Source organism: Hemiscyllium ocellatum, chromosome 19, assembly GCF_020745735.1.
Source record: "Hemiscyllium ocellatum isolate sHemOce1 chromosome 19, sHemOce1.pat.X.cur, whole genome shotgun sequence".
Classification (NCBI taxonomy): Eukaryota; Metazoa; Chordata; class Chondrichthyes; order Orectolobiformes; family Hemiscylliidae; genus Hemiscyllium; species Hemiscyllium ocellatum.
The window spans coordinates 43,198,465-43,253,069 of NC_083419.1; the positions used below are offsets into that span (position 1 = coordinate 43,198,465).

Consider the following 54,605-nt stretch of genomic DNA (forward strand, 5'->3'; position numbering starts at 1 on the left):
AGCAATTCTCTCTCAAGAACTGAGGGCCATTAGGTCTGGCAGATGGCAGTTAGTTCTGTGATCTTTATCCAGCTCCCCCCTTCTTTTTATTCCTTTGATAACATATCAATATTTCTACAATAAGATTAGGCTTATGTTGTCAAAACCATCGGCTTTAGATTTAATAGGTTTTTAGTATCTAAGTACCTGGTTCAAATTGATTAGCTAAATTAGAAAGCCTGTTGTCTTGGTTAAAAATAGTTAGTGCTTGGCCTGCTAATTGTAAGATATCTGTCTTTTAAGGGTTTTGCAGTTGGTCTCTTAAAATCTATCAAAACTATTATTTGATAGGTTACAAGAATGAAATAATCAAAAATTGTTTCAGGCTCCCAATACGTCTCTGGAGCTACCATCAAGTTAACCATTTTTTTTGCTTGAATTTAAAAGCTGCTTATGGCAGTTGGAGGTGGGAGTGAGGGTTTGCTATGGGGTGACCCAGGAGAACACATTTTTCCAGGTTAACAAAGCAGTGTATTGTAAGGGTGACCTGTATCTGCTTATACCAAAGTACCCATGTTTGTTTATACAAAATGGTCGACAAGGGAAAAATAGAATTAAACAACATGTCTGCTTATGCAAAATGGCTGGCAAAAAAGATGGGCAGCCTGTCCCAGCACTAAAACACTAAATGGCTGAAAGGAGATAAACAGGACAAAGAGCCTGTTCTAATCGTTAAGTGGAACAATGGTACCTTTGAACACAGTTACTCCAAAACCAGTAAAGCAAGCCCTGAGCAGCAATCATCCCAGACAGTTTTGATAAGAACACGCCTATGAAACAAACAAGTAAGTACACCAAGCTTCATTAATGGAAGAATAATTGTCCCAGTAAATGAATGTCTTGTGCAAGATATGGCTTGTTAACTCCCTAGACAGCTACCAGAACAACAGTTAGATATTCTGTAGTAAGTAGCTGTTTCTTTGAAATTAATTACTCAACAATATTAAACAATAAGTTCTAATTAAAGATTCTCCAGAGAATCGTAGGGATGGCTTTCAACATAAAAATAGATACTTAAAACCAAAACATTTATGCCTATATGTGAAAATTAATTAGCTTTAGGAAACATTTTCTCAAATACCCTGAACAAAATAGATTGTTCACAGCCCATTAATCACAAAGTAAAAAGAGTAGAAATAGCTGTATCTAACTTTACACTTCATAACTAACTTCAGAATAGAAATCAATATTACAATCTCAAAGCAACTAGTCTGTTGTATGTTTACATATATAATCAGGACAGTGGGAAATATAAGAAGAGTAACTGAATGGAATACAATGAACAACAAAATTCAAATTGTCCTTAGAGATAAGCCAATCTGAGACAGATCTGAGAGAGTATAGCCATTGATTTTGGAATGCAAATGAATACAATGCATCAAAAGATCCCAAATCCTAGAGATTATAGTGTCTGTTGAACACGAGAGCCTGGGCTGTCTATAGGAATGCCCATCATCAATTAGGTGCTTTACAGGATTGGGTGTGTGCCTTCAGAGGGAAGGGCTGTAACCACATTGTATATGATCATTGTAACACAGAAATGTCTAAAATACTGCTTTTTTACCATAAAAATTAGAGTGTATCATCGATCTCTCTTCCGATCTGAGCTAAAGATAAAAGGGGAAAGTTGCTTTCTCATGTCAAGGTCATATTCGGGAAAGATCATTTGGCCCTCTGCATGCATTAACTCGTTTCTGTTTGAATAAACATCTTCCACTTTCCTGAATCCTGCTTGCCTCTTGAGTTTCCATTTCCAGTCAGGGGTTATGCTCCTACATATAGGAATGTCCAAATGGTATGTATCATGTATGTACATTTACTTCAGTGTCAGATGTGACTTCAATGCCATGATTCCATTATCATTTGTCCAGATGATATTGCAAAACATGTCTGCAAGTATGACAATGTCTGGTGTTTCTTAGCTCATTTTTACAGATGTAAATCAAAAGACAGGCCGTAGTAGCAGCAATGCAAAGGGTGGCATATAGGTTTTATGCCTGAAGTAACATTTCTGTTATATAGAGGTAAGTTTTCAACCTGGGCTCTCTCGGGGTAAAATTGGTGTTGTGGTTCACAGCCCATTAAATAAACAGGCAAACTTTCATTTCCATCAGTGTAAAAAAATTATCTCCATCCTTATCTAACAGTCACACTTTATCTAAATTCCTAAAAAAAAGTCATATTTGACATGTTTGCACATCGCAGATTACTTTTATGATGGCATTACTCACATTACAGTCTTGTAAGCATTTTAATTTTATTTTCTATTATGAAAGGATGGGAGTGGCTGAAGTGCCACGTGAGCATCATTACGCACCAGGTTTATTCTGTTACAGTGGACTGAGTGCTTATGAGTTCCAGCTCTGTTCGAATTTGCAGGATTCAATGATTAATCAGACTATACAGTCAATATTTGTTTGTTATTTTTGGGGAGAACTTCTTCAAGATATGACTACAAATTTTAGTTACTCTTCTTCCTTCCCTGTACTCTCAAGGGAATGATATCTTTCATCTAGAGAACTATGAAGAGGTTCTTTTTGTGAGCAGTTAACTCCTGAGGTTGCACAATAGGTTTTTCAAAAGAAAAGTTCCAGTCCTTGTGATTATCTGGGATTAAACATTTGCTGCATGTCTTCCTGAAGGAGTTGCTTGTAAATGCTTACAATTGTACAGCTGGGTCTGAATTGCTATGTCTTCAGAGAAAGAAGTCCATGGGCTAAATAATTATGGATATATAGTAAGTATCAATTATTTTCTGAAATAATTTGTTTTTCTTTATATTGTAAATATGATGATGTTCCAGTAAATATTAATGAAAAGTAATGAGAATTGTTCTGCTACTGATATAAAATGTAATTGTTGCTCCTGAAAAATAATCTAGTTGCTAGTTTTTGTGTTCTTCACCAACTTTCCTTTTATGTTAACGTAGGAATCCATACCTTTGAGTATATTCTCCTTGACCCCTTCTCAATATTCCTGCCCCATATGTACTAAGGATGCTTAAGAAATCAGGAGGATTTTCTGTTAGGTACCAAATCTTCGATCTGCCATCCCAATTTCCAATAAACCTATGAAATAAAATGGTGATTACGTGAAGCCGAATTCAGCCATAAAGACATCATTCACACACCAGCATTCAAGTCATAGGCCTTGCATAATGTTGTCTTCAAACTACACACAAAAGAAGTTTGTTCTCTCTCCACTGTTCAATGTTTGGCGATGGTTTTAACCAGAAATAACTGCAGTACCTATCATAAGGCTTTTATTTTGTAATCACGGAGATGACCTTAAGATCACTTTTCAAAATTCTGGTAAGGAAGTTCATTCTGTGTCATTAGGGGAACTCTAACCTTAACCTTAACCTGAACCCTAACCCTACATTTTCTTTTCAAATACCCAGTGTGTAGTGATTGTAACGAGGTTAGCCAGGTTGACCTCGTACAGTATGAGTTCTCTGACTGGGGCTGTTAATCTGATCCAATCAGGGACCCCTGGAGTGTCAGACATCCTGTTCACGCTGAGAGCTGGCTCAAAGAGAGAGTAATCAGTGTCAAGGACTCTCCGTGTTTAAATAAAGAGTGTCTTGATGAAGGGATACTGGCCTCTGTGGAGTTATTTCAATAGCAATAAGAGAAAAGCAAACTCCTGAAGAAATTCACACGCAATAGTTATCTTTGTGTTGGGTACACATTTCTGGCATCATGCCGTGATTTTGAAAGTTAGACTTGTTTGATCCTGCTGTTGAAGACTGTGCCCAGACTGTGGGAAGAATGTGTTATTTTTTCTGGGCAAATGACACCGGGATAGCTGAAAAACAATGAGTAATTCTCCTGACACTTGTGGACCCACCGCTTTTTCAGTTATTAGAAGCCTGACTTTCCCTCAGGCACCAGAAACTTTCAAGAGTTGACAGATTTAGTTAAGGAATATTACAACTCAAAGCCTCCTTTAATTCTGAGACACTATTGGCCTTACTCAGCAACTCCAGAACCAAGGGAACCCATATTGGAATTTTTGACTAGGTTAAGATGACAGGCAGAAGCATGTGACTTTAGTTTAACTCTTACTGAGATACTAAGAGACTGTTTGGTATGTGGAATTAATGGCATAATAATGCAAAAGCATTATCAGTTGAAGCCCAGCTGGACTACCAACAGGATCTACAACCAGCTTTATCAATGGAAAATGTGGCAAGTAGAGCTTGAGTTGCAGGGTATTCCGATGGAAGTGGATTCCATTGCCAGGGCGATTGAGCTTGGGTAACACCACTTGAGTGAAGGCAATTGTATAGCTTTACTCATGGTATATCCTGAATAGAGAGACTCTAGGTCAGCCCACAACAAAATCCTAAAACAAAGCCAAACCTTGTCAAACGGTTAAAATTTTCTGCAGGACCTGGGCCGGCAGGCTATTGTAGTTGCTGCTTGTATGTAGACACAAGACAGCAAAAAGGTCCCACTCAACCTATCACAGACCGGTATCCAGGAGAGTGCACACCCCGGAAAGTCCAACTACATCTCATTTGGAACCGTTAAATTGCTTAGCAACATCCAAATCAGAACCAAACAAAATAAACATCTGGTTAAATAGTTACCTGATTCAAATGGAGGTCGATATGGTGAGGCTGTTTCAATGATTGCAGAAGCTATCTTAAACAAAATTTGTCCCAGACTCCAATTCTTAAGCTTGCACAAGACCTCAGTGAGATGGGAACCTACACCAGGAAAGCTTTACAGATTAAGGGTACTTTGGTTCTGGCCTCTTATGACAGGCAGCAGGTTCATTTACCACTGAGTGTATAAAAAGCTCAGGTCCAAGCTTGATGGGGCAAAATTGGTTGAGAAAGATTCACCTTGATTGACTTAACATTTTTCAATTAGAAAATGGCTGCTTGTGTGAAGTCCTAATTAAAAACCCAGACATTTTTCAGGAAGGTCTAGAGACTATCAAAGGAGCCAAAACCACCTTGCAAATTGACCAGAAAGTGATTCCACGATTCTGCAAGACCTGCCCAGTGCCATTTGCCTTACGTGCAAAAGTAGAGGCAGAACTCAAAGGGCTGGGAAGCGAAGGAATCTTCAAACCAGTCCAGCTTGTGGAATGGGCAGTGCCGGTTATACTGATTGTGAAGCCCAATGAATCAATTTGCCTTTATGGGGATTTTAAACATATGGTAAACGACTTTTTGCAGCTGGATAAAGACCCAATCTCTCACATAGAGGATTTCTAAGTAAAGCTGACAGGGCGGGGGGGGGGGCACTGATCTTCACGAAGCTGGACATGAGCCGTGTGTACTTATCATTGTGGTTAGATGAGGAGTCCTAGAAGTATGCGACAATTAATGCCTATAAGTGTTTGTACCAATATATTAGAATGCTATCTGGGATATCGTCACCCTGTGCAATTTTTCAGCAGACGATGAAGTACATTTTACATGGAATACCACAAGTCACGATTTACCTAGATGACATGCTAATAACAGGAAAGACCAATAAGGAGCATTTAGAGAACTTGGACATAGTCCTTAGACATTTCCCCTAGGAGGGCATATGCCTAAGAAGGGAAAAGTGTGTGTTTCAGGCACCCCAAGGGCTCCAGAATTGACAAGACTTGGTTCCACCCTTTGGAATACAAAGTGAGGGTAATAAAGGTGCTCCGACTCCCACGTCTGAACCGGCGCTTAGGTCTTTCCTTTTGCTGGTGAATTATTACAGAAAATTTATACATGACCTGGCAATCACCCTGGCACCTTTGCATCAATTCCTAAAAAAGTGTCAGCCTTGGAAATGGTTGTGTTGCCAAGCCATAGCTCTCAGGGAGGTGAAGAAACAGCTATCATCCACTAAGAGATCTGGTATTGAAATGCGATGCCTCCCCATACGGCATCGAGGTAGTATTAGCTTATAGGTGGCCCAATGGAGAGGAACACCCAATAGCATATGCATCCAGAGCACCCAGATAGAGAAGGAAGGTTTGGTGGTCATATTCGGAGTTATATATTCGGAGATTCCCCAAGTGCAAGAGGGAAGCAATTGTGCATTACACGCTGCCTGTATCCGAGCACAGTTGGAGGAACCTGACCCATTGCTAAAATGCCCCAGAAGGAGCCATAGATTAAAATAAATAGCCTATGTCCTCGGACTCAAGGGGGAGGGCTGTAGTGATTATAATGAGGTCAGCCAGGTGGACCTGATGGAATATGGGTTCTCTGATTGAACCAAATTAACAGCACCAATCAGGGATCCTTGGCTGACAAACATAGATAGGAACGTCAGAGGTTCTGTTCACTCTGAGAGAGCTGGATCAGTGTTCAGAACTCTGTACATGTAAATAAAGGGTGACTTGGTGATGTGCCTCTGTGGAGTGGTTTCACAATGAATCAGCATGCCTGTGCAAGCACCAGGTATTGGCTCAGCCAAAGGAAAATGCTGCTAATGCTGGGGTTAGCTTAGTCTGATGCTTGGTTTGTGAATCAGAGTGATGGCAACAGCATGGGTTGACTTCCTGGACTATTTAAGGTTATTATAAAGGACTCTCCTTCTCAATCTCCCCACTAGCCTGCGGTATGGTGACCCTCAAAGTAATCCATCACCAGTCATCTCTCTCTACTGAGAGATCAGCCCTACGGTCAGGTTGGACTATGGTGACTTTACTGCAGATGCTAAAAATCTGAAGAAAAGTTGCTGAAAAATTCTGTGGAAAGAAACAATTAATTTTACAGGTTGTGGGCAGCACGGTAGCACAGTGGTTAGCACTGCTGCCTCTCAGTGCCAGAGACCCAGGTTCAATTCCCGCCTCAGACGACTCTCTGTGTGGAGTTTGTACATTCTCCCCGTGTCTGCGTGGGTTTCCTCCCACAGTCCAAAGATGTGTAGGTCAGGTGAATTGGCCATGCTAAATTGCCCATAGTGTTAGTGAAGGGGTAAATGTATGGGTGGGTTGTGGGTCAGTGTGGACTTGTTGGGCTGAAGGGCCTGTTTCCACACTGTAAGTAATCTAATCTAATAATAGATTCTCTCCACTGATCCTGCTTGATGTGAAGAGTTTTTCCAGCAAGTTTTGTTCATATTTCACGCTGCCATATTGATCAGGGAGAGCTCATGTCCAGTAATCCAGATATCATTACCTCAATCAGAGATGCTGGAATTCGCTTCTGGGCCACTGACTGTTGAGTGGTTAAAAATTCTGAGAATTTCCTCCAAACTGTCAGTGTACTGTCACCAAACCAATCACAGCTGTTCACACCTCCACCTTTACAGCGATTCTTAGCAGTGAACGAGTCTTGCCAGCAATTTCCATGTCTTGATTGTTACCTAACAACTCATGCCTGAAAATGCCCATGTTCAACATGAGGCAAGAGTGTGCTGTACTGCACGATATCAGTTAAAAGACTGCGCCGTCTGGTCACCTAGATAAAGCATGAGAATAGCATTATTGGCAAGGACTTCTGTTGCTGTGAAACTATATTCTACCATGCGTCACTGCCTCAGGAACTGAAAGTAGGAATGGGCTGGGAGGTTGGGTGAAGAGTATTCCCTAAATTTGTTTTACTTTTTTAAATTTCAAATAGATGTTACAATATTAAATTTCTACACTTGTCCTGAAAAATAAGTTTTGCAGGGGTAACTAAATTAAATCTAAAATTAAATGTTTGATAATTCCATAGTCAATCTGCAAGTCAACCTAAATTCTGATTAACTCAATAAATAATTAACTCAAGTAAAAAGTGAGGTCTGCAGATGCTGGAGATCAGAGCTGAAAATGTGTTGCTGGTTAAAGCGCAGCAGGTCAGGCAGCATCCAAGGAACAGGAAATTCGAAGGGCTTGTGCCCGAAACGTCGAATTTCCTGTTCCTTGGATGCTACCTGACCTGCTGCGCTTTAACCAGCAACACATTTTCAGCTCAAATAATTAACTCACCCTGATAATTAAATATTTTGCATATTGTTCTATGTCTTTTGGCAAAACATAAATGGCAACAGGTTAGAACTGGTCAGAAAGGATTTAAGACAACTAATTTTTAATTTTTAAAGTAATTTTTAAAATAATTTCAATTGTTCCGTGGGTCATACACTTTTTAATTATCATTTAGAATGAAGATGGATACACTCACCAAACCAGTAAAATGGAGAAGACGGAGGACAACAAACTGTCTTCATTGAAGAAGAACGTGAACAAGATGACTTACTATGTCACTGATGTTCCTCCCTGGTATTTATGCATACTTCTTGGCACTCAGGTAAAAAACAGAGTGAGACAACAAAAGACAAAATCCCTTCCAGTCTCACACCATGCTTACTCAGGCTGACATAATTGTGATATCATTGTTGCTGGTTTCGAATCCTGGAATTCCCTCCAAACTGTAGGTGTACTGGCATCAAACTAATCACAGCTGTTCAAGAAGGAAACACCCCACCACCTGTACAGGGATTCCGAGGAGTGGACAAGGCTTGCCAGCAATTTCCACACCTCAATAATTAAATTTTAAAAATATATTGCAATGTACTTCACAACAATTAAATACTTTCAAAATATAGTTACTATTGTCATAGATACAAACACAACAACCTATTTATGTTTAGCTAAATTAAAGAAACATCATTTCAGTAATCTTCCTCTCGTTTTGTTGAGAATGCTGGCACATCATATGTCAATGGATTTCTAGATCTTATTTAAAATTTTATGAACAGTTCTCTAGTCCTTCAACACTGCACTGAAATGCCAGCCACTGATGCCATTGAATCATGTGCTTAATGCCATAGTGGAACTCTGAAAGGAAACTTAACAAAGAGAGGAAAATTAAGAAAGAAAAAAGGAAAGAAAATGGAGAGCAGATGCAATGGTCACTGGTTGTTCAATCACCAAGGAACCAACAATCAGATCTATTCAGCTCTTCTTCCTCTCTTTGAACATTTCAGAAACAGGGGAGAATAACTAAGAGCTCCATTTCCACAAACGATGCAGTGACACTTTACTGTATTTATCGATGAATAGGGAAAATAAAGGCTTTCTTTGCAAATTTTACAAGTGACAATATTCCTTTGATACTAAAATGTAAGAAGCAAAATAAGTAATAGTAGATACTCATCAATAGCGATTTTCAAGAAACTTGTGAAGGAATTTAAAGTTCTGTTTGAGAATACCAGCTGTTAGCAATGATTCTAATTTCTCAGTTACATCTCCTCAGGAACCATTTTTTGTTTCTCTACATGTGACATGGCCACCTTATTTTGATAAGATCATCCTTATTAGCATTTAGTTTCTCATAATTTTCACCTTATCATGGACATTCCATTTTGTTCTCCCTTCCCACCACCCTTTGAAATTTACCAGTATTTTCTGTTTTCATTTTCAGAGATTGTTGCATTTTGCTTCTGATTAAAATTCTATTTGTAATGACATTTTCTCCAGCATTATCTGACTGCTTTGGGAGGTACTGTAGCCATCCCTCTCCTTCTGTCTCGGGAGCTCTGTTTGCAACACGATCTCATCACGCAGAGCTACCTTATCAGCACCATCTTCTTTGTCTCAGGAATCTGCACGCTACTTCAAGTTCTTTTTGGAGTTAGGTAAGATATCAACATATTTTAATTTTCAACCTTTGTCAACAATCAAAACAATTTTTTTTCTCTATTTTATCACAGAGCTTTCATAAAATATGGCATGGTGACCCTCTGTCTTAGTCAAGATTAGAGTGGTGCTGGAAAAGCACAGCAGGGCAGGCAGCATCTGAGGAGCAGGAAAATCAACGTTTCAGGCAAAAAGCCTTCAAGAGGAATCAGGAACGCCATTCATCATCTCATTCCTGATGAAGGGCTTTTGCCCGAAACATTGATTTTTCTGCTCCTCGGATGCTGCCTGCCCTGCTGTGCTTTTCCAGTAGCACTCTAATCTTGACTCTAATATCCATCTTCTGCACTACCCACTTCTGCGCATCAGACATAGCCTATTATAATATTGTAATGTTAATCGTTATATCTCAGAAGACTAGAATACAAAAAGAGAACAAGTTATGCTCAAACTGTACAAAGCTCTAGTCTTGAAATAATTATTTCAGTTCTGGGCACCACACCTCAGGATAATGTATTGGAGGTACAGATTAACTGGAATATAGCCTGGATTCCAAAGTTCATATTCCAAGGTGAGATTCCACAAACTAGAGTTGAATTGCTCAAAATCTGAAAGATTGAGTTGTGATTTGATTGATACGTTCAAGTTATGAAGGGAACTATGTAGAGATGATAAAATGAAAATTTACTTCAATTAGAAAATCAGTCGAGCACTGCAGCACAAAAACAAAATTTTAAGCAGAGAAATTTGCAAAACAGGATTTAATGTAAAGAAGTGTGGAACTGTCTGACACTAGCTCAATTAATAATTTAAAATCTGAGATTCACAAAATTTAGCAACACTAATACATAATAGGAAATGGAACAAAAGAAGTCAGGTTGAATTAAGGCACAAATCAGTCAGTAGCTACCTGAGATGTGAAACAGCCTTCCCTATATTCCTCATCAGGATGGTTGAGAACATTTTCAAAGAATACAATGGCAAGCAACAAAGCAGTTTCCATCAGGGCTGACATCTTTAAAATCTGTTTATCTTTTCATGACTCATAATACCAACATCAATCATTTATAACCAACGATCAATTGTAAGACAGCGGGTATGACCTTGCCCAGCTGACCCAGGAATAATTACTGAGCATCAAATTTGTACTGAAACAAAAATGGGAGTGCTTGAGTTCAGGTATTTATGACTGTTTGGCATTGCTTATGAAATCTGTGAATCTCTTGTTTTCTCTCAGCAGTTTTGATAGGCATAGGTGATGTGCCAATGATGCACTTGTTAACTTTAAATAAAACAGTGTCAGCTGTGAATGTTCTTTGACAGCCAATAGTATTACTTAGTCTGGGATCAATTTTTTAGGGTCATATATAAATCCATTTTAAAAAAACATGAATTTGTGGCACTTACTGTAACAAGGAGAGTTGATTAATTTGTTATGTTTGTTTCAGGTTGCCAATTCTTCAAGGAGGGACATTTGCTTTCCTAACCCCTACCTTAGCCATGCTGTCTTTGCCTCAATATAAATGTCCGGAGTGGACCTACAACAAAACACTAGTCAACGTCAGTGATCCAATCTTTATAGAAGTTTGGCAGACACGTATACGCGAGGTACTTCTAAAACAGCATCTATTTTTTGTCTGACCACAGTGGATTAATGGCCTTTCACTTTTAGCACTTGGGCTTGACTCAAGTCCATATTGATGAGCTGAAAGCTTTCTCTTGCAACAATGGTTGTCTGTACAAGGAGTGGGACAGATTTCATGTAATTTCTATTGGTTTTGGTTTGAATAGAATGTTAAAGTTCACTCAGTCTTTGATGTTATGATCAACACAGAGGCAAGGAGTTTTTTTAAAATTGAGATCCTAGTAACCAACTTAAAGGAACCACACGATGACAATTCAAGTTTTAAGATTTTACTGTAACAAAAAAGTAGAAAGAACATGTACTAAAATTTACTCATTCAGCAACTAACAAACGAAACTACTGAAAAGGTAACCCTTAAGACTCTGATGGCCAAATTCTTTGAAGGCTTTTGACTCTAAGACATCTATCTCTGTCGAAAGGAAATCAGAGACCAAATATCAGTCTAAGCTGTTCTTGCCTTTGTATTCAGGGTAGGAAATATGTCAAGTACATTTTCAATAGCTTCTGACCTGGGCTTCCTTGTCCCCACAGTAATCAAACCAATCACAAATTTGAAGAAAGTCACATGACCCTCTACATTCTTCCATTTTATATTTTATATAATATATAATATATTTTATATTGAAGATACTGTCCAAGATATAATCACCCTAATACCAACAATTTATTATGAAATAATGCCAATTAAATTTATTTTTGCATTTCATTTTCATATTTAATAAAACCTTGCCACACTTTTTGTCTATCCAGAGCAACCATGTATTCATATTGAAATTTTAATATCCAATCAACAAAACATGTCCTTCTACACAGGTCCACAGTCCACATCAGAGAAAAAGAAGGCAAACATTCTTGTCTTTTACAGTTATGAACAGAAATTTATTTTCATGGAAGCTGCATACTTTTGGCTTCTTTTTAAATGGCCCAGATTCCCCAGTCATTATTATTGCTTTCCCTTGTAGTTTGTAACATCACTCAGCTACTGCTCATACTGCAGGTCAGCCTCTGGATCCACATCTCTAGAACATTTGGAATATTGCTGCTTTCAACTGTGAGGCACCAGAGGTCACTTCTCTGGTTACAATTTGGTTCGGAGCTCCTGGTCAGCTTGCGTTGCTCAGCTATTGAATCATTGGGGGAAGTATTGTTGTGTTCCCAAAACTTTTCTTTGTCCAGCACTGGCCTACGTGATGATCAACTGAAGAACAAAATGCTGCAGGTCTACAGAAAATGGGCAGTGGAGCAGGACTAAGTGAGCTGCTCTAGCAGGGAGCTTGCATGGACAATATGGGCTGAATGGCTGACTATGTTTGTAGCACTGTAATATATTGTCTTCATGCGTGACTTCCAAATGTATTTCCAATTCATTAGTTTTCATTCAATCTTGGCTGGTTGAAATCTGAGACCAAAACATCCCTGACCTTGCTTGTGGGACTTCAGCACATCGATGGCAATATCACCTCTGTTCTCGCGGAAAAGAGTATTCAAGGTTCGCTGAACCCTTTCATGGAAGCGGATCAAAGAATTGATCTCAGCTGCAACCTCAAGAAGACTCAATGCTTTACCAACCTGTCCCAGGTAAAACTCTTCCATCAACATCAATGGAAAAATCTTCCCAGGACTTGGAAAAATGCCCTTTCTTGGGAAGCTACCTCTCATCTAAGGTTGATATTGGTGCAGAGATGCAACATCACATCCAATCCATGAGCACAGCCTTCAGATGCTTAAGGACCAAAGTCTTCAATAACTGTCACACCCGTGATGTTGCCAAGGTTGTGTCTTAGGCAGTCAGCCTTCCATCCCTTTTATATGGCTCAAAAACCTGAACAATGTATAGATGCCATCTCAAAGCACTTTAGAAGTACCATCAATATTGTTGAGATGGATTCTCCACCTCAGCTGGGAAGCTAGGTGTACTAATATCAGAGTCCTGGAAGCAGCTAACAGCATGATCATTGAGGCCATGATCATCTGAAACTAATTCTGCTAGGTCATCCATGTGCTTAGGACTTCTGAGATTTGACTGCCAAAGCAGGTCTTCTTCGCCCAACTCAAGGGAGGCACTCAATAGAGAGGACGACCAAGGAGACATTCCAAGGACTCACTGAAGGCTTCCCTCAAGACATGTAACAGAGATGGCAGTGTGTGGGAGACCCTCAATAGAGAAACAGATGTAGAGGAACCTCCTGTATGAACAAACACAATTCTTTGAGAACATTAGTTGGCAAGAGGTAAAATGGAAAAGGAATGCCATCAAACTCAATTCCCCTCATGAAAACGCTGATCGAATGTGTGGTTGGAGCTGTAGCTCTAGGTTCAGGCTCATCAGCGACACAAGGACCCCCAGAACCCATGACTAATGACACAGAATTTCCTGGGTGGATAATCATACATGTTAGCAAGTGAGTGCCAATGATGATGACAATTGCCACTACGGAACTTATTTTATCCTGCAGTGACAGTTCATCCCAAACAGCTAAAACATGATGCAACAAGCTGGTAAAGTCTAATAAAAACACGTGCTTTTCTCTAGCAATCTAACTTCTAGAAGTAGAAATCACACAGGGGCTTGACAATGAACAGTGAGAGAATACGGTCTGGCAGTGAGATCAGCAATCAGAAACACATACAGCAAGGGAATGTGGACAGGTGGAGAGATCAACTGTCAGAGCTTCTGTGATCAACCTAGTGGTCCCTGTCTATATGTTGGAAATTATGGTTCTGAAAGGGGTTTCCTTCATTTACCCCATCAGCAATTAAGCTGACCTCATGTCTTGAAAAAGATTAATTTTGTTCCTTGCTTCATCTGATGAAAAGATGAAGATTCCCACATTGGACACAAAACACTATAATCCTCGATTATCTTGTCTTTTCCAATAACAACTACATTTGAAGCGATTGGTTTGACACAAGTGTGACCTTTCATTTTAGATTTTCCACAGTCTTCAGTTTTTTTTGAATTCTCTCATTGGATATGGGCGTTGCTGGCTGGCCAGTGTTTCTCACTCATCTCTATTGCCCTTGAGAAGGCTGTGCTTAGCTCTCTTCTTCAACCACTGCAGTCAGTGCTGTATGAATCTGTTATTGATGGAGAAGCTTGTGATATTTATGCTATTTTCCCTCATCCAATGTCTCAAGCCACATGCTTATAATCATTTGCCCCATTAATCTTCACTTGTCAAAATGTTTATTTATTGTCCACTTGGTTGGTACAATGTTGAAAAAAATGATGGCTTGGTCTCAATGATGTTACTTCAAAACATCATACTTTTGTCTGAGCCCAGCTGAAAGTAATTTATTTTGTGTTGCAATCCATACTTTTCCACTCAACTAGAAAATGAAGTGTGTGCTGAATGCATATTTCCCATTCTATTTCTGCAGTCAATAAATAGAATGGTATGTATTTACCTATCATTTTTCTTGAGCACTTTAAACCTTAAAGAATGTTACAACTGATTTTTGAAATACAGTGACTACTGTAGGCAAGAAAATGTGAATCTTATTTGCACATAGTGACATCCCATAAATGGTGACCTAATCATGACCTGGCAATCTGTTTTTGAGATGTTGATTGAAGGTAAATATCAGCCAGAGTAGCTCACCTGCTGTTTTTCAAATAGTCTCATGCCCAACCCCCCCAAAACAAGTGGGTGAGGTCTTGGTTGAGCATCTTATCTGAAAGATGGCATTGCTGATAATGCTGCGCTCATGCAGCATGAGCCGGACTACCATCCTTGATTCTCAAACTCAAGTCCTAGAATGGGATTTAACTCCAGAGCTTTTCAGAGGCGAGAGTGTTCCCAACTGATCTTCTCATGGTTTTAATTAATGATTGTCAGAATGTTGGAATTTCACCTTTTTTTTAATTGATACAAAATAAATATTGCCATGGTAACCTGACAATTCTATTTTTTGCAGATCCAAGGAGCAATCATGGTGGCAGCCTGTTTCCAAACAGTTGTGGGATTTTCTGGTTTAATTGGATTTTTAATGCGGTACATTGGCCCTTTAACAATTGCTCCAACCATCTCTCTGATTGGACTGGCCCTGTTTGATTCAGTTGGGAATGATGCAGGGATGCACTGGGGTATTTCAGGCATGTAAGTACTCACTATTATTGTTAAATAGAAGGGCTACTTAATGTTATCACTTTCTAGAAAGCTTGTTACTGGTGAAAATAATAAATATCAATTTCTACCATAAGGCCATAAGACATAAGAGCAAAAATCAGGCCATTCTGCCCATCAAGTGTACTCCGCCAATCAATCATGGCTGATAAGGTTTTCAACCTCATTTTCCTGCTTTCTCTCTTGCTAATCAAGAACTTATTTATCTGAGTTTTAAATATACTCAATGACCTGGCCTCCACAGCCTTCTGTGGCAATGAATTCCACAGATTCACTGCTCTCGGGCTGAAGAAGTTTCTCCTTTTTTCTGTTCTTTACTTGAAGGCTGTGCCCTTGGGTTTTCATCTCTCCTGCCAATGGAAACATCTTTCCAACGTCCACTCTGTCCGTGCTGTCCAGTATTCTGAAAGTTTCAATCAGATCCCACCTCATCCTTCTAACCTCCATTGAGTATAGTTCTATAGTCATCAAATGTTCCTCAAATGTTAAGCCTTTCATTCCTGGGATCATTCTCGTGAACCTCCTCTGAACCCGTTCCAAGGCCAATACATCTTTCCTGAGGTATGGGGCCCAAAATTACTCACAATACTCTAAATGTGATTTGACCAGAGCCTTTTAGTTCCTCAGGAGTACATCCCTGCTTTTATATTCAAGTCCTCTCAAAATGAATGATAACATTGTATTTACATTCCTAACTACTGACTCAACCTGCAAGTTTACCATAAGAGAATCCTGGACTAGGATGCCCAAGTCTCTTTGCAGTTCAGACTTAGGAATTTTCTCCCCATTTGGAAAATAGTCCATGCCTCGATTCTTCCTACCACAGTGCATGACCTCACACTTTCCCATGTTGTATTTCATCTGCCCACTCTCCTCGTCTGTCCAAATCCTTCTGCAGCCTCCCCGCCTCCTCAATACTACCTGCCCCTTCACACATCTTTGTATCATCTGCAAACTTTGCCAGGATGCCCTCAGTTCCTTCATCCAAGTCATTAATGTATAAAGTGAAAAGTTGTGGTCCCAAAACTAACCCTTGTGGAACATCTATAGTCACCGGCTTCCATCCTAAGAAGGACCCTTTTAACCCTATTCTCTACTTTCTGCCAGACAGCCACCCTTCTATCCATGCTAGCACCTGGCCTCTAATACCATTGGCCTTTTTTCTTACTCAGTAGCCTCCTGTGCGGCATCTTATTAAAGGCCTTCTGGAAGTCTAGATAGATAACATCTATTGGCTCTCCTTGGTCTAACCTGATCATTACCTCCTCAATGAATTCTAACAAATTTGTCAGGCATGACCTCCCCTTGATGAAACCATGCTGACTTTGCCTTATGTTACCATTCATTTCCAAGTATTCAAAAATCTCATCCTTCACAATGGACTCCAAAATTTTACCAACAGCTGAAATCAGGCTAGTCAAGCCTATAATTTCCCATCTTCTTCCTTCCTTCCTTCTTAAACAGGGGGGTTACATTGTCAATTTTCCAGTTGTCTGGGACCCTCCCTGACTCCAGTGATACCTGAAAGATCACTACTAAAGGCTACACTATCCCTTCAGCTATCTCCTTCAGAACTCTAGGGTGTAGCACATTTGGTCCACATGATTTATCCACTTTCAGACCTTCCAGTCTTTCTAGCACCTTCTCCTATGTGATGGCCACTGTTGCTATCTCTGCCAACATTCCCCCCACCCCCACCCCCACCTCTCCCCCTGGCCAATTCTCTTGAATTTTTTGGGATAATACTCATGTCTTCCACTGCAAAGCACTTATTCAGTTTCTCAGCCATTTCCTTGTTCCCCATTACTACCTCTCCAGCATCATTTTCCACCATCAGAGACAGTAACTGTGAATAGTAAGAATGGATATTAACTAAAGTATTTATGATAGCTTAAAACTAATAGTTAACAGGGATTACTCAGACTTATTGCTAGAAATGTAGAATTCAAGTAGGTATTAAACATCTGGTTAAGATTTTCACACTAGAATGTAATATAGGACTTGCACATCTGCAGACATACTAGTCTGAAATTGCCCAGTCCTATGTGATTTTGGAAGCTAAGCAAATCTAAGCCAGGTGAGTACTTGGATGAGAGATCACTTGGAAAGGATGGTAGATTTTGCCCTTTTGTGGCATAATGGTCGTGTCTCTACTTCTTGACTAGGTGGCCTGGCTTTAACTCCCACATGTATACAGTAACTGACTGGCTAGAAAAATAAGTTAAATTTAAAAAAATAAATAAATTATAGGATAAGATGAATATTAGCATAAATATAGGCTAAAGTAAGCATACACAAAATGTTAAATACAGAAACTAACTATTGAAAACTATTATGAAGCAATGCAACAATATTGTGGGCTGTAAATATTTACCACAGGTAATAATTTAATTCTATAATCTCTACATAGGAAAAAGAGTGTAGTAAAGAGCAGTTGTGAAAGTGTACTTTGTTAACAGATTGTTAAAGTTAGCAATTTGGTTCAAGTGGTAGTTTGGTGGAGACAGAGAAGGAGATACAGTTTATTATTCCAGTTTTTTTTTAACTATGGCTGCTGATCCTTTACTGATTTACAACAGATTGATATGTTAACTAATAAAACTAATCAATTCAAGTTAAAAAGAAAAGTACGTACTAAGTCAAACAGATAAATAAATAGTCAGCCAGAAATGGTGGTGTAGCATGTGAGAGATTGTGGAAAGGATTATGACCCCGGACTATCTATAGAACATAGAACATAGAAGGATACAGCGCAGTACAGGCCCTTCGGCCCTCGATGTTGCGCCGACCGAATCCTACCTAACCTATACTAGCCCAATAACTTCCAAATGCCTATTCAATGCCCGCTTAAATAACCATAAAGAAGGAGAGTTCACCACTGATACGGGCAGGGCATTCCATGAACTCACAACCCGCTGTGTGAAGAATCTACCCCTAACATCTGTCCTATACCTACCACCCCTTAATTTAAAGCTATGTCCCCTAGTAACACCTGACTCCATTAGCGGTAAAAGGTTCTTAGTATCTACCCTATCTAAACCCCTAATCATCTTATACACTTCTATCAGATCTCCCCTAAACCTTCTCTTCTCCAATGAGAACAGCCCCAAGTGCCTCAGCCTTTCCTCATAAGATTTTCCTACCATTCCAGGCAACATCCTGGTAAACCTCCTCTGCACTCGTTCTAAAGCTTCCACATCCTTCCTATAGTATGGCGACCAAAACTGCACACAATACTCCAGATGAGGCCTCACCAGAGTCTTATACAACTGCAACATGACCTCAGGAATCCGGAATTCAATTCCTCTGCCAATAAAGCCCAGTACACCATATGCCTTCCTCACAGCACTATTTACCTGGGTGGCAACTTTCAGAGATCTGTGTACATGGACACCAAGATCCCTCTGCTCATCCACACTACCAAGTAGCCTACCATTAGCCCAGTAATCCATCTTCTTGTTATTCCTACCAAAGTGAACGACTTTGTACTTAGCTACATTGAATTCCATTTGCCACATTTCCGCCCAGTTCTGCAACTTATCTATATCCCGCTGTAACCTACCACTTCCTTCCTCACTATCCACAACTCCACCGACTTTTGTGTCATCCGCAAACTTGCTTACCCAGCTTTCAAGTCCTTCCTCTAGATCATTTATAAAGATAACAAAAAGCAATGGTCCCAAAACAGATCCTTGTGGTACACCGCTAGTAACTGCGCTCCAAGATGAACATAATCCATCAACTACTACCCTCTGTCTCCTTCCAGCCAGCCAATTCCTAATCCAAACCTCTAATGTATCCTCAATGCCATACCTCCGTAGTTTTAGCATTAGCCTACCATGGGGAACCTTATCGAACGCCTTACTAAAATCCATATACACAACATCTACTGCTTTACCCTTGTCCACTTCCTTAGTCACCTTCTCAAAGAACTCAATAAGGTTTGTGAGGCACGACCTGCCCTTCACAAAACCATGCTGGCTATCCCTGATCACGTTATTCCTACCCAGATGTTCATAAATCTTATCCCTTACCATTCTCTCTAAGACTTTGCCCACCACTGAAGTCAGACTCACTGGCCTATAGTTACTAGGGCTATCCCTACTCCCTTTCTTGAACAATGGGACCACATTCGCTATCCTCCAGTCCTCTGGTACTATTCCCGTTGACAATGACGACATAAAAATCCAGGCCAATGGCTCTGCTATCTCCTCCCTAGCTTCCCATAGGATCCTGGGGTAAATGCCATCAGGCCCAGGAGACTTATCTATATTCATCCTTTCCAATATTCCCAAAACCTCTTCCCTGCATATTTCCAGGGCATCCATTCTAATTATTTGTGATTCCATATTCACATCAGCAACAGTGTCCTGTTCCTGAGTGAATACTGATGAAAAGTACTGATTTAATGTCTCTCCAATCTCCTCCGCCTCCACACACAACTTCCCACTACTATCCTTGACTGGACCGATACCTACCCTAGTCATCCTTTTATTCTTGACATACCTATAGAAAGCCTTTGGGTTTTCCCTAATCCTACCAGCTAAAGACTTTTCATGTCCCCTTCTCGCTTCTCTTAGCTCCCTCTTTAGCTCCTTCCTGGCTACCTTATAACTCTCAATCGCCCCTACTGAACCTTCACGCCTCATCTTTACATATGCCGCCTTCTTCCCTTTCACAAGGGACTCCAATTCCTTACTAAACCACGGCTGCCTCACAAGGCCCTTTACACCATGCCTGACTGGTACATACCTATCGAGGACACGCAGTAGCTGCTCCTTGAACAATCCCCACATCTCATTAGTGTTCTTCTCTTGAAGCCTGTTTTTCCAATCCACACATCCTAAGTCATGCCTCACTGCATCATAATTTCCCTGCCCCCAGCTATAACTCTTGCCCTGCGGCGCACGGTTATCCCTCTCCATCACTAAAGTAAAAGTCACCGAGTTGTGGTCACTGTCCCCGAAGTGCTCACCTACCTCCAAGTCTAACACCTGGCCTGGTTCATTACCTAGAACCAAATCCAATATAGCCTCCCCTCTTGTTGGCCTGTCGACATATTGTGTCAGGAAACCCTCCTGCACACATTGTACAAACACCGACCCATCTAATGAACTCGAGCTATAGCTCTCCCAGTCAATATCTGGGAAGTTAAAGTCCCCCATAACAACCACCCTGCTACCTTCACTCTTTTCCTGAATCATCCTCGCAATATTATCCTCTACTTCTCTAGGACTATTAGGAGGCCTGTAGAAAACACCTAACAGGGTGACCTCACCTTTCCTATTTCTAACCTCAGCCCAAACTACCTCAGATGGCAAGTCCTCTTCCATCGTCCATTCCACTGCTGTGATACTATCTTTGACAAGTAATGCCACGCCTCCCCCTTTTTTACCCCCATGTCTGATCCTACTAAAACATTTGAACCCTGGAACGTGCAACAGCCATTCTTGTCCCTGTTCTACCCACGTCTCTGTAATGGCCACAACATCGAAGTCCCAGGTACCAACCCACGCTGCAAGTTCACCTACCTTATTCCTTACACTTCTGGCATTGAAGTATACACACTTCAATCCACCCTTCTGGTTACAGGCACCCTCCTTAGAGATCACTGCATTATTCCTAACCTCCCTACACTCAAGGTCCAGTACCCTAAAGCTACAGTCCTGGTTCCCATGCCCCCGCGGAGTTAGTTTAAACCCTCCCAAAGAGCACTAGCAAACCTCCCCCCAAGGATACTGGTGCCCCTCAGGTTCAGGTGTAGCCCATCCTTTTTATAGAGGTCCCACCTTCCCCAGAAAGGACCCCAGTTGTCCAGAAACCGGAATCCCTCCCTCCTGCACCATCCCTGTAGCCACGCATTTAACTGCTCTCTCTCCCTATTCCTCGACTCTCTATCACGTGGCACGGGTAACAAACCAGAGACTACAACTCTGTTTGTTCTAACTCTGAGCTTCCAACCTAGCTCCCTGAAAGCCTGTCTGACATCCTCACCCTTCTTCCTACCTGTATCGTTGGTGCCAACGTGGACCACGATCTGGGGCTGCTCCCCCTCCCCCTTAAGGACCCGGAAAACACGATCAGCGACATCACGTACCCTTGCACCTGGGAGGCAACATACCAAACGTGAGTCCCTGTCGCCCCCACAAAACCGTCTGTCTGTACCCCTCACTATCGAGTCCCCAAGAACTATTGCTCTACCTTTCTCCACCCTACCCTTCTGAGCAACGGGGCCAGGCTCCGTGCCAGAGGCCTGAACCTCGTTGCTTGCCCCTGGTAAGTCATCCCCCCCACAAGTATCCAAAACGGTATACTTGTTCTTGAGGGGAATGACCGCAGGGGGTCCCTGCACTGGCTTCCTCCTCCCACTCCCCCTCACTGTCACCCATCTATCTTGAACTTTCGGAGTAACTACTTGCCTAAAGCTCCGATCTATGACCTCCTCTGCCTCCCGAATGATCCGCAGTTCATCCAACTCCAGCTCCAGTTCCCTAACACGGGTTTGGAGGAGCTGGAGATGGGTGCACTTCTTGCAAGTGTACTCAGCAGGGACGCTAATGGCTTCCCTAACCTCATACATGTTGCAAGAGGAACATTGCCCTCTCTGCACTGCCATCCCTCTAAAAGTAAGCTTTCCTTAAAAAAAACAACAACAAAACCAACTAAATCTAAAGAAACAAACAAGGAAAATGCAGCACTTACCCGCTAGTCACAATTGGTCTTATTATTAGGTTAGAGGAGGTGGAAGGGTGGGAGGCACTACTCGTGTAGTGCCTCGGGTGACTCGCCTGCGCGTTTAAATAAGGGGAGAAAAAAAAACCTTACCCAAGTAACCTAGCGCGCCTTCCGGGTCTGCTACCGCTTTTTTTGAAAGAAAACTTTAAATTTTTAACTATTAAATAAACGACCAAACTTACCCACCACATCTGTGGTAGATGTCAGCAGCTTGAAGAACGTTGTTTAGTGACATCAGAAACAAGAAACATAACAGAACATTAGGGAGAGAAAGAGTTACTTAGAGATATTTTCTAATTTGGGGCGGCACGGTGGCACGGTGGTTAGCACTGTTGCCTCACAGTGCCTGAGACCCGGGTTCAGTTCCCGACTCAGGTGACTGACTGTGTGGAGTTTGCACGTTCTCCCCGTGTCTGCGTGGGTTTCCTCCAGGTGCTCCAGTTTCCTCCCACAGTCCAAAGATGTGCGGGTCAGGTGAATTGGCCATGCTAAATTGCCCGTAGTGTTAGGTAAGGGGTAAATGTAGGGGTATGGGTGGGTTTCGCTTCGGCGGGTCGGTGTGGACTTGTTGGGCCGAAGGGCCTGTTTCCACACTGTAAGTAATCTAATCAACCTGTTCAGTGATGTAATGATACAACTCTAGAGCAGGTGAGACTTGAACCCAAGCCTTTTGGTTCAGAGGTAGGGACACTACCACTGCGTGCTTTGTTTCAGGAGGTACTGAGGTCTTTATGTCAAGTAGAAGAGTTGGTTAATGGTGAGGGATAAGCGAGTATCACTCTAAACCAGGCAGGGATGGGGCTTCAGGTTATAATAATGGAGGAGCCTCAGCCCTTCACTTTGTCCATCAGGCACTTGGTTCTTGCTATCAAACACAATCTGCCTTTTGCAAATCTATGTTGGCTCTCCTTAATTAACTCAAATCTCTGTAAAAGCTTGTTGACATATTTCCCTGATTAAGGATCATACTCGCCACTGATGATAAACTAACTATCCAGTCATTAGTAGAACTGTCTTTTCACTCTTGTTGAATAAAGATGCCTCATTTATGACTCTCCAACACCAGGGTAACCCTCCCCCAATATGTCGGGAAAATTGAAAGATTGAGGAGAACATTTTCACTCTCTCCCCTTCCATTTCCTTTAGCAACCTGGGATGCTAGAGACTTTTCTACTCTAAGCATACCTTCCAGTAGCTCTTCTAATTTTCACAATCTCCATTGTCTTCACCATCTCTGAATCTACCTTATTTTCTCAGAGCCTCTTCTTTTGCAAACACTGATGAAAGTATAACCTATAGTAGTCTTGTCCTTACTTTGATAATTTTTCACCCTTTCGGTCCCTAAAAGAATCTATTCCACCTCTCACTACTAGCTGTTGGGAAAATACATATATTTATGGACTTCAGGTATATGTTTTAAAAAACTGCCTAGAAACCCTGGTTGGATTTGACTTCTACAATCAGAAAGGAAAAGGAGAGTATCAGCAATAAAGTTGCAAGATCTCTCTTTCCCTTTTCTCTTTGTTAGGTAATTGGAAACCTGATAAAGCTTCCACATCTCAGTATTTTCAATGACCCTGATGACCAAGAGAAGCTGAACTGTGACCATTTTCCAATGTATCAGAACCAGTTTATTTTCTATCCAAATCAAAGCTTACTTTGAGAATGTTCCATTGGCACATATTGTCAGCAATTCGATATTGTCAACAAGAAGCAGAAGGGAATTCATTCACATCTACCTTTTGTTTTACAAACCATTGGTCAAAAAGGATGGGTTGAATTTTACAAAAAATACCAGCTCGGTTTGAGTTTCAGGGAGTTTTATGGAGGATTTCTGTCTGAGAGCTCTGGCAAGATCTCTTACACAATTTTATATTGTTCACCTCATTATGTGCCATGCCTGTATGGCACTGCTGTTCTACCCTCCAATGTTGGAATCATTCCCTGCTGCCAGGATCTTCATGGATTCCTGTCATCTGCACAATAGCTAAACCAGGTCAACTGTTGCAAGTCAGGAACTGCCCTTCACAGTTGCAGTTGGGGTAATTATCTGGAAATGGACAACAGTGGCAAATTGGCACCTCAGTTTACTGGCAGGAGGTCCTGATAAATCGGGTGGTTGAGAGGAAGGTGATCCACTTTCTTCAGGACCACCAGAGCAGATCACGGCACAAGATCATTCTAGCTTGGTCTGAACTTGCCACTTGAGTCAGTGCAGTATCTGTAGTACAGAGGAACGCCTAACAGTGCAAATGTTAAGTGCCACCATCGTCCATCTGATACCTGACACTCTGTGACTCTGCTATTCAGCCTGCGTCCCATTAAGGATCATGGTCCTCCACACTCATTACTGCATGAAGCAACTTCTTCTTCTTGCTCTTACCCACTCCAACCACTGCACTAAAATCCCAGCATGGTCTCTGTTCTGCTTACACACTGACTCAGGATACCTCACCATATTTCCCCACCTGCACCATCATTAACCGATATGCCAGCCACCTTCATCTCATTCAATCCCTCCTTTGGTCTGAGTCCAGGAGAAAACGGCACATACAGGGGGGATGGTAAATGAGATCTGTCTCCAAACCCACCACAAGGAGCAAACCTTTGCCCTAGTGGGTGATGACTGAGACCTCCATGTCCTGGCTACCATGTAAAGATTAGATTAGACTTAGACTTACAGTGTGGAAACAGGCCCTTCGGCCCAACAAGTCCACACCGACCCGCCGAAGCGCAACCCACCCATACCCTTACATTTACCCCTTACCTAAACAGCAATTTAGCATGGCCAATTCACCTGACCCGCACATCTTTGTGACTGTGGGAGGAAACCGGAGCACCCGGAGGAAACCCACGCAGACACGGGGAGAAAGTGCAAACTCCACACAGTCAGTCGCCTGAGTCGGGAATTGAACCCGGGTCTCTGGTGCTGTGAGGCAGCAGCGCTAACCACTGTGCCACCGTGCTGCCCTAAAGTTCAGTGACAAGTGCTATGCGGCTGTTCCTCGACCAGCTCTGAGAATGTATTCTGAACAAGTAACAGCATGCATCCGTACAGTCTCGTCCATGGAGAGACCAGCCCCTCAGGACATCCGCTCCTTCCCCACCTATGAGGAAGAAGCCATAGATCCCTCAGAGGGAGCACCAGCAAGACTGTCTCCTGCACCATCCACCCAGCTCAGAAACTTTACGTAGAGTAGAATCAAGAGCACATGCAAGTGTGTTCACTGAGGAAGAAATGCAAATGTCACTGGCACTTAGGACTGCCAAAGATCAGGCATCTGCTTGGCCTCCAGCAGGAGAAGACCCCATGGTGCTGGCCATTGGCAACTTTGTCCACGTGCACAGAGACAGGAGCAGCAGGCAGGTTTGACAGAGACATTCAGGAAGCTGACGTAAAGATTGGAGGACTATACCATCCTATCTGTACGGTGCTGTCTCTGGCATATGAGTGTCTGGCTGCCTCCATGGACACGTTGGTGGCTGCCATGGAGGACCAGGTCCAACACACTCAGTGTCTGCAGGATATATGTATGGACTTGCTCCGAATCACTCTAGCCATCAATCACTCAGCACTAATTGCAATATGTAAGGGGGAACAAGGGAATTTGACCTCATCACACCCAACAAATCCCTCTCTGACAGTATGACAGACCAAGTTGAAGTTCTGACTGCAACTAGGAGATCCAATACAAACATTGCTGTAGTGCAAGGCAAGTAAACTGAGAGATACAGGGAGTTCCTGTTGAAAGGAAAAGTAACTCTTTGTTTTCCCAATCAGACAAGAAATTCATTAGTATTACTTCAAGATAAAGAGGTCATTCACTGGTGGAACAGTAATGTCTTTCCTCAGGAGGTAACATAAATGCCAAGATTTTAGTGAACAGTATTAGAGGGAAGTATTTCCCAATCTTTGTAATGAGGGCACCTAAAATGTAGAGTTTGTCAATATTGTATCTGTAGACAGAGTTAACTTACTCCTAGGAATATATTTGGATCAGTAAAGTTCTTCAGTCATGAATGTCTAAGTGAGATGAAGGGCACAGAGCAGTTACAGGAAAAAAACTCTTTAAAAATTGTCCTTCCTTTTCAGTGACTCCAGCAATGACTAAATAAAGTTAATCATCAAAGGTTGAATGACACCACAAAGATATTTAGTCATCTGAAACGTAATTTAGGGATTTGGATAATCCAGATTAATGTTTAATAAGTTTCTCCGTTCAAGGCTCTGTAAACTTTCCACCGTTTGGTAAAATAGCTCAAGCAGCTCAAGTTGAAGCTGAGGGAGTTCTGGAATGCAACTATATAATAAAAATGATATTCTGATGAGGAAGTGGAGACCTCCCCTTGGTTAATGGATGAAAGTGAATGGTGGTTCATCAGGTTACATTACCACCAAAATATCATTAAGAAATATTAAGGATAGCCCTTGAAATTCCTATAGGTGGAGGTGGGTACTGCAGATGCTGGAGATTAGAGTGGTGCTGGAAGAGCACAGCAGGTCAGGCAGCATCCGAGGAGCAGGGAATCAACATGCGGGCAAAAGCCTTTCATCACCTTTTGCCCGAAATATCGATTTGCCTGCTTCTCGGATGCTGCCTGACCTGCTGTGCTCTTCCAGCACCACTCTAATCTTGACTTGAAATTCCTATGGCAACACATGTGGGAATCAAGAAGAGCCAAGCACTATAAGTTAACAGTTGTCATCAGAAGCACGTAATACTGTTTTGTAAAACGTGCAATATTTACCAAGTGGTGGGAAAACCACAAGATGCAATTAACTCAGCACCTTTTATTTCCTTATCGGTATTTGAGGAACCATTAGCAGGATGTTAGTAGGGTGTGGGGCTTTACTGAAGACAAATGTGGGGCACCAACATATCTTTAATGTCATGAATATGGCTACTCAATTCCCAGAGAGAACAATTACTGCTAAAATAATCATAGAAAAGTTCTTCACTCTGTATGGATTGCTGGGGGAGATCTAGTTAGAGCTAGGTTTCAATTCAAGTCTAAAACCTTTCAAGAAGTTACAAATAGTGTGGGTATAACATGATTAAGAATCTTCAGCATGAGAGCCATGGACACAAGCAGCTTCAGAAAAGTAGTGTCAATCCTCAAAAGAATGAACCAAACCCATGGTCATTCATATGTTCAAGATCGGGACAAGAACTGGAATTTATCTTTTGCCACATGAGAATTCTCCTGAGTCAACTGTTTGTCCTTTTGAGTTAGTTTATGGTCATGTGGCAAGGGGAATGTTTTAAGGACTGAAGGACAAATCCTCTGTGTCGGACTTGTTTCATGTTTCAGAAGCGGTTCACAGGAACCTTCAGGGTAGCTCTAGAACACCGCAAAGCATCACAAACAATTGTGAAATAACTATCGGCTGCAAGGAGCCTCCATGTTGCTCAGGACCAAACAGCAGTTCAGGGCACGACCAGTGCGTTCCAACCACATTCATCCCTCATCCATGGACATTGACATCTGGCACTTGCTGACCTGTCATGACCAATATGGCAGGACACCAAGGAAGCAGAGAACTTCATTGTGAGGTATTGGTTGCTGAGGTACATCAGCAACCAATAACAAACTGCGGTCCTGCATTGTGTGTGCTGGGGCCAACCTTGTTGGGTTTGAACAGACTTCATTGCAGGACTGCTCACTTGCTCTCTTAGCATTCACTCAGTTAACATCTACCTGCTATGCTCACAGCATCCATGTCTGCCTTGCCTTGCCAGTTCGTGTGTTAGTGCTTCAGCCAGATCCAAAGACTATCAGTACCTCTGCACTGTCAGCTTTTTGTGAAGCCATACAGCCAGGTTGTCTGACATGCTTGTCAGTAGGCACCTACCCAGGATGGGACAAGGGAGGGCTGTCTTGATGTACAGCACACCGAGACATCAGTTTAAATCTAACAATTGTGCCAGGTCCCTGTGTGCAAACACATTGCCCATGTATTCAACCAAATGGTCATGTCAGAAAGTGGATGGAGACTAGCTCTTGGCCAAGATGAAGGGGGTCCCAGTATCATTAGTCACGTATACAACCCACACACAGTGCAAGGGTTTGGTCTGAGTCAGTTTACAGCCTAGGACCTCACGGTAAGGCAATCAGTCTGGTTACAGTGCAGGAGGTGGGCAGTGGGCAAGGCCAGCAGTGAGGAGAACCACGGATTGTCACATAGGAGGCTGCAAACATGGTGGTCCGGGTCTGATCAGTCATGTCTAGGTGCCATGGTGAAGTCGATCAAAGGTCTGGAATATACAGCCTGGTTGAGGATGATGCAAAGGGGGTGTCCGTAAGGTCAGCAGGGGTGGTGGTCAGAGGTCAAGGAGTCAAAATTGTGGGTGAGGGAAAGCAAAGACATTTTGGAGGTAGGATCACAAAAGGTGATTGTGCGAAACTCAATGTATATGTGGGTGTGTGCTAAACAGCATTGGGGGGGTATGGTAGGCTATAGGAGGTGAGTTATTGTCAGTGACACCACTATGACCTTCATAAGGGAAGCAGGGTGGAGCATCGTTAAGCAGTAATTCAGGTTTGGAGACTGTGAGGACTGATGTATGTAAAGTTCAATGTTGAGTGTCTCCACAATGGGAGAATGGATGGGAATGGGCTGCTGGGGTAGTCTAAGAAGAAATAGGATTCCTGAAGAAGGACTTATGCCCGAAACGTCGAATCTCCTGCTCCTTGGATGCTGCCTGACCTGCTGCGCTTTTCCAGCAACACATTTTCAGCTAAGAAGAAATAGGACTTGGAAGCTTGGGTGGGGGCAAGTATACCCGGTGCTGACTGTGTTTGTCACACGCTGTCTTCACTTGGTGTTCTCCTGATGCACAAATGCAGCTGGAAAATGGCTGGGACAGGGAGGGTAGGTGGAGTCAGTGTCATTTTGATGGCCAAAAGCATGGGATCCAGATCTACTGGATGCTAGAACTTCAAAGAATCAAATACATGATGCATGCATTTTCAAATTCCAGTGACATTTCATTTGCAAATGTTTCTTTGCAGATATGCAATGCACATAGAATGAATGTGCATAGGCATCTGTTATTGGTCAAATGCAGATTGTACCATGCCATTGGTGCTGGCTAAATCAGTATTGACATCGCAGCAATGCAGAAGTTAGAGGCAGTAGCCTAAACCTTTCAAGGAACTTCCAAGGGTATTGTGGGATGAGGGGATGTTGTTGCATCAGATGTCATGTAAGTATGATGATGGACTCTAATGAATTCAATGGAGAGTGAAATGGTTAAAGGTCTGAGATGGCAAGGGCAGTGGAGAGCAACAGTCACACCCTATTTGATACAATGCATTGGTCGCTCAGCCACTGGGGCACCTTCACCAAGTTGTTGCAATACCACATGCTGTGGTGGAACAGACAGTGGAGCTGAAGATATGGTTGGCGGGGGATGGGGTCACCAGTCTAGTGCTCCATCATCCTGGTGTTTTGCGCTCTGCACAATTGGAGCAGGCAACAAGACAATGTGATAAATGCTAAGAAATGGGGGCAAGGAAATTGGAGGAGGAGCATGAAGACATTCAGCTAAAGAAGTCCTCCATGTGGCATAGAGCTCAACTGCATTGTCCCCTACAATGGGGGAGGGCCTATAGATGTGAGCTGGATGCAAAAGACATGGATTGTCAAGATCAGGATATCAGTATATGATGCATCTTGTGGGTGTGAACTGAAGCCTGTATTCATTTTCTATGAGTTCCCTTTCACTGGCCGTCAATTAAAACTCATGTTTGCATTTGTCTGAATGCTTGTTTGTATATGATCTTCCTTGCTGGACAATGACTAGTTGTGGGTGACCACTGGGTATTGGTTCAAGGGTAGTAAGTGTTAAGACAGGGTCTTCATAGAGGACATGCCTTATAACAGGGAAAGTGTGTGGCTTGGTAGTTAAACAGCGAGTAGAATGAGAGAATGGATTTGAAAGTCTGAAAGGTTTTCTGTTTACTCAGTCATGATTTCTGGGAGTCACCAACTGGCCAGTATTTATTGCCTCTTCCTAATTGCTACTTAATTTGAATGGCTTGCTAGGGCCATTTCAGAGGGCATTTAAGAGTCATCCACATTTCTGTGAGTCTGGGGTCATGTGTATGCCAGACTAGGTAAGGACGGCAGATTTCCTTCCCTCAAGCTCTTTAATAAACAAGGTAGATTTTTACAACAAACCAACAATAATGGTTACATGGTCACCATTAGATTAACTTTTAATTTCAAACTTTTATTGAACTAAAACATGTCTACCCAGTGGGATTTGATCTATGAAGCTAGAATAACGGGCTGGAGTTCTAGATTACTGTTTCAGTGACATTACCATAACGTCACCACTTCCCCTAATTTACTATTCATGAGGACCTCATTATGACAATATCCATCTGGACTGAATGCATTGGGCAACCAGCAAACCCAACCAACTGGTTTCCAGCTCCTCGGATTATGATTAATGCAATTTCTTTAACAAGTGTTTCAAATAGATTTAAATCTTAATATTCCTTGTTACTGTCATTTTATTTCAGGACTGCAAGCTTCATCATAATATTCTCCCAGTACTTGCGGAATGTACCAGTACCTTTACCTGCTTTTAACAGGAGCCAGAAGTGTCACATTTGTTGGACTAACCTATTTCAGATATTTCCGGTAAAATATTTACTGTTATAATTTTAGTCTTTATGTTAAAATCAAAACACAAATATTGCCATGAATCCAGCAATTTCTAAACTATGTAAGAGAAAATATCATGGCTCTTACTCTTTTTTTGATAACATTAACGCTCATAAATGACGGATATTGGGACTGGAAGATTTTCCATTTTATGCATTTGCATTCACATGAAGCACTTTGCTCCCTGATTGGTGCAACACATTTCAGTGCAAAGTAAGATTTCTTATACTCTGACTAAATAATGTTGCTTACCTCCAACCTGAGAAAAAAACTTGCATTACTTCAAAAGTGTGATGATCATTTATTCCTCTTATTTGGAATATGAAATTTGCAGTTTCTTGTCTCTTTATATTATATTGCAGAAATGCGATCCAATGGGCTCAATTTCAACGGAAAACTATTTTGACACTATTTTAGTTCATTTCACATGGCACTCCTATACGTAACAAAAACACAATATAATTTTTTCCCTGTAGCCTTGTACTTTACTCCATATCATATGCTCATCCAACTTTTCCATGAAAGCAGCAATAGCCTCTGCCCTTCGGCAAAGCAGTGTCTAAATTCCAACAACATACCGACTAATGAACTTTCTCTTCGCTTCTTTATTTGCCGAGTAGTATTTTTAAATTGATGGTGTGTCATTGCCACAGGAACACAGGACTTAGGAGCAGGAGTAGGCCCAGTGGCCCTTTGAGCTTGTTCCACCTTTCGATAGGATCACGGTCAAGCTGTTTTTGTCTCAACTCCACCTTTCTTTGCAGAAAGGAGTTGAGTGAATATTCTCTGAACTGCTTCTAATGCAATTATAGCCTGAGGCCAAAACTGTGCACAGTGCTCCAGCTGCAGTCTCACCAAGGCCCTGTACAGTTGAAGATAAACTGTTTTTATATTCTATCTCCATTGCAATAAACGTCAATATCCAGATACCTTTCTGATCATTCACTGCATACTTATGTTTTGTGATTTGCGCAGAAGAACATGCAGAGCTCTCTGTGATACCAACCTTTGTAATCTATCAGTATTTACACAGTAAAGTCTTTTTCTATGCTTCCTGCCAAAGTGGACAAGTTCACATTTTTTCACATTATACTTCATCGTCCAAATTTTAGCCCACTCAGTGAACTTGTGCAAATCCCTTTGTAGATTCTCTACTTCTTGAAACCCCAGCACTGATCCCTGTGGAATTTCATAGTTGCAGCTTGCTAACCCATAAAATACCTATTTATCCTTCTTCTCTATTTCATGTTAGTAAACCAATCCTTTATCTACACCACATGCTCTTGTGTAGTAATCTTAGATGGGTTCCTTGTTAATTCTAGAAAAGAAATGTGAAGAAATGAGTATACGAGGGGGCATAACTACAAATTGAGAGATGATAGATTTAAGACAGATGTCAGAGGCAGGTTCTTTATGCAGAGAGTGGTAATGCCCTACCTGCTAATGTAGTCAACTCAGCCACATTAGGGAGATTTAAACAATCCATAGATAAGCACATGGATGATTTTGGAATAGTGAAGGGGGAACGAGCTGAGAATAGTTCACGGGTTGGCACAACATCAAGGGCCGAAGGGCCTGTTCTGCGCTGTATTCTTCTATTTCCCTTTCACAAAGCCATGTTGACACTGCCTGACTACTTAGTGATTTTCTAAGTAGCCATTATAGCAAGTTCCCAATGATAATCAGAGGAATTAATCTTTCCGTAATTATTAAAATCCTCAACATTTTCAAATCTCCATTAAACTAAGGGTTTGTAACAGCTTGAAAACTGTCTGATTTATTTTATGCCCAGGTACTTCTAGGGATTGTGGTTTCATGGGTTATTAGTGTTCTACTGACGCATTTTAACGTGTTTCCTGATGACCCTGATGCTTATGGATATTATGCAAGAACGGACATAAAGAGTGAAGTTATCATACATGCTGATTGGTTTCGCGTCCCATACCCCGGTAAGTAAAACAAGAAGGATAAAAAAATTATGAAGGTCAGGTTTGATTTGGGTAATAAGCATAGAACAGATTGAGGAGTGGCTGATCTTATTCATGCAGTTGATAGAAAATGGCTTTCAAAAGTGACACCTTCCATTATATTCAAGTCCTGCAGGCTTGACCCTTGGCTCTGACCTCAGAGCTGCTTTTCTGCACTCGAGTGTGGACAGTCTCCTGCTCCTGTCGATACAGGATATCATTCTTTTCCACCTCCTCCACCATGGCCTGCACTCCACTCCACTGTTTTGCCATTCTGTAATGTTTCTCAGGTCAGTCTCACTTCCTGGGATGCCCTATGAGCATCCGCTCCAGCCATATTACACTTCCTCGTTCAAAGGGTTGGGCTAGCTCTAGGTAGGCTTGACTGGTGCTAACCACTTACAATAACGTGCCCTGCTGAGTCTCCCAGCCATTACTAATGCTGAAATTATTCAAAGAGCAGATACATGAAGACCTGCTCTCTCCCTGAAGGTTCATAATTTAACATGTTTTCCAAAACAGATAGTAAGGATACAAACCAAAACACCAGTGAGGACCTTTGTTAAGAGTGGAGGTGAAACACCAGTGATGCCACTGGGGCTGTCAGTGAAACTTGCCAGGCTGAATGTGTAGGAGAAGGCTCAGGACTGGGAAACACCCATTAGAATAAGTCTCCTTTGTTTTTGTATTACCGCAGATGCTGGAATCTGTATTGAAACAAAAGAATGCTGGAGATCACAATGGTCAGGCAGCATTCATGGAGAGAGAGCAAGCTAATTTTGAGCCTCGTTGACTCTTCAATGTGATCTTCAGCATCCCAGGAAGTGAGACTGACCTGAGAAACATTACAAAATGGCAAAACAGTGGAGAGAATGGGCTGCATTGTAGGCCTTGGTGGAGGAGGTGGAAAAGAATGATATCCTGTATCCACAGGAGCAGGAAGTTCGCTACTGTGGTGCCACTGTTTAAGAAAGGTGGCTAGAACAAGCCAGGGAAATATAGACCGGTGAGCCTGACCTCAGTGGTGGGCAAGTTGTTGGAGGGAATCCTGAGGGACAGGATGTACATGTATTGGGAAAGGCAAGGACTGATTAGGGATAGTCAACATGGTTTTGTGCGTGGGGAATCATGTCTCACAAAATTGATTTGAGTTTTTTGAGGAAGTAACAAAGAGCATTGATGAGGGCAGGGCAGTAGATGTGATCTATATGGAGTTCAGTAAGGCGTTTGACAAGGTTCCCCATGGGAGACTGATTAGCAAGGTTAGATCTCATGGAATACAGGGAGAACTTGCCATTTGGATACAGAACTGGCTCAAAGGTAAAAGGCAGAGGGTGGTGGTGGTGGAGGGTTGTTTTTCAGACTGGAGGCCTGTGACCAGTGGAGTGCCACAAGGATTGGTGCTGGGTCCTCTACTTTTTATCATTTAGGAAAGCAAATCTTAGCAGGACTTATACACTTAATGGTAAGGTCCTAGGGAGTGTTGCTGAACAAAGAGACCTTGGAGTGCAGGTTCATAGCTCCTTGAAAGCGGAGTCACACATCAGTAGGAAAGTGAAGAAGGCATTTGGTATGCTTTCCTTTATTGGTCAGAGTATTGAGTACAGGAGTTGGAAGGTCATGTTGCGGCTGTACAGGACATTGGTTAGGCCACTGTTGGAATATTACGTGCAATTCTGGTCTCCTTCCTATTGGAAAGATGTTAGATTAGATTACTTACAGTGTGGAAACAGGCCCTTCAGCCCAACAAATCCACACCGACCCACCGAAGCGCAACCCACAGACCCACTCCCCTACATTTACCCCTTCACCGAACACTACGGGCAATTTAGCATGGCCAATTCGCCTAACCTGCACATTTTTGGACTGTGGGAGGAAACCGGAGCGGTCTGCAACCGGATTTACAAGGGTGTTGCTAGGGATAGAGGATTTGAGCTATAGGGAGTGGCTGAACAGGCTAGGGCTGTTTTCCCTGGAACATCGGAGGCTGAGGGGTGACCTTATAGAGGTTTACAAAATTATGTGAGGCATGGATAGGATAACTAGACAAAGCCTTTTCCCTGGGGTTGGGGAGTCCAAAACTAGAGGGCATAGGTTTAAGGTGAGAGGGGAAAGATATAAAAGGGAGTTAAGGAGCAACTTTTTCACACAGATGGTGAGTGTATGGAATGAGCTGCCAGAGGAAGCAGTGGAGGCTGGTACAATTGCAACATTTAAGAGGCATTTAGATGGGTATATGAATAGGAAGGGTTTGGAGGGATATGGGCCAGGCGCTGGCAGGTGGGACTAGATTGGGTTGGGATATCTGGTCGGCATGGATGAGTTGGATCTAAGGGTCTGTTTCCACGCTGTACATCTCTATGACTCTATTTTTTGTTTTCAGTACCTTCTTTTTTGTGGTGTCAGGAGTGCCATCTCCTGGTGAGTGTGGGAACTGTTCCTTCAATCACTGGAATGGCTTCTGGCCACTTATCATATTCTGTTCTCACCTTTCAGGCAGATATCATTTTAGTGTCCCAGGCCCCATGCAACCAAACACAGGATAACCAAACCACCCCCTGCCCCAAATACATCTCCCACTCTCCCTGCCCCAGACACTCCATACAATTACCATCAGTGTTAAAATCAGACTTTAATATGCCTCACTGTTGCACACCAGTACATTATCAGACTGTGAGATCACACAATGAATGACCACTCTGTCCAATATTGGAAACTGTAATATCATTGACTTTGTCCTTCTTTGCTCAGGACAATGGGGGTTACCAACAGTAAGCCTTGCTGGCACTTTTGGAATTCTGGCTGGAGTGATCTCGTCAATGATTGAGTCTGTTGGAGATTATCATGCCTGCGCTCGGCTTTGTGGTGCACCACCTCCTCCAAGAGAGGCCATAAACCGAGGGATTGGTATCGAGGGAATTGGCTGTCTGGTTGCTGGAGCCTGGGGAACAGGCAACGGAACAACCTCCTACAGCGAGAATGTTGGGGCTCTGGGGATTACAAAGGTATAAATTTAACTGGGAAGCTATTTTCCTCAATCTATAAATACAAAGAGGTTTCTATTTATTTATTTATTCTATTTATTTTAATACTAGTTAAAAGGTAACCATTGATTCTTATTTTTATTCACCATGTCTACTTTGCAGCTCCATGATTAGCTTTTAATGATGCACAATGATGCACAGATTTAAGTTTTTGCCATTAAAAACAGCTGTATTTTTTGTGAGGATTTGAAAGGAGAGCTCCTTTTGTATTTGTACATTATATTCTGACCTGTGGAACAAAAGAGCTTGTGTCTAGTTCCTATACAATAGACATCAAACAACTGCCACCTCTGTGATGTCCACCTCCACAGCATTAACTGTGTGATGTAACTTAAACCAGGAACAGGGTAAAATGAAGCCGAGTTCATCCCTGTGCTGTAGTATTGGACATTGGTCCTCCTGAGCCTAGCTGGTTAGTGAAATAAGGTATTAGCCCAGGAAACTCTCTCTTCATTCTTGCTTCATTTCAGTACATTTTTCTGATGCCATGATATAACTGGAACAATTCACTGCAACAACTTAAAATGACATAGCACATCAACAGGGAAAGAATGTTCCAAAGTATAACGGGGGGAAAACACTAAACCAAATAAGGAGACATTAATTCTCTCATGGCCAACATTAAATAATTTTGCCCCTGGATTGAATTCAGTTTTAAGTGCATCCTTCTGGGCAGTAGGAGAAATGCCCAGACCAAGAAACTGAGGCCCAACAAGCTCAACCCATTAACACCCACTTTTAAATATATTTAGCAGGAACTTCTCCACAGGCACACAGATGTCCTCTCTTAAAGCTATTCTTACAATAGTGTTCAATCCAGTTTTTCAAAGGTAAGTTTTGAACTACACAATTTTGAACTCTGTAACAGGGGGATAAAGGCCTTCTCTTCTGCCTCTGTAAAACTCCCAAATAAAATGAGCTTGGAGCCACCTGGTTCCAACTGTGCAACAGGACCACCGCACAGAGTTAATAATGGATTGATAATAAATTGTTAGTCATTTCCAGCCAAAACTGATTAGACTGAGAAGTGGAAACTGGTGAAATATCTCACTCCTGTTGATTTCAGGTGGGAAGTCGCAGAGTTATACTTTCCAGTGGATGCTTAATGCTTCTTGTAGGACTGTTTGTAAAAGTTGGAGCAATTTTCAGCACCATCCCACAGCCAATAATTGGTGGAATGCTGCTGGTGATGTTCGGAATCATTACAGCTGTCGGGATTTCAAATTTGCAGGTATTGTTGATTCAGTAGCATTTCCTTTCATTTTCCAAACCACCAAGTTACTCTCTATTCTTGAATCGAAAATTTCATTCATCAGATGAGGAAAAACAATCCCTTTTCCTGTCCGCTTATCTCACTGTTTGTTTTATTGTAAATCTACTAACTGTCATTGATTTGATGAATTAGATAAATGAACATTTGTGCTCAATAATTTAACCATCCAGATGCTTTTCATATAGAGCTCTCTGATCCTTCCTTTTGTCAGTGTAATTGCATATATCTCAGATACAGATATCGGCTGTATGGAAAGTGTAGTGCTGGAAAAGCACAGCAGTTGAGGCAGCATCCGAGGAGCAGGAGAATCGACTCTCCTGCGCGATTCTCCTGTTTCTCGGCTGCTGCCTGACCTGCTGTGCTTTTGCAGCACCACACTCCCAACTCTAATCACCAACATCTGCTGTCCTCAATTTTGCCCTGTTATGGCTGCATGTTATAGGATTTTGTGTTGGTTAAGTATCTTAGGGGCTCAGTAGTTAGCACTGCTGCCTCTCAGCACCAGGGACCTGAGTTTGACTCCACCCTCAGATGACTGTCTGTGCGGAGTTTGCACATTCTCCCTGTGTGCGCGTGAGTTTTCTCCGGGTGCTCCGGTTTCCTCTCAAAGTCCAAAGATGTGCACATTAGATGGATTGACCATGCTAAATTGTCTATAGGGTCCAAGGATGTTCAGGTTAAGTGGATTAACCATGGAAATGCATGGTTTATGGGGATAGGGTAGTGGGGTGGGTCTGAGTGGGATGCTCTTTGGAGGGTCAGTATGGGCGAAATGGCCAACTTCCACACTGTAGGGATTCTCTGAGACTATCAGCTTCACTGAGGTCCTTGAAGGGCTTGCATGCATCAGGCATTATATCGTGAATCCTGAGAGTGTTACAATGTAAATGTTCTTAACTTCTTCAATGTTTGGGATAAGATATAATTTAGAAAACAGAGTAAAGGTTAAATTTCAAAATGATATTAAGTCTTTCTCTACACTCTGCGCTTGACATGGGAGGCTGAATGTTTGGGCCACATCAACGTCCCCAGGCAGATGGGGGCCTATAAAACACTAGCACTAGCCAGCACATCAGCTTCTGATCCCATTACTGGTGCTGACCAACTTAGGAGAGACACTTATGGGTCTGATCCGAATGCACCAGCTTCACAAAGAGAGGGAACTAATTAGGTTCATTAAGAGACTTGTTGCTGGCAATTAAAGGGGGTCCTCTAGTTTTCTGATAGAACGTGGAGTAATTCAATTGTCTGAGGCAGGGACAGAGGCTCTCTGTCCTGGCATTCCCTCTTCCACATGGTTGAATTATAAATTGTAAACACAAGTTCACAATGCCCTTTAGCTATTTACTCATTAAATGGTCTACAAGAGACTGATCACTGGAAATCTGACTACAGTCATTGCTGAGAGAGTTTTGGTTCCCTTAACTTATCGTGGGCAACTTCAACTTCCCTAATATTGATTGGAACTGCCTTAGTTCAAATAGTTTGGATGGAGCAGATTTTGTCAGTTGTATTCAGGAAGGATTCCTGACTCAATTTGATGATAGGCCAACTATGGGGAAGGCCACAATGGATGTGATGGTCAGGTGTCAGATCTCACAGTGAGAGATCATTTCAATGACCTTTACTGTGGTCATGGAGAGGGATAGAAGCGGATGGTATTAGAAACTATTTAATTGGGGGAGAGGGAATTACAATGCTAGTAGGCAGAAACTGTGCAGTATAAATTGGGAGCAGACATTCTCAGGGAAATGCATGACAGAAAAGTGGAGGTTGATCAAGGAGCACTTGCTGTGAGTGCGGGATAGGTTTGTTCCACTGAGGCAAGGATAGGGTGAAGGAACCTTGGGTAATAAGGGATGTGGAACATCTAGTCAAGAGGAAGAAGGAAGGTAACTTAAGGCTGAGGAAGCAAGGATCAGACAGGGCTTTAGAGAGTTACAAGATAGTCAGGAAGGAACTAAAGAATGGATTTAGAAGAGCAAGAAGGGCGCATAGGATTAAGGAAAACCCCAAGGGGTTGTTCACTTATATGAGGAACAGAGGATGGCCAGAGTCAGGATAGGGGTAATCAGGAATAGTGAAGGGGACTTGTGCCTGGAGTCGGAGGAGGTAGGGGAGGTCCTTAAATGAATACTTTGCTTCACTAATCACTAGTGAGAGGAACCTTGTCATTTGTAAGGACAGCATGAAAAAGATTGATATGGTTGAACAGGTTGATGTTGAGGAGGAGGATGTGCTGGGAATTTTTGAAAAACATGAGGATAGATAAGTTCCCTAGGCCAGACTGGATATACCCAAGGCTACTACAGGAAGTGAGGGAAGAGATTGCTGCACCTTTGGCGATGATCTTTGCATCCTCACTGACTACTGGAGTAGTGCCAGATGATTGGAGGGTGGCAAATGTTATTCCCTTGTTCAAGAAAGGGAATAGGGAGAATCCTGGGAATTACAGACCAGTCAGACTTACGACAGTGGTAGGCAAATTACTGGAGAGGATTCTGAGAGACAAGATTTATGATTACTTGGAAAACCATAGCTTGATTAGAGATAGTCGGCCTGGCTTTGCGAGGGGCAGGTCATGTCTTACAAGCCTTACTGAATTCTTTGAGGATGTGATAAAATACATTGATGAAGGTAGATCAGTGGATGTGGTGTATATGGATTTTAGCAAGGCGTTTGATAAGGTTTCCCATGGTTGGCTCATTCAGCAAGTAAGGAAGCATGGGATACAGGGACATTTTGCTGTCTGGCTACAGAATTGTGTATGGTGTGTTGGTTTTCATTAGCAGGGGGATTGAGTTTAAGAGCCACGAGGTTATGCTGCAGCTCTATAAAGCCCTGGCTGGATCAAAGTTGAAATATTGTGTTCAGTTCTGGTTGCCTCATTATACGAAGAATGTGGAAGCTTTAGACAGGGTGCAGAGGAGATTTACCAGGATGCAGCCTGGATTGGAGGGCAAGTCTTATGAAGAAAGGCTGAGGGAATTAGGACTTTTCTCATTGAAGAGAAGGATGAGAGGTGACTTGATAAGGGTGTACAAGATGATGCAAAGCATAGATAGAGTGGATAGCCAGACACTTTTTCTCAGCTGGAAATGGCTATCATGAGGGGGCATAATTTAAAGGTGCTTGGAAGAAGCTTTAGGGGAGATGTCAGATGTAGGTTCTTTACACAGTGCGTGGGTGCGTAGAATGCATTGCTAACCGTGGTAGTAGTCAGATATATTAAGGATATTTAAATGACTCTTGGATAGGCACATGGATTAGAGTAAAATCTAGGGTCTGTAGGTTAGTTTGATCTTAAAAGTAGAACAAAAGGTCAACAATAACATCGATGGCCAGAAGACCTATAGTGTGTTGTACTCTTCTATGTTCTACATAGCTTAGGAGGGATACTATTGCCATAGACAAATGCAGCAAAGATTCACAGACTTGTTCCTGGGATGGCAAAACTATCCTACAAAGAGAAATTCAGTAAACTGGGCCTGGAATCTTTAAATTTTGAGAAATAAGAAATGATCTCATTAAAGAATACAAAATACTTAAGGGATAGACAGGGTAGATGCAGTTAAGGTGTTTCCCTGGTTGGGGAGTCTAGGGTATAATTTTGGACCAAGATGAAGAGGAATATTTTTTACTGTTTGAAATGGTCTATCCCAGAGAGCTGTGGAAAATCAGTAATTATATGTAAAGTGGAGATTGACAGACCGTTAAATGTCAATGATATTGCAGGTATGGAGATATTGTGGGGGAAAAGGCGTTGAAGTGGGTGAACAGCCAAGATTGTAGTGAACATTCCAGCAGGCTCGATGGGCTGAATTGCTTCATCTTGCCACGATGTTCCTAATTTAAAGTTCAAGGCAAATTCAGAATAGCAAATTATGAACATCTATCTGAAAGCATGAAGAGTCAAGCAACATTTTCACCTTCCTGCTCTTGCTGATTGCAGTTATATTTACTCTCCTTTTAGTTTGCTGATATGAATTCATCAAGAAATATATTTATTTTTGGATTTTCCATGTTTTCTGGCATGGTCATTCCCAACTGGATGAATAAACACCCACTTGCTATTCAAACAGGTAGGAAATCAGCTTATTACTTCAAATATATACCTAGATCAAGGAATAATTAGGTGAGCAGATGGAAGAAACTGGAGTACCTTTCACACTTCTGTGTTCGGGCAGAAGTATTGTGTTGTGTAGGCATACATGTTATTTTTCCTTCATTTGTGTTCTGATCCTGGGGAAGGAAAGGATGCATACAAGAATTTTCTGGATTGACTTTATTAAACTTCCTTTGTGTACCATTATATTATTTATCTGTTCATCAAGGGTAAAAAAAAAATCACAGTTGAAAATGTGTTGCTGGTTAAAGCACAGCAGGTCAGGCAGCATCCAAGGAATAGGAAATTCGACGTTTCCTGATGAAGGGCTTTTATGCCCAAAACGTCGAATTTCTTATTCCTTGGATGCTGCCTGACCTGCTGTGCTTTAACCAGCAACACATTTTCAACTGTGATCTCCAGCATCTGCAGACCTCATTTTTTACCTAAAAAAAAAAATCACAGTTGGGCATCGAGACAGGTTTCCTATTTCCCCTTGTCCGCATGAAACACTGCATAGGTGTTTTGTAAAACAACTAGCTGCAGAGCAACACTGCTGGACCAACAGTTGATCCACATTCAGAACTACACTTAAACATTTTCACTTCTTAAATCAGTCATTTTGTGGCCTCTGAGTAAGATTGCATAGTCATAGAGATGTACAGCACAGAAACAGACCCTTCAGTCCAACCAAACATCCCAACCCAAGCTAGTCCCACCTGCCAGCACCCTGCCCATATCCCTCCAAACCCTTCCTATTCATATACCCATCGATGCCTTTTGAATGTTGCAATTGTACTAGCCTCCACCATTTCCTCTGGCAGCTCATTCCATACATGCACGAAAAAGTTGCCCCTCTCACCCTAAACCTATGCTCTCTAGTTCTGGACTCCCCCCACCCCAGGGAAACGACTTTGTCTATTTATCCTATCCATGCCCCTCATGATGTTATAAACCTCTATAAGGTCATCCCTTAGTCTCTGATGCTCCAGGGAAAAATAGCCCTGGCCTATTCAACCTCTCTCTATAGCTCAAATCCTCCAACCCTGGCAACATCCTTGTAAATCTTTTCTGAACCCTTTCAAGTTTCACAACATCTTTCTGATGGGAAGGAGACCAGAATTGCACATAATATTCCAACAGTGGCCTAACCAATGTCCTGTACAGCTGCAACATGACCTCCCAACTCCTGTACTCAGTACTCTGACTAATAAAGGAAGGCATACCAAATGCCTTCTTCACTATCCTACTGACCTGTGACTCCGCTTTCAAAGAGCTATAAGCTGCACTCCAAGGTCTCTTTGTTCAGTAACACTCCCTAGGACCTTACCATTAAGTGTATAAGTCCTGCTAAGATTTGCTTTCCCAAAATGCAGCACCTCACATTTATCTAAATCAAAAGTTTAGCACTAAGTGTCATTTTGGAAGTGGTGTAGGTTCCTATCCAACTGAATCTAGATTCAAACTCTCCACACTCATGAGAAGGCCTTTTACAACTGACAGATGGATGTGAATCCAAATTCCAGAGTAAATATTTGAATGTGCTGCACACTGAACTTTGTTCTACTCAGGAAGTATTTGGTCTCACTTATTCCTCGATGTTTGAAACCCCTAATTTTGGTGACTCTATCTTTCTCCTGGCTCTCTGCCTCTTTAATACTTTTCCAGTTAATATAAAGCAATTAGAATTTTTAAATTAGTGCTGTATACTTAATGGAATCTGGAGGAATGTTAACACTGATAGAAAGCTAAAGAAATGTTCTGTTTCACAGGAGTACTTCCAGTAGATCAAATGATCCGTGTCCTTTTAACAACCAGCATGTTTGTTGGAGGATTTTTTGGATTTTTTCTGGATAATACTCTACCAGGTAAGCCTTTTCTCCTTCTTGCCATTCTGCTACAGTATTCTTCACATGTCTTAGAAAGACTTGCTTATTTCTTAGTGCAAATTAGAATTACCAGAGAAACCATTATTAATCTTTTCAACACTACTGATACTGTTAAGATTGCTAAATCTGATTATCATGTGACATTCTGACCAGGGGATGGCAAGCAAATATTATTGAATTTACTTTATAAAAGTTGGACCTTTGTAGTTCACGCCATTGCTCATGGGTTCAAGAAACAGAAAGCCAGCAGTGAGAAAATAACAAAGAAAAGCTGACAATTGGAAAGAAGAAACCAGAGGTAGAGGAACTTTGATTCCACCAGTAACTAAATAACTTACTGAAACTGCACTGATAACTATCAGTAATGCTGGTAACATTGATCCCCCTTATAACCAAAGGTAGTACAAATCACTGAGTTGATACTAATTGAGAGGACGAGGTCTGATATCCTACTTTGCTACTGCTACCCATCCATAATGCCAGCCAAAATCTCCTGGCTTTGCACAAAATAACTAGGCGCCCTTATTGATACCACCTTTAACAAGCCTCATCTTTTGCTAACTACTGCAACTTAAATATTAAAATCTCTTGGCTGCTAACAGCAATTCCTGGGAGATCCATGCTTCATTTGGATGATAGTTGAGTAACCCAAGAGATTGGAATCTGACTTTAGAATGAAGAACAAAAAAAAACATGCATTTATGTAGTGCCTTGTTTTATCTCTGGGGATGATCCACATTATGTTACACTCAATTATTTACTTTGTACATTGCAAGGTGGATAAACACAGCTCAATGGGAGTCATTTCCAGTAGAAAATAAGACAATTCATAGGCAGACAAAGACAGAAATCAGAAGTGATTACTGATGTTTTACAGGTACAGAGAAAGAACGTGGGTTAATTGCATGGAGGGAAAATGCCTTTCATGAGGATGATGACAAAGGAATAAACGAGAGTGGCTGCTACAATTTACCTTTCGGTATTGGCACAAAATGTTGCACTGGAGCCTGGAGAAGATACTTCCCCTTTTGCCCACAGCCAAGACCCCCTGATGAAAGAGTAGAAGAGAATACTCAGGAAATCTTTAAAGAAACTCCATTTTAACAACACTGTGTAAACTCTTAAACAGACCATTCTCACATTGGACTTTGTCAAATATCTTCAATTTATTATTCCCAGACACTGGTGTTTGGTTTATATTGTAACAAAGAAGACTGATACTTTGGAGAAGATATTGGGATGAGGGTGAGAGTATCACTCCTACAAGATTACAAATGGTACTGTCATAGCTTTGGAAAAAATACTTTGATTGAGTTCACTTGTTATTTTATACTTGTACTCTTTTTGTTTAATGTTTAAAATCAACCACTCCAATGGCTTCTTGCTTGTGACCATCAAGAAATAAAACAATTGCATATCAATGAAAGTACAATTGAGGTGAATATTGACTTTTGTAATAATTCCATGTTATTTATACAACTTTACTGTAAAATTTGCACCTGTAAGAACTAGATTCAGATCATCCCAATTTACAGGAGCAAAGAGCTCTTTGTTCTACATACCCTGAAACTCAAACCCTGGAGAGGAAAGCCTGCAGTGCTCATGTCATACAAACATACAAAATCTGTGTACAAATGCAAAGTGAAATGAAGACAGGACCACATCAGATAATGCAGATATAAGCTTTTACTCAACTTTTACTATCCATATCAGTTAATCTCAATATATAAGAATGATAAGCAAAGCAATTTATTGATGAACAGTTAGTGAGTTTTTAAATCTAACCAGGTTTAATACAAATAAACAAGTCAAATAAATAAAGGCTTAGCAGAACATTTCTGTCCCTTGGAATGCATTGCCTATTTTATGTGGGATCTCTGGAATAGTTGTTATATTGGATGTAGGTTTGCTTGCTGAGCTGCAAGGTTCATTTCCATAAGTTTCGTTACCCTACTAGGTAACATCTTCAGTGGGCCTCAGGCAAAGCATTGCTGAAACTTCCCGCTTTCTATTTATATGTTTGGGTTTCTTTGGATGATGATGTTATTTCCTGTGGTGAAGTCACTTCCTGTTTCTTTTCTCAGGGGGTGGTAGATGGGGTCTAACACTACATTGGACAAACAGGCAGAAAACTAGCCACCAGGATACATGAACACCAACTTGCCACAAAAAGACATGACCCTCTCTCACTAGTATCCTTCCATATAGATAAGCAAGGACACCACTTCGACTGGGACAACAGATCCATCCTAGGACAAGACAAACAAAGACACACACGAGAATTCCTAGAAGCATGGCATTCCAACCAGAACTCTATCAACAAACACATCGAGCTAGACCCCATCTACCACCCCCTAAGAAAAGGAACAGGAAGTGACATCACCACAGGAAATGACATCACCAACCCAAAGAAACCCAAACATATAAATAGAAAGCAGGAATTTTCAGCATTGCTTTGCCAGAGGGCCACTGAAGATGTACCTAGTAGGGTATCGAAACGTCTGGAAATGAACCTTCCAGATCAGCAAGCAAACCTACATCCAAAACCCTAACCTAAGCTACAAATCTTTTCAAAACTCACTAAGAGTTCTTATATTCTTGGCAACCATGCTTGGAGGTTCTGAAGCTTGAGGAGCAGTTAGTGCTGCTGTGTGTAACTAAGAGCCTGGGCTTCATGTAGAAATCATCTCTGCAGCTTGAAACATTGCAGTATCAATGGAAAACGTGACCACCATGTAGTTGAGAAGGTACATTCATGGCCTTAAGTCTGAATATGGGTAAGAGTGATTGTTTTTCTGAGGACTGTAGTCAGAGCTAACTCTGCAACCTAACTATCTCAACTGTCAGCTGTGTAGGGACTAGGAGCAAGAACAGTTAGTAATATCAAAAAGGGATGATATAGTCTGAGGAAAGGCAAGCATTTCTATGGACCCAGATGTATCTGCAAATTATTACAGTGAATCCTTGGTTTCTGGATGAAAGACATCACTGCGCATCTACAAAGTGTTTTCGGGATATTTCGGGAGATGGGATTTCAAGATGGATAACATTAGCAGTTGTGGTCTCTTTCTGACATTCATATGGAAAGCTTGCAAGTACTAACAGGGAAGGTTATAGGCAATTTAGAGGAATAAGAACCAGGATGCATGGATGAAAGGAAAACAAAAATCAACGGTGATTGACAGGATTGAGAACGACAAACAACCCACGAGGAAGAAAATAATAAGGCATTGGGTGGGATTAAAGAATGAAGGAATCCATTAATGTCTAAATTATGTTTACAGTGCATGTATGTGAATGCAGAGTGTAGTAATGAAAAGTTGGTGTGCTGCAGGTGTAGATAGGCACCTAGGAATAGGATGTTATTATGAGAACAGTGATCAGGTTCAAATGAAGGAAGGATTGAGCAATAAATATTCCTGGGTACAGGGTCTTCAGCAAAAATAGGGAAGGGAAAACAAGGAGAGCTGGCAGTATTATGGAAGATTAGGATAGTATAAGATAGGGATGACAAAGTATTGCTGAAATAAAACAAAAAACCATGAACACTGAAGATCTGAAATGAAAACCGAAAAAAGCTGGAAAAAGTCAGCAGGTCTGGCAGCATCTGCTCATCTCTGGACTCACAATGTTAACTCTACTTTTTCTCCACAGATGCTTCCAGACCTGCTGAGTTTCTTCAGCTATTTCTCTTATGTCGAAGAATATTTGAAGTGGATCAAGGCAAAATATTCCAGATCTGCATTTTTCTGGACTAACGAGGAAGAAAGCATTACTGGATTTGGTTCTGCAGAAACTAGATGGGACAAGTTAATCAAGTGGCAGTGGAGGGACGTTTTAAGGGGACTATAGTCATAATATTGATAGTTTAAATTAACTGTGGAAAGTGACAAAGAATGAGTCTGTCAGAATAAAAATACTCCAGTGGGAGAGGGCTAGCTTCAAAGACAGAACAAATACGGCCCACGTACATTGGAACCAAAGATCAGTACAGGCAATACTATCATTGATCAATGAACTGCCTTTAAAGAAGAGGTGGTTCAGGTGCATTTGAGGTAAATCCCATAAAACGGAAAGTTAGCATAAATAAAATGAGGAGGTCCTTGAATGGTGAACGAGGTAGATGAAATTGTTAAAAGGGTCAAATGACAAATTAGGTTGATAACACAAGTGAGAATCAGATGAAGGAAGCTCAGAGCAGACGTGAGAAAAAGTAATGAGAGAAGACAGACAGTAAATGGCAAAAAAAATTGGGAGCTAAGCAAAAGGGAATTGTACAGTCTTTTACAAGAATAAAATTCATAACAGACTAGTAAGAACTTGAATAGGGCTGATCAAGGACCAGAAGTTTACAGATAGAGGTAGAGGGCATCACTAGTGCACTAAATGAAGTACTTTGGTAACAGCTCCTTTTAGAGACAGAGTCAAATGACATTGAAACAGGCCCTTCGGCCCACACCATCTACGTCGACCAACAAAAGCCAAACTACACTAATCCCATTTACCTGCACTTGGTCCATAGCTTAGTATTCCCTGGCATGTTAACACTATCTTCTCAGACAGTGTGTTCCATATCTTCTGGGTAGAAATATTTTTCCTCAGATTCCCTCCAAATCATGTATTGCTTACTTTAAAATATTATCGCCCTTGGTCTTAGGCATGTCTACTATGGAGGAAAAGATTCTCACAATCTCACTATCATAATTTTGTATACCTCAATCAGATCTCCACTCAGCCTCCTCTGCTCCAAGGAAAACAAACCCAGTCTATCCAGACTCTTCTCACAATTGAGACTTTTCCATCCCAGGCAAAATCCTGGTGAATCTCCTCTGCATCCTCTCCAGTGTAAAACAAGTCCTTCCAATAGCATGGTGACCAGAATCTCAGAGTTTTCCATCTGTGGCTTAACCAATACTAAGAATACTCTGTGAAGGCAATCTCGTCTGCCTTCTTTGCTATCCTGTCTGCCTGTGCTGACATCTTCAGGGATCTATGGACTTATGTGCCAAGGTCCTGGATGCACTTTAAAAAATCCACCACCTAATCTTTCACATGAATGAAAGCCTTAGCAAAATTGAAATCCCCTACAATTCTAACTCTACTCCTCACACACCACTCTGTGACTTACCTACAAAGAGTCAGAATCATACAGCATGGAAACAGACCCTTCAGTCCCACTTGCCTGCTCCTCGCCCACACCTCTCCAAACCTTTCCTATTCACGTACTTATCAAAATGTCTTGTAAATGCTGTTACTGTGCACTCCTCCACTACTTCATTCCACACATGAACCACTGTATAAAAAATTTGATCCTCATGTCTTTTATAAAATCTCTCCCCTCTCACCTTAGTCTTGAAATCCCAGTTCATAAGGAAAGGGCAACTACCATATCTGCTCCTCTGTCTCCCTCTGACTGTTGGGTGGCCTATAGTGCAATCCTAGCAAAACAATCACTGTTTTTATATTTCTAAGTTCCACCGAGATGGTCTCATTCTTGGACATCCTCTCTCATTACTGCAGTGATGGTTTCCTTTATCAATAATGCTATGCTTCCACCTCTCTTACATCTCCCCTATCACACCTGAAACTTCAGTACCCTGGAATGTTGAGCTTCCAGTCCTGTCCTTCCTTCAACCATGTCTCAATGACTGCAACAATATCATATTCCTACGTGCTGATCAATGCTCTAAGTTCATTCACCTTACCAGCCAGGCTCCTTGCATTAAAATAGATACAACATAGCTTTCTAGATCTTCCATGTGCCTTACCATGCCTATGTCTTCTCTGCCTACTGACTGTCCTGGCATTCCTTCTATATCTGATTGGACCTTGTCCCAAATTCACATCTGTTTTGTGTCCTGTTCCTCTGCCAAATTAGTTTAAAACCTCCCCAACAGCATGAGCAAACCTCCCAGCAAGAGTGCTGAACCCAATCCCATCCAGGTGTAACCTGTTCAGCTTGTACAGGTCCCACCACCGCAGAAACTGTCCAAATGATCCAAAAATGTAAGACCCTTCCTCCTAAACCCTTTCTTTAGCCTTGCACTTAGCTGACCTATCTTCCTATTCCTATACTCAATAGCACATGATACGGGAAGTAATCCAGGGATTACAGCCTTAGTAGTCTTCCTCTTTAATCTACTACCTCACTGTCTAAATTCCTGTTGCAGAACCTCACTTCTTATTGTACCCAAGTCATTAGTACCAACATGCTGTCTGTTCACCCTTCCACTTCAGGACACTCTACAGCTGCTTTTATAAAGCAAAATTCAAAAGGTCCATACCTGGGGAACTGGCCAAGCATGCCATGTCAGAGGGGCCAAATGCAGTGACCATGTACACCAGCTCCAAGTGAAACACCACATTGGGTTTCTTAAAAAACCAAGGACCCATGTCAACTCACTAGACCTGAGCCAGCTCTATATCAATACCATGGACAACAACTTGTGTTGGGAGGCTTGGTACTGGCAACTTACCTTCATCATTTTGCTTTTCCTTTGTACTGTAGATTAAAATATTCAAGATTGCTCATTCCAAAAATATGATGGCTGGTCTTGTAATATAGTAATTTTTAAAAAACCATTAAAAGGGCTGTAAAGAACATGGGCTGCATGTTGTAATAGCAGCAATGACAACACTTCGACCAATGCCTAGGCCAACAGTGATGGATTCAGTTCTAGAATTTGCCAGTCAGTAAGCCATTTAACTTTCACAAATTCAAAACACCCATCCTACAGAAGCATGAAGTATCAGACAGAGAACCAGGCAAAACATCAGGCACATAGCTTTTTCATCTCAGCCCCCCTCCAGACTGTTACAGAAGAAATCACCCATGTCATCTTGCCTGCAGTTTACAGCGGAATCTATCAATCAGATCATCTTTTTTTTAAAAAAAAAGAACAAACCAGTGTCTTAGTTAATGAACAGCATCAGAGCAATAAGCAAAGCACATGGAGATTTTTCAGCAAAGTCCCTCCTGTCCAGCTTGTAACAGACCAAAAGTGAGCAACAAGTTTAGGAAAGGTTTCCACTTCATCGGTCTTCAAGTAATGCATGATAAACCACAGCAGCATTATTCAAATATGCATCAGCAGGCAGCACCTTTATCCTGTGACACTTATTCAGTGACTTTGTGAGACTCTCTCTCAACCAGGAACAGAGGATGGGCTGCTACACGACAGCAAATGGGCTGCTACACGACAGAAAATATCCCTAATATCTCTGGGTAACCTACCATATTTGAACACTGGATGTACAATCAATGTTATGGGACCAACATGAACATTTTGCTGCATTTTACTAATGTTTTCAAGAAAACAATTCATTACTCTGCTTGGTCTGGCTAATCCCAACAATACAGCCTACAGAAATTATAATTTGCTGCATTCTGCACAATCTAACAATATAAAAGCAAACACTAAATTTGTAGTACAGAATTTGAGTATTACTGAGAAAATGTATTCTGTTGAAATTTTCATCTTCCACTGATCAGAGCAAATTCAAATACCCAATTAACAAAAAAACATTATATTAAATGAAAGGAGACCGCTAAATTGTTGGCAGTTGAACTCTGATTGCAAGAGGTATTGCCATGGAGAATGCACTAATTAATGACAACTGACAGTTAACTGATATTTAGATTTTAAACAAGGTATGTTGACTCTGAGTAGTTCAAGCATTGTCCTAAGTAACAAGCAGTCAATGACCGCCACCTATTTTAATATACTGAAACAAGTTCCTGACTTGTATATATTCTGTCTGCAAAGTACAGGGCCCAATACATTAATGCATATAGCTTTCAGTATATGAAGGTGTGCCATCCTGCAAGACTGACTAACTATCCTAAATTGATCAGCATAATCCTTTGTGCACTCTGTTGGATACTGTTGTGTGAATTTTGCAAATGCAGCATGGTTGTGTATGGTCAGTACCTTGCTTGTTACAAACCACCAAAGGGATACACACATACGACTTGTGTACTAAGCATCACACCAACTGATAGAAAGAACACATACACAAACTGTACCTGTTGCAATGCAACAAAATAAGTGACATCCCCTGGTACATCTTTCAAGGCAATGCCTTGTGTTACAAAGATATTTTATATTTAATATTGCATGGAGGACTTACCTGGAGTGGTTTCTTTAAAAGAAATCATTGAAAGTTCACTTTGGAGATTTTGTTTCAAACCAAAGATTCCTAGTAACTACATGACCAGTGATAATTGCACGATAACTACATGACCAGTGATAATTGCACGCTTTGCTGTTAACCCTGGTTGGGTTTGAACAGTGACTGGCTGAGAAAGGACTTTTTAAAAAAAAAACAGTAGTTGGCTGGACATCTGGTTTGCAACGTTGAGCGATGTCAAGAGCTTGGCTTCAATTCTGGCACCGACTGAAGTTACCATGAAGGACTCTCCCCAACATCTCCCCTCACCTGAGGCATGGAGACCCTCAGGTTAAACCACTACCAATCATCCCCGTCTAATGAGAAAACAGCCATGTAGTCTGGTAGGATTATGGTGTTACCTTTCAGTTGGAAGAAAACAGGGTTGAAGAAGAATTGCTATAAACAAGCTACCCAGCTTATCTCTCCTCTTTCTGAAAATAAAACCCCTCTGTATCAGTTCAGGGAGTAACTTATCTGGCCTTTTGAAAGAACATCAAGATTGAGCAAGCATGCTGAAATCTGCATGATTTCAGAGTCAACTGTGCACGATTAGTGACTTGATCATATAAGTTAGAACATCACAGCAACAGACTCAGAACATTCTTCATTCTTCTCACCTGATATCTTATTGCTGTACTTCCTTCAACTGAAATAGTTTTTTTCTACCTCTAGAACATCCTTTTGCCTTCAAGAATAACTCACGCAAAGTGTTTCTGTTTACTGAAAAAGTAATTTCGTGGGTGTTTGCACATGCAATTTGGAAATTTAAATGTTTATTCCTCTATACTTCTATATTAATAACTGTGCATGTTAACCAATTATTGCATCATTAGTGAATATGTTTTATTAAAAAAAACCATAATTGTTTTTATTAGGAAAAGTGGTTGATGTATCTTAACTTTTTAACTTAAAACCAGGTATAGATATTTAATTTGTTATCGTGGTTATGAGCCATACAGAAGTGATTCTAGAGTGAAAGGGGGCGAAGGGAAGATGCTGTGTGAAAGTAAACACAGAGCCTGTTTGGAACAGTTTAACTCCTTATGATACCGACACTCACATAAAGCATGCCAAGACTCTGACAAGATAGGAACAGCAATAATTCATTCATCACCTTCCCCTATTCAATTGAGTCATAGTTGGTCTCATCTTTAACTCCTATCCATCTTGACTCCATAATTCTCAAAACCCTTAAATGAATTAAAATCTAGCAATCGCAAATTTAAGATTATTAATTGAGCTAGCTTTTCTTTTTTATTCCACATTTCCAATAGCCTTTGAATGTGGAACATTTTCTGAACTTCACTCCTGAATAATGTATGTTTGATTTTAATGCTCTCTTTCCTTGTCCTGCACTTGCTCAGCAACAGGAAAAGTTCATTTCAACTTCATTTTAAATGCTTAAAGCCTCAGTCAAATCACCCCTCAACTTAATCTTCTTTACTCCAGAGGCTACCAAGTTAGTTAATGTAATTTTTCATAATTAAAGCATTGCAGCCTTGTCACAATTGTGTGGAACGATTGTCTACCATAAGTCTGAAGCAAGAAAATATCAACACGCTTCTAAATCTTACAGCATGATCCTTCTTTACCAATGCTCTTGGAAATCCGTAGCATAATATGAGAAGTGCTAACCACCATTATTGGAGGAAAACATTTTATCTCTAGCTTCAAAGCATCTTGAGGCAAAGGATGCACATATCCCTGAGAACAGAACCAAGTGGGTGGCGTGATGGCATAGTGGTTGGCACTACTGCCTCACAGCACCAGAAACCCAGGTTCAATTCCCACCTCAAGCGACTAACTGTGTGGAGTTTGCGGATTCTCCCCATATCTGCGTGGGTTTCCTCCACGTGCTCTGGTTTCCTCCCACAGTCCAAAAATGTGCAGGTTAGGTGAATTGGCAAATGTAAGGGATTGGGTCTGGGTGGGTTGCACTTCGGCGGGTCAGTGTGGACTTGTTGGGCCGAAGGGCCTGTTTCCACACCGTAAGTAATCAAGTCTAAAGACGACAGTTCTTAAGTTCCCCAATCTTCTGCTAATGGACCTTCCAATCAACTTTTTGTGATCTGATGTATCTATTCTCTACACCATTGGATAATTTTCTGAATTAAAAATGCCCATTTAGGCTGGATGACAGATTTCAATGATGATTTGTTTAGAATGAGCATTGTTAGTGTTTGAAAAATTAATTCTCTGTGACAGCACCTCAATATCGGAAAAACAATTACATGAGAACTGCTCGATTCGCCCCTTGCTGACTTTTAGGAACGTAGAAAACAATGTCAGTAACAGAAGCCTTATACTATAAACTTCACTGGATTTAAATTAGAACCAATGTAAACTTGGTGCAAATTTTAACAAGTTATAGAAATGTTAAAAGAAATACAAACAAGAGAATGTATTTAACACATTCAGCTTATCCTTCTATTTTGTTCTTATTCACCAAAAGAAAGAATTTTTAAAAAAGATTTACATGGACTCTTGTTATTTCTAGCAATACCAATATTTTTTGCTCTTTTGCCCTTGAGAATGTGGTGGTAAACCACCTTATTGAACAGCCGCTGTCAATGGGTGATATGTATGTTACAACATAGTGGTCAAGCCCCACTGTTAATTAAAATCAAACACCCAAAAAAGTTGCCTTGTTTCATAATCTGTTAAAATGTGAAAATGACACAGAACTCCTAATTTCCACTATTTAAAGAAAATAATTTATTTTCCAAAACCTAATAGTGAACACTATGCAAGCTATTCACAAATCTAAGCCCCCTTTTCTTAACTACTCGCTATCTGACTCCAACAACCCACTCATTAAACATTACATTAATTTAGTTTCAAGACCACACAGTCTCTGTCTTCTCCGATGTCTTCAATTTTCCATTCAGCTGCTGATCTCCCTCAGTCGTCATCTTTCCTTTTTTTTAAAGCTGCGAATAGGTTTTACATGAAAAGGTACCCTTGATGGAGAGTGTTTTCTAATTTCTTTGAGATCAAGATGTTACATCAGCAGTTAGCTCTCTGTCTCAACAGCAGTTGCTTTCTCTTTAATTTTCAAAATACCAGGTTTATATCTCCTCCGTGGCACATTAAATTCTTATAATTTTATTGTCTTGAAACCTGGAAACCAATAAAATTCAAATTCCATTGGCTTCTAGTTTCCTGGTCATAATTTAAACTAATTAGTTAAATTCAAATGGTAGTCAAAACAACAACCAAAACTCAAGTATCCATTTAACAGCCAATTATTATATTTGGATCAGTCTGACAGCTGCGGCTGTACTTTAAATTCAGAAAAGCACTTTCTAACTTAAAGTGACCACACACGCTTTTGACTTGGTAACAGGTACACCTATTGCAGT

At 41.2% G+C, this 54,605-nt stretch overlaps 1 protein-coding gene across 1 annotated transcript; it reads left to right on the top strand.

The window, feature by feature from the left end:
- The first annotated feature begins 2,764 nt into the window (after window positions 1-2,764).
- On the top strand, window positions 2,765-44,175 carry slc23a4 (solute carrier family 23 member 4). The gene is made up of 12 exons (XM_060840075.1): window positions 2,765-2,776; window positions 8,132-8,278; window positions 9,451-9,608; window positions 11,058-11,217; window positions 15,173-15,354; window positions 30,649-30,769; window positions 32,586-32,742; window positions 35,512-35,765; window positions 36,871-37,035; window positions 41,051-41,159; window positions 42,955-43,050; window positions 43,949-44,175. Exons 2-12 carry the CDS (start codon window positions 8,165-8,167, stop codon window positions 44,173-44,175), a joined length of 1,743 nt encoding a protein of 580 aa, XP_060696058.1. The 5' UTR covers window positions 2,765-2,776; window positions 8,132-8,164.
- The last annotated feature ends 10,430 nt before the right edge of the window (window positions 44,176-54,605 follow it).

Coding starts and splice junctions, on each gene's coding strand:
- slc23a4 (XM_060840075.1), top strand. CDS start 8,165: ATGGAGAAGACGGAGGACAACAAACTGTCTTCATTGAAGAAGAACGTG. Junction 11,218..15,172: donor GGCAGACACGTATACGCGAG/GTACTTCTAAAA, acceptor TATTTTTTGCAG/ATCCAAGGAGCAATCATGGT. Junction 30,770..32,585: donor ACCTATTTCAGATATTTCCG/GTAAAATATTTA, acceptor TTTTATGCCCAG/GTACTTCTAGGGATTGTGGT.